At 37.6% G+C, this 72089-nt stretch overlaps 3 protein-coding genes and 1 long non-coding RNA gene across 8 annotated transcripts; 2 read left to right on the top strand and 2 right to left on the bottom strand.

Moving 5' to 3' along the window:
• Positions 1–16641: 16641 nt before the first annotated feature.
• On the top strand, positions 16642–17286 carry LOC112199728. The gene has a single exon (XM_024340706.1). It carries the CDS (start codon positions 16642–16644, stop codon positions 17284–17286), a length of 645 nt encoding a protein of 214 aa, XP_024196474.1.
• A 5147-nt stretch (positions 17287–22433) lies between these two features.
• LOC112200291 (uncharacterized protein DKFZp434B061-like) lies at positions 22434–27652 on the bottom strand. Of its 4 annotated transcripts, none has more exons than XR_005809836.1 (7): positions 25825–27646; positions 25307–25355; positions 24699–25234; positions 24398–24584; positions 24103–24140; positions 23623–23660; positions 22434–22883 (listed from the first exon to the last, which is right to left on the bottom strand). XR_005809836.1 is itself a non-coding variant. In XM_024341319.2 (6 exons), exons 1-2 carry the CDS (start codon positions 26491–26493, stop codon positions 24869–24871), a joined length of 1035 nt encoding a protein of 344 aa, XP_024197087.1. In that variant the 5' UTR covers positions 26494–27652; the 3' UTR covers positions 22434–22883; positions 23623–23660; positions 24103–24140; positions 24398–24584; positions 24699–24868. The 4 variants fall into 4 exon arrangements, 2 of the variants coding, with proteins under 2 accessions (XP_024197087.1, XP_024197088.1); XR_005809835.1 differs by having other exon boundaries at positions 25320–25355; XM_024341319.2 differs by lacking the exon at positions 25307–25355 and having other exon boundaries at positions 25825–27652.
• Positions 27653–41617: 13965 nt separating this feature from the next.
• On the top strand, positions 41618–45546 carry LOC112200295. Of its 2 annotated transcripts, XR_005809838.1 has the most exons (6): positions 41618–42656; positions 43126–43182; positions 44125–44444; positions 44564–44706; positions 44845–44942; positions 45121–45546. It is a non-coding gene; the product is annotated as an uncharacterized LOC112200295 (long non-coding RNA). The 2 variants fall into 2 exon arrangements; XR_002936245.2 differs by lacking the exon at positions 43126–43182 and having other exon boundaries at positions 41619–42656.
• A 10177-nt stretch (positions 45547–55723) lies between these two features.
• On the bottom strand, positions 55724–61726 carry LOC121052884. Its single transcript, XM_040518826.1, has 5 exons — positions 61706–61726; positions 61505–61564; positions 59639–59785; positions 56061–56145; positions 55724–55986 (listed from the first exon to the last, which is right to left on the bottom strand). Exons 1-5 carry the CDS (start codon positions 61724–61726, stop codon positions 55724–55726), a joined length of 576 nt encoding a protein of 191 aa, XP_040374760.1.
• Between the last annotated feature and the right edge of the window lie 10363 nt (positions 61727–72089).

Below are 72089 nucleotides of genomic sequence, written 5' to 3'. Positions count from 1 at the left end.
TAAGAGACTTCGCCGGAGCCCGTCACCGGTCGCCGGAATCCGGTCAACTTTGGCCGGAATCCGGTCACCGGCCGCCGCCCACCGGATTTTTCTGAAAACCTCTATTGCCCTCCAATAGAGGGGCAATAGAGGTCTATCAACCATGTATTTGTGATGCCCCGGGAATTCGTAATTATTTTCCGAGGAATTTCCGGAATCTAATTTATGGTTGTTGGACGGTTTCGTGGCTCGTGGATGGAGCGGAAGTGTTTCGAACGAATTTCTATTTGAAAGGTATGACTTTAGGGGGGGGCTCAAGGTTGACTTTTTATTCGTTGGGATTCTCCGAAAACTTCCTTCACGAAAGTTGTAGAGCGCGTCGATACGAGTTCGTGGACATGTGGAACGTGAGAATCGGAGTTCGTATGAGGAATTTATGGCCATTGGAAGAAATTTCCATTTTAGTATAAATAGAAGTTTCCCGAAGGAGAAACTTACTATTTTCATAATTTCCATTTCCGGAAACTATTCCTTTCTCTCTCTTCTCTCTCGTTCGCACCTTCATAATCGAAATAATCCGGCTGACCCGACCCGGACCCGGTCGATCCGACCCGACTTTTCCGGCGAACTGCGGCGGTCTCCGGCGACGAAACTTTCCAGATAGGATCGTCTCCTCCGTCTGGTCGTCCCTGTGGTGTCCTCTAGCACCGATTCTCGGTGGTGGCGGCGGTAGAAGGCGGTGCAGGTTGACGTTTTCGGACCCGGTCGGAAATCCTTGTTCCGACATCGGCAAGGCTTCAAGTCTTCTTGGTTGAACTCAGAACGGCCTCGTCGATCGATCCTTGGTGGTTGTTTGGATCGATTCACGTGAAACTTCGATCAACTCAGTTGGGATTACTGTTCACGGCTTGTGAGGTAGTTTTCGATCCCTTAAGCTTGTTTTCTGACTTCGATCCAGTTATGAAAGTTCACAAGCATGCTTAGATGAAACTTTTTGATGTTGGGAGTTTTGTGAAATAATGTGTTTTTGGCCGGCGGCGGTGCACCACCGTCTGTGGTGGCGTTCCGACGGTGTTCCGGCCACTTAAGGAACTGTTTCTGTTATTATATATGTTCTACTCGTTGATACGAGCGTTTCGATATATAATATGCAAGTTTTGGAGTTCTTTTGGAATTGTTATGATTTTTGCAGTTTCATACCGACCAATTTATGCTATCCGTGAGGATTTGAGCGTCCGATCGACATGTGGTTTGGTCACATCGATCGTGGACGTATTCCAGAGACTTTGGGAGGTCTCGGATGTGGTTTCGCCTCGATTGGCGCCACTTTGGGGATTTTAGTTCAAAACAAAGGTTTCGGACTTAAATCGTTTGTGAATTGTTACTGATTTGAGATCATTGGTGAATAGGTGCTTCTAAAAGGTGAATTGGACGAGTTGTTGGTGATAGTGTTAGTTCGGTTCTGTATTGAAGACGCAGCGGGATTCTGAGGTGAGTAATCTCACGAAGTTCATTCACGAACGGGAATACCTTATTGTTTTGAGAGTTAATTGGTTAACTGCAAACTGTAGATGGTATTAGTGACATTTCAGAGTAGATGACTATGTGTGTATATATATATATTATGGGATGTATATATATACATACGTATTCATGTATTAGTTGTGGATTTGTGAAACAATATGCATGAAACGATGCTTTTTATTGTTTTGGGTTATGGCTTTTGGAAAACAATTGGTGGGAAATGGTATTTCTATTGTTTTGAAAAGTGTTTGAGGATTTGAGAGTCACAGGTTGTGATTTCTCCTTTTGAATTGATTTAACGTTTTGATCTGACGACCGGTGGTCTGAGGATTTGAGAGTCACAGGTTGTGATTTCTCCTTTTGATTTGATTTGACGTTTTGATCTGAGGGTCAGGTTGGCCTAAGGATCCGGGGTTGCAGGTTGCATCCTCATGGCAATATTATCGTAAGATTGAACCTTGGCCGGGTGACAGGTTACGATTCAGTTAGAGCTCTAGTCTGTCTGCCATCGTACTTTAGGGATCTAAGTAGGTTACTTAAGACTCCTGGGTACATATTTTGTCCAGGTTGGACCGATTTGATATTTTGTCCAGGTTGGACCGATTTGATATTTTGTCCAGGTTGGACCGATTGATATTTTGTCCAGGTTGGACCGATTTGATATTTTGTCCAGGTTGGACCGATTTGCTGTTTTGTCCAGGTTGGACCTAATTATTGTTTTATCCAGGTTGGATCGATTTATCATATTTGAATTGTTAGGTTAACGATTTATATGATTTTGTCACGGTGTGACTTTTGTTGTTTCTTTTGGGAAAAGAGTATTGATTTTGGAAGCATGGTATGTTTTCTTTATTCGCGAGTTGAAAAGTTTTCCTCGTTTTTGGCGTGAGTTGTGCATGTGTGTTTTGAGTTACTCATACGGGCTTTGCAAAAGCTTACCGGGTTTGTTGTGTGACAACCCGGTACACTATTCAAACGGTGTAGGGGTTAATCCTGCAGGTTAGGAAAATCGAGGTTGAGGCAGCGAGCTAGCAGCTTTACGGTAGGAAGCCATCTTTGTGACTTTACCTTTGATAAGGACTTCCGTTGTATAGTTACTCTGAGCAGCCTTTACGTGTTATTTTGTTGTTGACAATTTAATTCGTAAGCTTGTGTAATATATAACTCTTTGGAGCGAGTGTATATTAACTTTGAGGGTTCAGGACATCAATATGTGTGTAAGTTTAAGGGAAAAAGATTTCAGCTATTTCGTATTGATGACTGGACATTCATGCATATATAATTATGGGGTTATATATATCGATTTTCATGTGTGTAAAATCAGGGGCGTGACAGTATTGCCCCCAATAGACGTCTAGATTACCGAAATGGTAATTAATCTTCCTAAAACTACACAAATAAAACTTTGATTAAAGAAAAAAAACGAGGAGATTACATCAATTCAAAACATCTATTGCCCCCCCAATAGACGTCTATTAGAGGTGTATTGCCCCCCAATAGACGTCTATTAGTCATGTATTGCCCCCCAATAGACGTCTATTGCCCTGCAATAGATGTCTATTACCCCCTAATACCCATTTATTTATTAAAATTAGATAAATAAAATTTTGATTAACGAAAAAAAGAAGAGGAGATTACATCAATTCAAAACGTCTACTGCCCTCCAATAGACGTCTATTGCCTCCCAATAGATCTTTAAGAGGCCTTTATTGCCCCAATAGAACCTTTTTTTTTCTTTCTTTCTTTTCATTTTGGGCTTCTGAACCAATTTACACTGGCAAAAAAAAAAAATTTGATTTGGGCACCCAGAGAAAAGCTCTGGGCACCAAATCGTGGTTATCCTCCACCACCGGCATACCAGATCCATGTTCTCCTCTGCCACCGGCCTGTGTCGATCGACACAGCTCCGGTGAGCCACTGGCTCACACAGCCAAGTCGAGCACGCAAATCGTGAAATCAAAACGCAGCGAATCGGAGGTCTGCATCTCGATCTCAGATCGACTCCGGCGAAGGTGAGTAAATTGGAGCTGGGCCGGAAAAGCTCGTGCAGCGAATATGGTTGCAACAGCGGAAGGCAAAGATGAGATCCGGGCCGAATGAGAATTGGCCAGTGCAGAAGCTCGATCTTGACCGCGAGGGCGAGGTGTTCGATTTGCAACATGGTGTTCGACAGATTCAGCGAGAAGATAGAGCTTGGGTGTCCTGAGCAATTGCTTGGGTGTGAAGAGCAGTCTGCTCTTCGTCGCGAATTGCCGGAGTTCGTCATGTCGTCTGCGATCGACGTTGTGCCGGAGGTGGACACCAGAGGGAGAGGGAGGGAGAGAGAGAGAGACCGGAAGTGGAGATCCACGAGAGAGAGAGAGAGAGAGAGAGAGAGAGAGAGAGAGAGAGAGAGAGAGAGAGAGAGAGAGAGAGAGAGAGAGATGAAAGAGTGGCAGAAGCTTGTAATTCTTTAATTAAGTTATGGGCAAAACAGTCATTTTTCTTAAAATTGAGTTAGTGGGAATGAAAAACTGTTGCTGGAGTAAGTGGGAAAAGTTTGGCTTCATTTTGGTACTTTTGGGCAAGGACCCTTTATAGAATATAGCAATAAGCAATTTGCCTGCACGTAAGCACAACACACCAGAAAAAATAAGAAGTACACATTTGAGCAAGCAAATACCCAAAACACCTCGTGGGTCCCAAGTCCAAATTTGTGGAGAACTAGTGTCTAATATTCTTTGATATAAAATAAAAATAAAATAAAAGATTCTGAATTTAAGTAAAAATGTAATTAGAAATTTTTTTATCAAATCTAAGTTATTAATAAACTAAACATAAAGTCTTAAACACTAAACAATAAGATGGAAATTTCTTCAATGTGATTTGGTACTTTGAATTTATTAATTGGAATATGTACTAAATGAATTTTGATAATAGGACTCTAATTAGTATTGAAAAGGTCAAAAATTTCATTATTGTATTTCATATTTGGACTAACTAATTTAATTTTTATAAATTAAACTTGGGCTCCATCAGGGACATCCGATAAAATAAATTAAACTTGAAAAAAAATATATAATATTAAAATATCGATGCCATTACCATTTGACATTCCGTAAGTGGGAGGTTTTGAATTCGACTCACGAAAAAAAGATTAGTTATAGCATTTCAGTAGTTTATCTGATAAAAAAATTATCAGTTCATATAGCCGTTTGAAAATGGTGACTATGGCTACTCGAAAAGACAAGTCAAGCTGTCAGACACCTTGGTGAATTAAAACATTACTACAAGATATTAGGGAACTTATTCTACAATTCCAATTAGTAATCTTTAGACATGTCTATCACGAGGTAACTTTTGTTGCGGACCAGTTAACAGCGGCAGCACATACTTCTCATAATCTTTCTGTCTGATTTTTTTGTTTGCCTGAGAAGGGTGTGGCTCGAGGTTTTGTTTTCTAGTTCCCATTTGCTTTGTCAAACAAAAAAAAAAACAAGTCAAGCTCATGAAGGCTAAGCTAGTGGGTGATGGGTTCTAGGTTCAGGCTCCGAGCAGTGAATAAGCCAATAAGGACAGGTAGGGTTGATACAATCTAGGTACGCATTTTTTGAAAAATTAAAACGTGAAAGCATTTAAACAGTTGTTTATCAGGCACAAAATAATACCTCTTGTCAACACTGATCAAAACTAGAAATATTTACTAAATTAATTTTTTAATTTACTAAAAGAATTTTGAAATTAGAATAGAATTTGGAAATTAGAATAGAATTTCATTACTAATTTAATTTTTATAAATTAAACTTTTCTTCCCAAAGGGTCCAAAATATAATATTTTTTTCATTGGTTACAGCGCCATCACAACTATTGTTTTTATTTTATCTAAGATACTGCGTCATTTGCGTGCTTCAATTTCACAATAACTTTTTAAAGCTTGGTGGGTGGTTGGGTCACATCATGGGGTTGGGGTTGGGGTTGGGGTTGATTTGAATTACGGAGTTTTCATTTCGCAATTTTTAAGATATAGTCCGTTCTAATCATCTACTGACCCACCATCCATATGATCCTAAATTTTTCATTGTTTACTTTGACAAATATTGTTTTTATTTTGACAATTGCGCGAAGAAATGGGATCCCTTCAAATCTTCAATACACTAGTCCAATTCTTGTGCACAATCAATCTCACACCAAATTTGTACAGAAAATATTTACGTTCTTATCATTTGATTTGAAATGCACATTTAATAAAGTGACAATAAAAGCGTAACGGCTAAAACATAAAGGAAATATAAAATGTTAAAGGAAAAATAATAATAACAAAAGGTGATGGGTCTGTAGTCATGATTGTTGTCCCTTCAATAATAGGGCATGCCTGCCTCGGCAAATTGGGCATGGTAGCTCTCTGATATACTGACCATTTGGACCGAACCAAGAGCTTGGTTTTCGCCAGGGCCGGCCCTGTGTGTTTGGAGGCTCAAGGCTAAAAAAATTTTGAGGCCCCAAAACAAATGCTCAAACCATTACGAATGCACTTTCTTACTTCTTCTCAAAATCTAAATCAGAGGTCTTTGTTGCCACTGACTAGGACCCAAATCGAATTTGTGGTAATTGGAATGCATGCAAGAACTCAAATTTCTGCCTTTCTGGTGAGTAATTATACTCAGCCTTTGAACAAAAACCATTTCTTAAACCCAAAAGAAAAAAAAAATAGAAGAGAAAAAGCAAAAACCATGAAATTGATCACCAAGTCAAGCTATTCAGACACCAAATTGATCAAAATCTTAGTAGATCAAGCTACCCAGACACCAAAGACATAGAGAGAGAAATAGCACAACCAAAAATCAAAAACCCAAACGATAAGAAGAAATTGCTGAGAAATAAGGAATTGATGACAAATTGTGTATTAATTTAGAGAAAAATCCAAACCAAATGAGCAGAGCAAAAGGGTTTAATTACAAGGAACGGTGAGGCAATGCGGTTGCTGCATAAAGGCAAAACAGGGGGACTACGATTGCCGGAAGGCGGCCAAGATTCTGAAGTGAATTCAAAATGATCTGGTATGCAATATTATACTGTGCTTCTTTATTTCTCTCTTTCTGAACTGAGTTCAAAATGTTCACAGACTAACACAACATATCAAAGAGAGACCCACCCTCCCATTGCCAGATCAAACCAAAACCCAGATAACTCTATGACCCTATTGACCCACATCAGTTCGAAACTTCAAATTTTCTTCCGATACAACCCGAGGTCCCGAGTCAAGTCATACTACATCTTTGAAATTTGATTAAAAACATATCAAATTTCTTCTATGCAATTTTGGGTTGTGAGAATGAAGAATGAGAGGAAAAACAAAAGAGAAAGAGATAAAAAGGGGGAAGAAAGAACTGAGGATGGGGGATTGGAGGTGATAATGATGTGAAATTAAACTGATGATTTGTTTGATAAGAACACAAGAGAAGGAGAGAGAGCTCTGGAAGGAGAAGAACAGGAGATTGTAACAAAATAGAAAAAGACAAACCAAGTTTTGCTATCTTTTATTTATTTATTATTATTGCAGGTCTACATACATTTTTGTTTTAGGCCCCTTGAAATATGAGGCCCTAGGCCTGGGCCTGCTTCGCCTAGGCTCAAGGCCGGCCCTAGTTTTCCCGCACCCAAAGTAGCATTCCTAAAAGTAAGATTGATCGTTATACCATACTTCACATATCTTCCCCCAATGAATTCACTTTAATATACCATTGAACAACATATATGAGTACAAAAGGTATTAAAACAGCAAAAAGGAAAAGCAGGCAAGCTCAACCATTCACACAGACTAGTCTTTAGTAGAAAGTAATGGCTAGTTCAGATTTGGGCCAGTTTACTTAGGGCTGCCAGTCTGCCACTTGGTTTGGTAATTACCAAACTGACCGAATACCAACCGATATTTTAGGTTTAGTAAACCGATTTTTTGGTAACCGAGACCGATAAAACCGAAATCGAAAATTATCGAAAAAGTTGGTTTGGTTTTGGTAAATACCGAATCTATCGATTATCTAAATATTAGATTTATATACTACAGTTTTCAATACACATATATGTATATTAAGAAATAAACATAAAAACTTTTATAATAGTATGAATATTACTACATACACTACATTAATAGTATATGTATTTTAAGTAACTTAGTCAACGATGGTTAAATAATCTAGTTTTATTGAAAATTGCTAAAACTTGATGTCATATATACAAATGAAAGCTATAATTAGTAGATGAATACAAAGTTTATGACTATAAAATTCAAAAACCTAGTTTTGTTCATTCTAATTTATATTATAAAGAATTAGTTGTTCTAAAGTTAGTAATACCGAAAACCGAAATACCGAATTTGGTAGATATAATTAACAACCGAAAATTTTGGTTGGTAATTGTTAACTCAGTTTTGAAACCGAAAGCCTTGGTTTTGAAGTTGGTAATACCTATAACTGATTCGAACCGACCGAGTGACAGCCCTAAGTTTACTTATACTCTGGTCACCAATTAAGATATACGAGCAATGGTACCCGCGCTTTGCTGCGGGATTTGTTGTTGGTAATATTTTATAATAATGAAAGATATAATTGAAAATGATTTTATTATTATTTTTTTGTAAAACGGGAAAAATGACTTTATTATTTATCAAACTGATAAAATACCATATATTACATCAATTGCAATAGTATTTTTTGAAGATACACAAACTGTTCCTAATTGAATTGCTCTAGAAAGTACTTCCATATCATTTGATTCCTCCAAGCCTTTGATTTCCATTACCACATTGTTCTGTGATAGAATATGTATCCTGCTAGACAATCAGCTTTCTGTTTTAGCTGTGCAACAGTTGCATCCAGCGGCATTAGCAGTACCTCACCTGGACGGAACTCCCTCTTGAATTCAATTTTCTTATCAGTCAGACTTGATTTGGCAAACCAAAGTCATTATCTGCTCTTTCTCATCCCCAAATGGATATTCTTTTACAAAGTACTTAGTGGCCAAGAAGAAGCCTCCACTTAATGTCTCGATGCATCAACTTTGGTTCAATGGTGTTGTGTAAATAAGCCAGACTGCAAAAAGTATATCTTGTGACTTGTTGAATAAGAACACGTTGGCATCAAAGGCAAAGTGAGATATCTATGGTGACGAATACCTCCATGAAGTTACTACTCCCAAGTTTCCATTGTTGACATACATGCAGTATATCTGAGATAAACATAACTCGCGATACCACGCTTTGCCGCAGGTAGTATAAATGCATTCTACTCGTATAACAATTGTAAATTGCTTTTTTCATAACTGAACTAACAACTAACAAAAATCAAACGAAGAGGATTCAAATAAGAAACCAACCCAAAATCAGAAAAGAACATTCACAGGTTAAATATTCTGCCCCACTTCTAAATGCATTATGTGTCACATTCTCACTTCACATTCAGTGAAGATGGCAGCTCTTTTCAACTGATCCAATTGTTCATATGTGAACATTTTCAAGTTAGGCACCTTCTTTTCCAAGCTCTTTAAAACCTCTGATAGTGTTTTGCAATCTAGTAGCTCCTCTTGATTGTGTGTAGTCTATGATGGGGAAGCACACGGTTTCATTGAAACTGGTTCATTACACTCACTGTCCAATTCACCACCAAGGCAAGGAAAAAATATCCTTTCCTGATCAATGAAAGCAGAGGATATTAGTATTCATCATGGCACTGCATTTGACTTCAATATAGAGGAAATTAATATTAGTACAATTAAGTGTGGTACCTCAACGTGTGTTGAGTTTGGGTATTCAATCATTGATTCAAGTAGTTGAGAAGCTACATGATCAACCTGAGCAATCATGACTCCATAGGAAGCTTCAATGATTTTTTCCTGCTTGTGAATGGCTTCGAAGCTCTCAATTTTCACCAAAACTCTAATAGATCTGCAAACAATCCCAAAGGATAAAATCAATTTTATATAAATAGAAAGCATAGATCTTTCAAGATTAAAGAAAGCTATACATTAGCTGCTACATAATAGAAACCAAAGGCGTATTCCCAAAAAAAAAAATTATAGAATTTTTTCTCCCTCTTCTCCTCTATGCAAAAATATGATACCAAGTATAAGCTAATTTGTTATACCACACCTTCATTCTTAACAACTCATGGTCTTGGACAGGAAGGGAAGATCTCCACCAAGGGATAACCCCCTTCAACTGTGATGATAGCAGCTTGGACTGCAAGGAAATTATTTAAACCTTTTAAAATGTATGCACTGAAGTCTCATGGGCTTTAAACATACTACTCAAAACTAATTGAAATAAATCCACCAAAAGAGACAATCAATATTCAGTACATTAGATAATAGTGTTCGAACAAAACCTCATTGTTAATTTCATATATTGGCAATTAGATCACTCCAGCTCTTCCAATTCGTCATACTGCATAAAAATTAGAGAACAAAATAACAATACTTTTTTAGTATAGTAATCGACCAAACTGATGCAGCAACTTTCTTTACATGCATAAATGATATACTTTCTTTACCTCAGTAGTAGGAAAAGAGTCAGATGTGTAATTACTAAAAGATAAATTTTGCTGCTTAGACTTAAAATTGCAATGATAATCATAGACTTTTACCTCATCAGGATCAGTTCATCTTCTCTCCAAAGTAGAAGTATTCCTGTTTAGCCCCAAACTTTGAAATTCAGCTTCAAGTTCAGCCTCTATTTTACTCATCAAATTTGAACTTACACGAACTCTACCATCATACTTGGTTCATTCTTTGTTCAGGACATTTGTTCTAATTCGAATATCAGTAACAATCATCCTGTGATCCTCTGGTGTGCTGTTCCAAACAATAACCTCCTAACATAAAAAAAATATATATATATATATATATATATATTAAAAAAAATATAGGAGAAGCTGATAATGAATCTGAAAAGCATTTAGCTAACATTTCCTTTAAAATATATATGAAGCCACAGCTGTGATTCTTTATACTGGAAGATACGTAACTATGTGATTACGTACCACTCTCCATTTCCTGCCCTACAATTTTCCCGGAACTGTTGGCATTCAGATGATGTACTGAATACAAAATATACTGACAGATTCTTTTCGAATAATGATGAATGCAGAATGCCTATTATAGAAACCTTAGATACTAGTATATTGTCTACCGCTATCACTTGTAAATTTAGGGGTAGGTTTGTTTACTCAAAATCTAATGAAATGAAATCGAAATAACTCAGGAAATTATTTCTGGGAAGCAAAACTCACAATAGATGAATTTATAATAAATTATACAACAGAAAGTTCAAGTATAAATATTAATAAAGTTAGCCTGCAACTTCAGAAACTAAACCTTAACAGGTGTGTGAACCTATAGTTCTTAAGGAAGCATGAGTTGCGGCAAGAACAGTTTGAAGGATCTTCCAAGTGATTACTCCTCAATATAAGAAACTCAAATTGTGGATCAGTTCTTTTACTATGGGTGACTGTCAATGAAAGGTTTTTTATAGTAGGATGTACCATTATGAGAAACGCAGATTGTAAAACCATAAAAAATGACAAAAGAAAATCAAAGAAAGATTGGAGATTAGAAGAATAAAGACTTGGTCTTCCCATATTTGAAGCATCATTCGTTCAAAGATGCAAGGGTCAGTCTTAGAATCAAAATCTTTATTTTTATTCTATTTGGACCTGGGACGACAGCCTCATTGAATGATAACCATATTTTCATATGATTTCCATTTCTAACATGTACAGACAACATGTTGGATCTTGTATCTATTTTTCTGTTTCGTAAGTAAATAGATCAAATCTATACAAACTAATCCAAAAGTGCCAAACCCAAAAGATTTTGAAACAGCTAAACATAAAATCTATCAAATCCATATTTTTTTTAAATATTTGAAACAACTATACTCTCTGTGTTTCAATGCAATAAAAAACAGAAACATAAATTAATCACAAATTCAGAAATAGAAATTTAAGTAAGAAAGAACTCACAACTCAAATTAAAAAAGCAAATTGGCTCAGAGACAGCTAACCTCGTACTCAGATGATGAGGTGACAATCTCCTTTTGTGAATATCAGCTATCTCTCTCTATGTCTTTGTGCAAAGCAAAGCAAACAATCACATTTAAACAAGACGTCCTGCAATTATGCAATTCATCTAGACAAGGAAAACAAAATGCTGGCCCTATTTGTTTTAATCCGATGGCCAATCTAGCCACAATATCAAATACTTGCAAAAAGCCAGGAAGAGTGTTTCCTATCCAATATGAGGACAAGTCGTGGCTGCATTTTGGTCCAAAGAGAACATAATTTTTCTATGGGAGCAAAATATTTTGGGTCTCGTTTGATTAATTTAAGAAATTTATCTTCTTGCTTTTTTTTTTATGGAGATGAGATATAATTATTTTACGGGGGCTTTGGTAGGAGACTGGGGGTGTATTCAATTGAGAGTTTACAAGATTTTTTTGTACTTTAAAAGTCCATGGGTATTCAATTAGGATTTTAAAAAGTCTTTTAAAATCTTGATGTATTCAATTTGGATTTTAAAATGTCCGCCAAAATCCGGTGATATTCAAAACTCTGAAGATTCTCAAAGATTTCATTAAATGTTGGATTGTGGAGGATTTTAGGGGGCTAGGTATAAATACAAAATCCATTCAGAAATCTGCTCACCTCCCTAAAGATTTTGACATTCTCTCTCGCTCAGAAGATGAAGAGAGCTCACTAGCTAGAAGACGTGTGTAGAGACCTCTTTCAATTCTCTTCTCTGACCAACCAAGGTATTTTTCTCATCTTTTCTATTTTGACGTATTTGATGTTTGTTACTACATGATTTTGACGTTATTGGGTTTTGTTGTACTACATGGTTTCTATAAATTAGGGTTTATGGGTTATCTTTTTGATCATCTATTGTCCTTGGTTTGGGTTTCATAAATTGATAACTTCGTGTTCAATACTTTTGCATAATCTTGATTCGTGGTTGGAGTTGTTTGAGCCCTAGAGGTGTTGATGTTTGCTGTTGATTCGTAACTTTTAATGATGGTTGAGGGCTTGTGAAGATTTCAGGCTAGAACAAAAGCTCTCTTCTTTCTTTGGTATTAATCTTCATAGTCGTTGTACATTTTATTATTCCCAAAGACTTGTTTTCTAATTTTCAAGCTCTCTTCTTGGGTAGATTGGTTCATGGTTTTCCATATATATATATCATCATTTGGGTATTTTAGTTTTCATTTTTGGATTCTGATGGATTCCTTGTTTAGGAGCTTGATGTTTGTTTAGGGTCTAATCTGATTTTGTATGCCAATTTGATTATCTTTTTTTGCATGATCATGCTGTATCAGATAATATTGGACAATTGTCTACCTCTTCAATCCATAAATTGTGTTGCTTCCCAGTTTTCTGTGGCCTTTAATTGGTTTTTCACATCGAAACATGATGATTACATGATCTCATTACATGGATATGACCAATAGGCATGTATCCAACTAGTAAGGCTACTTTGTGGTGACCTCTGTTATATATGACTTAAATTCTTGACACTATACTTGATGCTTAATGTGAAGAATTTACTATTGATCGATTGCAAAGTGCATGGGATGATGGTATAACAACCTTCTGGGATAGATATGTTTTTTTTTTTTCCTTTTCTTTTTTTAGCTTCAAGCAATTTTAGAAAAGCAACTAGTGCCTAAAATGCTCATATTTCTGATTAATGGCCGATCTGATGTTGTCTTATCTACCTTGAAGAATATGTGTCTTACTGTTATAGTTTCTTGGAATACAATCTCTAGGGATGAATTATACTCCGTCCTTTCTTTTCTTGCAGATCATGAAGACTTGCTCATTGGATTACAAATGCATGCATTCTCTTGTATTTGAGTCTGTCTTGCATTCTGAAGTTTTTGTCGGGAATGCACTTCTATGCGTGTATTCTTGGTGGAGACATTTGATAGAAGCTACAAGTGTGTTTGATGATTTTAGGACTAAGGATCTGATTTGATGGAATGCAATACACTATCAGGTTATTCTCAAGATGGAAATCATGGTTATTTCTTGTAAAAGGTAGTCCTCTTTTCAGATATTATGCAAAAAAACAGACTACCTTTACAAAAAAAATTGACCTTAGTAATCAAAGATGATAAACAAGGGCAGTATGCCATATTGGATTCTAGCAAAAGTGTTTTAGTTAGGCACTACTGTGAAACAACAGCTTAATTAAGTTACAATTTAGTTATCGTTTCATGGGAATTAAGTTATATTTCATTAAAGTTTTTGTAGTTTGTTGATCAAAAGCTCTTTTTATGTAGTTAGGCTTGCATGCTAACCAAATTAATTTATTTCAGGCAACGCCCGAGCAGACTTAGGTGACTAAGCAAGGACTTTATTGAGCAAAAGGTCAACTAGATTCACCAATTCAACAATTGTTTACCAATGATAGCTGGCAAGAAGAGTGAACCAGAAGATATGGTACTCCAAGGCTGCACTACCTTCGGGAATTGGTGACTCAATTTCAGAGTACTACCTTGTGAATAATCAAAAGAGAAGACTGTCGCTAATCTGGTGGACTTTGCTTATGATCCTTACAATTATACCTATTTGCGCCAGCTCAACTGGTGGGACCTTTTCTGGATTGCATAATATTAACAAATGAGAGGCTTGTGAAATTTGGTGTTGGCGCACGGAATCTGCAATTGTTGCCCTGATCCGGCCAATGCAACAATTGCCACTCAGTGTGGTGAGATACCCCTAGTTATTCAATGTCTATCAAGCGCTGTTAGAAACATCGTGATCTATGCAATTGGATCATTGTGACAAAGACGTTTCCAAAAATGAACTTTGAGACAAAATAGGTCTGTTAGATGAACTATCGAGGTGCATCATTTTTTTGTTATTGCCTTTATGTTTGCTTGTTCAGAAAATTTAGTTGATTTCTTGATTTGGCATAATAGCTGGCATCATCTCTCTATTCATGGTTTTGGTATATTTCACTGTACATTGATGTCTTGATAGAGTTTGAGGGAGATGCGATGAATATATTGGCCTAGTAGCTGCCATCACCATCGATCTCCCTCAAACCTTTATCTTATCTCAACATCTATATATCTGTGAAAGTTATTATATTAAAACTTTCCATTACTGTAATTAAACTTATTAGATCCATGAGCTTGAATTGAAAAATTATAGTAAAGACCAAATTTGTATACAAAACTCTTGCTTTTTTCATTGTTTATTTACTCTTAGGGGACTAAGGGAGTGTATTCAATTCAGATTTGAAAAGATTTTAGCTGATTTTTAATAATTTTTATGGATTCTGCTAATCCATGGATTGTTTTAATTCCATATGGAGTTGAACAGATTTTATTAGATTGACTTATCAATATTTCTTTGGATTTTATAAGTCCATAAATTGTCATAATAACAATAATTAAAAGAAAAAATTGACCAAAACAAAAACAATAGATGATTTTTTTTTATTTGGTGGGAAAAAAGTATTTTTATTTTACTACAGAATTTATGTTTTTATTTATATTTTGTTGACAATAATCTATGGACATGGATCCTCTCCTAACCTTATTTCTCTCCTAACCTACCTAAGCTTCTAACAAGATGAAGACACATGGACAATTTTGTATCCAATGGTTGAAATCTTCTTGAAGTTCTAATTTTACAATATTACCCCTTCCATATTAAACTCTCTCCTCTCCTTCCTCCTCCCTCCTCCACCGCTTCCCCAATCCTTGCCTTCTACAGAACCACCGAGTTCCATCCCCATCAAACCAGACCCTCAAAGCAGACGTTAGAGAAGGGCGAGCTTTGAACATGTTGGGGAAGAAGAGGTGGTTCTTGTTTAGGAGGTCGATGAGGAAGGAATCGTGGAGTGTTAGGTGGAAGTACTTGGGGTCTGCCTTCAAGTTTAGGCCGGTGAATCTCCAGCTCTCTTTCTACGACGACGTTGTGTTCAAGATTGTTTCAGTCTTTGAGGCCATAGTGTTGGAGCTGAGCATCGCTTTCTTCTACCTTTGTGGCGGTTGCAGCTGAGCTTGTTTTGTACCTTTGAGTTTGAAGATATGGTCATAGTGTCTCTCTCTAATATTCTCTTTTTTTGAATTTCTTTATGTTCTTCGAGGGTACAGTTTTCCGCTAATGGGTGATTCGGCATAGTTTCGATGGAAAAATGTGATTGATTCTCAGAAGCTTCGTGCCCAGAAATTCAAACTCGTATAGATTACACCAATTTCTCTATTTCTTTCTCTTCTTATGACTTCGTTGCAGTTCTTACAATTCGCTCTCACATACATCATGGTGTCCTCTGAGCCCTTATGAATTTTCTTCTCTCTGTCTCGAACCCTTTTTCATGTTAACTGTACAAAAATGGTCTTTAATGGAAATCTGGGATTGCAAGATGAGATTTGTGTTTTTACACTCTTATTGGGGGAGGTTGGGTTGGAGGCTGTGAAAATTAGTTAGCTTCAGTGTTTGTATTAGTGCTGGGTGAAGAAGAAGAAGAAGAACTAGAAGGGGGAGAGAGAGTCTCAGAGAGACGAGACGTGGAGGAAGAGAAGAATAAGGGACAGAAAAAAGAAAAGAAAAAGAAAAGCTAAAAATTGTAAGCCATTTGATTCATTATAGCCACCTGTCAAAATCTAATGAAAAGCTTAGGTAAGTTAGGAGGGTAAGGTGCTTAGGAGAGGATCCTGATCCATAATCTATGGGCGAAAATGGGCATGGCTTACAGGAACCAGACTGGGCGGATATGTTTCGGACTTCAGTGGATCGGGTTTTTGGCATGACCTGGCTTTTGAGCCCTCTCTCAAACCTTATCTTATGTCCAACACAGAGGGTCTTTTTTTTTTTTTTTTTTTTTCCCTCGGGTAAGTGCATCCCCTAAATCAGTAAATCCTACTAGATTAGGGTCTCTGTCGGCCATTTCCAAATTGTTCCTCAACTTTCATAATCGCAATCGAGTTTGGTCTCTCTGTCAGAGTGAAATCCTCATCTCATATGGATTAGAATTGAGGGACTTTCCCAAGCCTAATCGAATTTCGTATCCTTGTCCTAGAGGGAGCAGAATTTAGGGTTCATCCTCAAATTATATTTATACACAGAAGCCTCGATCTTTAGGGATCCAAAAGCGAGTATGGAGGTATTTTTCTATAATCACGCTGCGGTGCAAAAAAGGGCAACCCAGCTCATAGGCTCTTGGGAGGAGGACAAGCTGTTCATCAGATTGAAGTTCTACAAGTCAAGCCATTGGCACCGTGTGCCAAGCGATCCAATTGTTGAATACTACAATACTAAAATAGCCCAAAGAGATTTTTGGGTAAAGTTTTCTCATTTCAAGCACCAATTATCCGACAACTACGACAGTAACAGGGAGTATGAAACGCTCATCTGCGAGTATCTGAAGAGTATGGGTGTGCCGGAAGATGAACATCCTGCTGTTGTTGACAAGCTATTCCGGGTGGTTGAGGCTGCCATCTCCCCTGTGGACGCTGTTGTAGTGTTTGTGTGGGACGCCATTTACCGCGTCGGAGATGGACATGAACCATATAGGCCCAATGGGATTCCTGCGAGCAGATCATCAATCCAGGGTTTGGAGCAAGTGACACCCGATACTGATACCTCGCTCTCCTGTGCGATTTGTTTGGAGGATTTTGAGCAGGAACCCATTACCCGGTTGCCCTGCAGACACCATTTTCATGTCCATTGCATTGTTCAGTGCCTGGAGATCAACCACACCTGTCCCCTCTGCCGATACCCAATGCCAACAGAAGAAGATTAAGCCCTGCTCAACCTGCCAAGATCAAGAGGTGCTTGCCGCTGTGTCTTATCAATTACTAGTCTTGTAAGTTAAACAAACAAACAAAAAAAGTCGGTTGCTACTGAAATAAAATGTATCATCCTTTATTTACTCTGTTTGGAGCTTTGTATGTGGGATTCTCCACTCTGTTTTCTTTATTTATTACAAATATTGTACCATGCGATTTGATGTTGGTTCTTCGTTCTTCGTTCTTCGGGAACACCTATTATTGGGTTTAATTATGATTCTTTGCTGTCTGTTTGCAATCTATGATCTTTTATTTCTCCCCTTCCCTGTAGCTTTGTTTGCTCTAATTCTAATAAACTTGTACTTCAGTATGTGGTATTCGATACAACTGGATGTTTACTCTTCAAACATAATCTTGGTTTTTGATTTCCTTGCACCAACCGCTGGCATTTGAATTTAGTTATTATGATCTGTTTGCTTTCTTAATTTCAACCAGATTGCATGGCTTCTTTGCAAGGTCCAAGCAAAGAAGGAAACAGAAACAATCTGCAGTGTCAGTATTCTAACTCTACAACAGCCACATACATACCATTCTGAACATATTTTGTTTCAGCCCTTAATCTTTGGAATCATGATAGGTAACGATAATATGCTCAGTGAAAACCTTGGTTACCACTGTATATTCCATCTTGTTATCTTAAAAAGAGAACGTCTGTCGTTGTATGCATGGTTACATCTTGTCATCTTACACGCAATTTGTATCCTTATTTTGCTTCTTAATTTATGTTGCTGTTGCAATCATCAAATTGGATTCGATATGGAAATTTGATTTTGAACTCGTGCATACCTATTTTAAATCTCTATTTCTATGATTCTATCTATAAAAAGTCGGTTATGTTCTTATGTTCACTTTTCTGTTCATCTTTGGTGAAGATATTACTTTACTCATGACCTGAATTCAGAATCAGATTTCTTTCGGTCTTAAGTGGCCAGTTGGCTGCTGCACTTTAATGGTTTCTGCTTTTCATATTTTTCTTGTAATAGTAAAATGCATGTATGACTATCAATATCAGTTTGAGTTTTAGTAGTCTTTAATAAGTAAATGACCTCTCAGATAGGGAAACATGTTCTACTTTGTTTCTCTTTTAATTAATGCCAACTCTGAGACAATCATTAGTTGGCCAGCAGGATAAAATGCCAGATTGCAAAAGACGAATCCATAAGCACTAGTGCAAGAGACTCGACTAGGCATATTTTCTCACCAGACCTCCATCTGGATCCTACCAAGCATCTTCACATATTGCAGCATAACCATCTTCTTTTGTCGCTTGACCTCCATCTCAATTCTCAACTTACCAAGTAGGCCTGGCAACATGCAGGTATAGTGCGGGTTCTTAACAGGTTTCGGGGGCCAAACCCAGTGGGTTTGCGGGTTTTCCGTTGGAACCCGTAAACTTTTTCTTTTTTTTTTTTATAACTTTTTATCAAAGCAACTAAAACCAATTAAAGACTGTATATAACCCCTCATTTGCCATTTTCTCTATATGAACTTTTTTGGTTTTCTATTTTGAAATTTTTTTATTTTCTATCTTTTTAGATTTTTTTTCCTTTTCTTTTTTGACAAAAAATAATTCACAAATCACAATTATACGACGATCCAACGGTCGGACCCTCACAGATCACCTAGAGGATCATCTTTACCGATTTATACGATGATCCAACGGTCGGATCCTCACGGATCGCCCTTAGGTTCATCCTCTCAAAATTATACGAAGATCCAACGGTCGGATCACGTAGAGGATCATCTTTACCGATTTATACGATGATCCAACGATCAGATCCTCACAGATTGCCCTTAGTTTCATCCTCTCAAAATTATACGAAGATCCAACGGTCAGATCCTTACGGATCACCTAGATGATCATCTTTACTGATTTATACGATGATCCAACTGTCAGATCCTCACGGATCATCCTTAGGTTCATACTCTCAAAATTATACCACGATCCAAAAGTCAGATCCTCACGGATCACCTAGATGATCCTCTTTACCGATTTATACGATGATCCAAAGGTCATATCCTCACGGATCGCCCTTAGGTTTATCCTCTCAAAATTATACGAAGATCCAACGGTTGGATCGTCCCAGATCGCCCTTAGAATCATCCTCACAAAATTATATTACGATCCAACGGTCGGATCCTCACGGATCGCCTTTTGAATCATCTTTGCATAATTATACGAAGATCCAACAGTTAGATCGTCCCAGATCGCCTTTAGAATCATCCTCACAAAATTATACGACGATCCAACGGTCGGATCCTCACGGATCGCCTTTTGAATCATCTTTGCACAATTATACGAAGATCCAACAATTAGATCGTCCCAGATCGCCTTTAGAATCATCCTCACAAAATTATACGACGATCCAACGGTCGAATCCTCACGGATCTTCTTTTGAATCGTCTTTTCACAATTATACGAAGATCTAACTGTTGGATCCTCATGGGGAATAAGAAAAATTATAAAAATGCCCTGGTTGAAAAAATAAATAAATAATGGGGAACCCGTATGAGTAATGGGAAATGGGTTTTGGAGAAGGATTTTGAGTTAACGGGTTTAGCCCGCAAAGCCCGTTAATTTGTGGGTTTTTAGCGTGCAGACTTTTTTTAGCCCGGATTAATAAACGAGCGAGTTTGTGCGGGTTTTGCGGGTTTAAATGCCAGGCCTACTACCAAGCATCTTTACATATTGCAACATTTTCATCACTTGATTTTCATAATGCAGGTGATGGATACCATTTTGATGGTTTGTTTCTTTTATATTTGGCTTTGACAGAAGCTGTTTATCACTTGTACATTCTTCCTAGAAAGCGTATGAATGTCCTCTTGCTATATCTGAACAGAAAAAAACCGTCGTTGAAACCATGGTCATATTGACGATGGTCTAATTTAGTGTGTGGTGTTGTGCTGGTTTAGCAACCTCGGAGTCCATCGGAGTTTTTGAAAGCATCTCTTCACACTTCGTTGTAAGTTTAAATAAGCCAAGCTCGATTGTAATGGGTCATTGGTTGACGGGGTTCTCGATGTGATGTAGCTACTCCTGATAATGGTCATGAAAGACTGGAGAGTTGGCCATAACAGACGCGCCCCTGGCAGTAAAAATTCTCCTCTCCAGTGGGCTCGTTTCCTTCAACTAATTCAAGCGATTCAGTCGATAGGAAAGTTAACTCACTGAACATTGGATTATAAGCAAAACCCGTGGAAGAATATTAAAAAAAAATGCAAAATCGATAGTCTAGTCCTTTGCTACCAGAAGAGTGCAGCAAGGAAGACATACTAAGTAATCAAAAGGATGCAAGCAAGGAATCCAGCCCAATAGTGCTGGTGCAACGGTATTGTATTGGATTTCTTGCATGTTTATATGTACCATACTTTTTTTATTATTATTAAAAGTTTATGTACTTCTTTACCTCTGTTTAATAAATTTGAGTTTTATTCAGACTCCGTGTTGGTTTAATTTATAGGCTGTTGCTAAACTGCTGCCAGCACTAAATGGTAAATTAACAGGACTAGCCTTCAGGGTTCCCACTGTTGATTTTACCGTGGTTGACCTGACACTGAGACTTGAGAAGAAGGCTAATAAAGATGAGACTGAAAATGCTTTTCACTATGATTTCTTTTGAGCTTTTTAACAATAACTACAAAATAGCACTATTATTTACCAATAGCAGAGTCTAAAACTAATATCCCATGCGGCCAACAATTGCAACAGCCTGTTAGCCCATCCTACAGAAAAACACTCAAATATTACAAAATTTACCAAACATGCCACTCTCCCAAAATCAGAACATATCCAAAATCCAAACAGTCCCAAAATCAAAACCGTCCCCAAATCTAGGTGATGAAGTAGCCCGCCAAGCTCCGACGAAGCAGCCGGCCAAGTGAGCGGCGAAGCAGTCAGCCAAGCGAGGCTACGAAGCTCCGGCAAAGCTAGGCGAAGAAGCAACCGGCCAAGTGAGCGGCAAAACGAGGCTGTGAATCAGGCGAACCAAGGCTGCAAAGCAACCGGCGAAGTGAGGCGGCGAACTAAGGCTGCGAATCCGACGAAGGGAGGCTGCGAATCCAGATTTGGTTGAGAAATTCTGAGGGTCAGTACCTTTAGCCTCATGTTGTCACAAGTTTTGGTAGGACTGGCAATTTGGGCCGAAGCAACCGAACCAACCAACATTCGAGTCGGCCCGAACCGATTTGGGCCGAAGATTCGGCTTACCGACTTTTCTGCTCTGCTGAGCCGTACCGGAAGTCAGCTTCAAGTAGGCTACGGTATGCAAATCCTCATACCGTCGGTATACCGTACCGACCGTATATACATATACAATCAAATAGCATACAAAATGTGTAAAACTTCGCAAGAGAGAGGAGTCGAACCCCTAACCTCCTGCACAAGATCTACACCTCTTAGCAACTCGAGCACACGCTGCTCTTACTATAATATGCACAAACTTTATATTTATTCCCTCATACACCACATAATTAAAACAAAACAACTTCAGCTGGATCTGCCCTCATTCATCGTTTTTTTTTTCTTTCACTTTATTTTCTCATCTTCTTTCCTCCTCCTCTTCTTATTTCCAGTTCCATCACCGTCTTCTTCTTTATCAGTTCCATCATCATCTTCATCTTTTTGTTTGATTGCCACACAACTCGCAACCTGCAAAGTTCCACATCCCCCATTATCTTCTTCTTTTTAGTATATAAATCACAGCCACAAGCTCTCAATTCAATTCAACCCCAAAACCCCCCAATTTCACGATTCAATTTCTTCTACAAATCGATCAATAACCCTAATTTTCAATCCAACCCCCAAAACCCAACTCGATTCCCTTCTGACCGGATTTGTAATATCCCTCCCAATCAGACCCAGAACGATGACGATGGAGATTGAGGTAATCTAGAGGAAGAGATTAGGGTAAATTGGAGGAAGAGCTCCGTGTTTCTAATTTCAATTAGTTCTTGCAGATGGAGGAAAGTGTGATCAAGACTGTGATCGGTGTTAACTTGGTGGCGGAGGCCTACATGATATTACGAAAAAAAAAAATAAAGTAAAAGATATGTCGTCCCGTGTGCGTCTACAATACCGTGCACAGCTGACACAATGAAATGAAATAAGCACCTTCTTCTCAAAACGTAATAGGGAGAAATTGTGGGAACCTAGGCTCCCATCGAACATTTGCAGAGCTGTTTGATTAGAGATGGCCTTGGGCATGGGGGAAGGAGAGGTGATTGTATCTAATTCTCTTCTTATAAAAGACAAAAAAGAGAATTGGAAGTGTAATAACGTCGTCTCGGAAAAGTGTAACAATGTCTCAAGCCACTTAGCAAAGTACAGAGACATGGAAAAGTGTAACAATGTCTCAAGCCACTTAGCAAAGTACAGAGACATGGAAAAGTGTAACAATGTCTCAAGCCACTTAGAAAAGTAAAAAGACTGCAGAAAAATGTAGGCTGTGGCAAGTATATCCATTGCTTGTCAGAAAAGGAGGGCACTGATAGGATTCTCTGGAGCAGCACCAAAAACTGGAAACATCAGAAATTCTGCTTCTACGCAAGTCTGCAAAACAAACAAACATATAAGGCCTAGTTTGATGTAGCTGTGCTTTTTAAATAATCAACTTTAGCTGTGCAGAAAGAATAATCAGCCTAAAAATCAAATAGTTGAGCATTTGGCAAAATATACTCTTAAAACAGTTGTGAGTACAATAAGTAGTGTTAATGTTTAGTAAACTTTAATACAAGTGCAGAGAGAATAAAATGCCGAAAGTCCATCAGCTTTTAATAGCCACGCTTATAGAAGCATGGTATTTGCAGCTTCCATAAGTTGCAAGCGTTTCGTTTTACCAAACAGTAATAGTGGCTTCAATTATTTTACAAGTCTAAAGTGCGTAAGTGAGGCACATATCTAAGGTAAATGCAACATGAAAACTATAATGTACATTACAAATGCAAAATCAGTAACACTACTTATTTTGGTTTTCCTTCTAATTTTAGTCATTAATGGTGCGTTCAAACCAAGCTAATAACAGTCAGATACAAAGTGATCATCACCTAATATTAGCAAAATTTGACAGATCTATCAATAGTATTCTTCGTGAGATATCAGATAGACATTGAATCTTTATTTGATAAAAGGTCACTCTTATAACAGTTAGATCCAACGGGATCATCCCCTAATATAGGCAAGATTTGACCGATCAATCAAATAGTACTTTGTGCTCAATCTTTACTTGACAAAAGGTTACTCTTATAAGCATGTTTTGGAAAATTATACTAGTAAGAAAAGGAGCCCTCACCAAATGAAAGCTTCAGATATGCTTCTACGCATAAAAACCTGCAAATCAAACAAATAAGTGTCATTGTTCAAGCGAGAGTACAGAACCGTAATCTACAAAACCTAGATAGATTACAAATGCACATTACAAATGCAAAATCAGTAACACTACTTATTTTGGTTTTCCTTCTAATTTTAGTCATTAATGGTGCGTTCAAACCAAGCTAATAACAGTCAGATACAAAGTGATCATCACCTAATATTAGCAAAATTTGACAGATCTATCAATAGTATTCTTCGTGAGATATCAGATAAGACATTGAATCTTTATTTGATAAAAGGTCACTCTTATAACAGTTAGATCCAACGGGATCATCCCCTAATATAGGCAAGATTTGACCGATCAATCAAATAGTACTTTGTGCTCAATCTTTACTTGACAAAAGGTTACTCTTATAAGCATGTTTTGGAAAATTATACTAGTAAGAAAAGGAGCCCTCACCAAATGAAAGCTTCAGATATGCTTCTACGCATAAAAACCTGCAAATCAAACAAATAAGTGTCATTGTTCAAGAGAGAGTACAGAACCCTAATCTACAAAACCTAGATAGATTGTTTGATAACTAAGAAAGTCAGAAATTTTAAGAGAACCTCACTGAATCAAGAGTCAGTTTCAGTGAATCTCAAATTCCTCAAGGTCATAATTTGATGGTTAAGTTTCCAGCTTCTTTTCAGAAACAGGAAACTTACAGAACAAGATACGCAAATCATATAAAAGCATGCTACAATAAACTTACCTAAAGAATACAGACGAAAAATTTCCGCACTTACGCCCGAACCTCGTCCCCGGCCCCTGCCACGTCCCCTGCCCCTCCCACGTCCACGGCCCCTGCCCCCTGCTTCAGCTGGCAGCTCTGGCTCTGTTGAAACAGGAACACCTTGCCGGCCAGGAACACCTCGCCGGCCTCTGCCCCTTTCAGCAGACTGGAACAATCATGGAAATACCCATCAAATGTCATGCAAATACCAATCAAATTCAACATGAGCAAACAAATTAAGCAAGCAACTCATTCACTTTAATCTCTGATTTCCCTGTACCTCTCCAACGGTCAGGGAGCCAGAGGAGGAACTGCTGCTCAGGGAGCCAGAGGAGGAACCGCCGGTCAGGGGGCCAGAGGAGGAACCGCCGCTCAGGGAGCCAGACGGTGGCACGCCGGTCAGGGAGCCAGAGGAGGAACCGCCGGTCAGGGAGCCAGAGGAACCGCCGGTCAGGGGCCAGACGGTGGCACACCGGTCAGTACGCCAGAGGAAGAACCGCCGGTCAAAAGTTCAGCCCTTGCAGCCCATCCCCTTCCCCGGCCACGTCCCCGGCCTGGTACCCCATTTTCCCCTGCTTCACCTGCAACCTCTGGCTCAGCCTTCGCTGCCCGACCCCTTCCCCTGCCACGGCCACGGCCCCGGCCCCGGCCTCTTACCCCACTTGCCCCTGCAACCTCTGGCTCAACCTCTGCCACGGCCCCGGCCTCTACTGGGCCTCTTCCACGACCTCTGCCCTGTCCTGGATGTGGCACCCTGTTATGCAAATCCAAGCTACGTGCAACCCGGACATCAGAATATCCCAGTGCTGCAGCAAACTGGAACATAAGCCAAAGGCACCATTAGGAAAATATTCAACTTAAACAAACAACAGTTACAAGTAAGCATACATCTGCAACTTACGACAACCGTGAATCAGAAGAAAAAAATTTTAGGGCCCTGCAAAGAATTGTGGTTGAAACTTTAATTGATACCATAAAAAAATTTTCTGCCAACAAATATCTATCACGTCTCAATAGAGTTCAACAGGAGTAAATTTACATCTATCTTGAGTACAATTCCATCTATTATGAATCAGAAGAAAAATATACCATCTAAGGGTTATTGTGGCTGGAAACCTACACCAATCAACAAATTTCATGCAAATATCAATCACATGTCATGCAATTGAGTTCAACCTGAGCAAACAAAATTTACCTGTACCTCCGATGACCACTTATGCACAATTTCTATCCAGTTACTCAAAATCAGACACAATTATAGAGATACAACAGAACAAAATGTCCAGGAAACAACAAAACCAACAGAGCCAAAATTCCAAACAAAGGTACCCAAATATATATATATATATATAACAGATAACAAAAATAGTACAAAATACTCAGAAAAAAAAAACCAGAAGCTATACCACTCCGGAAGGATTCGGATGCTCGCAGGCAGGAATCCTAGCCAGCCGGCCACCAGTGCGAGTCCAAGACCTAAGACAGCCGTACTGGGCGCCAGAGGAGGAACCGACGGTCGGAGCGCGTGAGGGGGAACCGACGGTCGGAGCGCGTGATGGCGAACCGACGGTCGGAGCGCGTGAGGGGGAACCGACGGTCGGAGCGCGTGATGGCGAACCGACGGTCGGAGCGCGTGATGGCGAACCGACGGTCGGAGCGCGTGATGGCGAACCGACGGTCGGAGCGCGTGATGGCGAACCGACGGTCGGAGCATGAGCCCCGATCTGAGTCCCGATCACGTTAACCGGCAACTCATTGCCGTCAGATTCTGTGACGGTCAGAGCGCGTGATGGCGAACCGACGGTCTGAGCGCGTGATGGCGAACCGACGGTCGGAGCATGAGCCCCGGTCTGAGTCCCGATCTGAGTCCCGATCTGAGTCCCGATGACGTTAACCGGCAACTCATCGCCGTCAGATTCTGTGACGGTCAGAGCGCGTGAGGAGGAACCGACGGTCATAGCATGAGCACCGATCTGAGTCTTTGAAACGTTAGCCGGCGCCTCATCGTCGTCAGATTCTGAAGTCTTGAGTTGCCGCTGCATGACAGCTCGTAAGGACGAAGTGTTTTCACACATTTTGGACGATTTTGGACGATTCAAAGTTCTTTCAAAGTTCTGGTGGTTAGGGTTAGGGTATAAATGTAGAAGGAAGGCAATATATATACTTAGGCTTTTGGGCTTAGACCATAAAAAGCCCAAAGCCCAAAGAAAAAATTGAGAACACAACAAATACAATTTTATACAGCAAGTTACGTTTCTAGATCTGAAGTGTACGGTTCACCGTGTGTGTAGATCTTAGAAATCACTAATTGAATCTAGATCTGAACTGTACGGTTTACCATGTGTGTGTAGATCTTAGAAATCGCTAATTGAATTGGTACCAGATGAGCAAAGCCTTCACCCCCTATACATCAATTGAAAAAGGAGGCTTTGAACAAATTAAACCAAAAAAAAAAGGATTTGGATTAACAAAGGGCTTGTTGATTAACAATAACAAATCCTTCCTTCATCCAATTCCCTGTGGTTCAATCAGATGAGAAAAGTCTTCACCTTTCAGGCAGCTATTGAACCAATTGAACCAAAAAAGGGGGCTTTGAACAAATCGAACCAAAAAATAAAAAAGGATTTGGATTAACAGAGGGCTTGTTGATTAACAATAACAAATCCTTTCTTCATCCAATTCCCTCTGGTTCAATCAGATGAGAAAAGTCTTCACCTTTCAGGCAGCTATCGAACAAATTGAACCAAAAAAGGGGGCTTTGAACAAATTGAACCAAAAACAGGGTTTTGGATTAACAAAGGGCTTGTTGATTAACAACAACAAATCCTTTCTTCATCCAATTCCCTCTTGTTCAATCAGATGAGAAAAGTCTTCACCTTTCAGGCAGCTAACGAACCAATTGAACCAAAAAAAGGGATTTGGATTAACAAAGGGCTTGTCGATTAACAACAACAAATCCTTTCTTCATCCAATTCCCTCTTGTTCAATCAGTTGAGAAAAGTCTTCACCTTTCAGGCAGGCTATTGAAGAAGGGGGTTTGGACAAATGATAGCAATTGAACAAAAACAAGGGAATTGGACCAGCATAGGATTTGTTTGATTAACAAACAAACCCCTTTCTTCATCCAACTCCCTCTTGTTCAACCACCATCAAATTTTCTGGTTTCTGGAGGGAGAGACAAAAGAAGAAATAACCGAGAGAGAAGAGGAACAGGTTATGCCTTCGAGGCTTCGGGTCAGTGTAATCTATTTATATTGGTAGAGCAAGTTCCCTTTAGGTTGTTAGAGTCCAATTACAAAACTACCCCTAGTATATAGATTGCTACTTGGTCCTCTGCGTCTCCCCCTATATTTGACCCACCAGCCTAGACCAATAAAAAAGGCGAGCGGCGGAACGATTTAACAACTTGGACCAATCAAAAGAGCGAGTAGCGTCAGAAGAGAACACGTGGACCAATTAAAAAGGCGACCGCAAATGAGCGCAAACGCAGACGATCTCAGTCCTAGGAGAAGCCTCGTTCAACTTTGTAACTTTAACAACGGTACTTCAGAAATTTTTCCGTCAGAGCGAAAATCTCAAGAGTCAAACTTGAATCTGAAGGGGGACTTCAAATCCAGATCAAAAAAGGGTTCGACTCAAATCACTTATTTCAATCCGTTGCGAGGTATATGAGGAATTATACCGGTTAATTAGTGAGGCTTATTTACCAGCATTTGGATTTAGTGAATGATGAATTTAGTTAGACCAACTGAAATTCAATATGATAAAGTCCGAGTTTTTTAAGTCATTAGGTGTATCATCTATATAGAATTTATAAATTTCAGCTTCATTTTTCAAGAGACAAATGATAGAATACTAATAAAGGTTTCAAATCTTAATGAAAAAGAAAACTGGTTGGAAGCTTATCCCTACTAACTTAATCGTAATTGTCTTTTCTCATCTAAAAGGTTTGGATCATCATCCAATCTCTTTACATGTTCCAAATCGATGGTTGGTCAGTAAAACATGTAGCTAGTTATTTATGGTTGGAAGATAAGTAACTTATCTTATTAAGCTAGTCATTCTCTGTGGTATATTTTCTATGATCGAAAGCTCATCAAGTAATTAGTTCATATGAAAAACCAAAACAGTTACATTTGAAACCAGAAACTACTAGAACTCGGCTACGTACTGCTGTAGTTTCCTAGAACTGAGTTTCTTTCTTCTCCCAAGGTTTTATGGATTCCTTGTAATCTAACCTTACTTCTTGGAGTGTGGTTTTTTCTGTTACTTGTTGCCTAGCTTGTTGGTATCCAAAGAAATGGAGAAATTTGAATTGCTTGGTCCATTGTTACTTTTCCTAGTATCCACATATACGCATTGGGAATTCTCCTGTGGAACGGGTCAAGCTGCGTTATTAATGTGGCCATATGGGACGTGACTGAGATCTTATTGGCTATCATCATCGATACAGTTAACAAGGAACTTATTGAGCTTATTCCTGCAACCAGATCAGTAGTTGAGAATTTGGGGACAGTGAGACTTGAGAGATCGGGATTTTTGAGCGGTTATTAGACATCCCATCATGTATGATGGAGGGTGTTGATCACTTATCCAGTGATGACGAAGAAGAAGAAGGAGCTGATCTTGATCGTTTATGGATCATGATTACTTGCCTTGCCAACAGCATGATCATGGAAGATTGCATTGTTCAGTGGGGACATATCAATCACATGTTCCTTTGTGCCAAACTTGGTATACCCAATGCTATTGGTGGAAGTGAGCAAGCCACCAAACTCTAACCTTAGTGGCATTGGCCTATTATGCTGCTCATCGATCAAGGTCCGCCTTGTGCCTTCTTTGATTCTTCCCTTCGACCAAAAAAAAAAGAAAAAAATGGAAGGAGCTCAAAGTGAAAAGAGACCATGCATTGGATGGCATGCTATCTTTTCAGACACGGGGAGGAGCTCGAGCTCATTAAAGTGGAGACTAGTGACCTGACTGGTTCTCGAGAATAGGTCTACTTATTATTAATTAATCCATCATTTACGAAGCATTATACTCGAGATGCGCATTCAACTTTTCTTTTTCTTTTTCTTTTTTGTTTTTCCTTCGAAAAAAACGTTTCTTTTTCATTTATCATAATAGAAAGTTTCATTATTCAACTTTTGACAGAGAAAAAAAAAAGTATTCAATTTTAATGTTGGGAAGAGAGACGTGTATTTACTATAGATTTCTGCCGTTTCATTTTGAGAAAAACACAAATTATTTTGGAAAATGATGCGAATTGAGCAGTTAGAAACCAAATAGGCAGAAGGTGTACAAGGAGGTGAGATAATGCATGAGAATTGGACCAATTAATCCTTTTTTAAAGCTAAATGTTGATGCCGCCTGCAACGCAAAAGTTGGAAAGGTTGCTGTTGGTGCAATAGTTCGTGATAGCGAATGCAAGTTGCAACGAGCTTTAATGCATCCAATCAGTGGGAATCTAATTAACACCGCATGCTACTGAAGCGCTAGCTGTGTTATATGGTGTGAAAGTGATGCAGCCAATATGATATCAGCAATTTTCAATCAAGAGGTTGATCTCAGTATGGAAGGATCCGTTTTTGAAGAAATCAAGTTCCTGAAGCAAGCTTTTGAAGAAGTTAATTGGAGGAAAATTCCCAGAAGTTGCAATCGTGCAGGCCCATTTTATTGCTCGGAAAGCATTGACTGCGACAAGTATTACCTTTTGGAAAGAAGTTGGCCCTCCATGGATCAATGAGATTGTAATGGATTCATGCAGGGGCGTGCCACACTCCTTTTTACTATTAAAAGAGGTCATTTTTGTCCACAAGTTTATAAGTAAAATGTTATTCCCAATCAAAAACAAAAAAAAAACAAAACCAAATAGGCAAAGAGCTTTACCAACGTTTCGTTGTATTTGGTCATTACAGTATCTCAAGTAGTGACAAGGGTTGATACAATGATTACAATCTAAGGATGCTTTTTTTGAAACCTAAAACGGGAAGGCATTATAATATTATATCATCCTATTAATGAATTTTTTTTTCCTTTCAGAGACACCGTATGAATGACCGAAATGCAAACATGATTTGATCTTGAAATATCAGGGTTACACTCTTTTTTTTTTTTTTTTTTGAAAAATAATTCATTGAAACTTTTAATGATTACAATTATTTAGAATGACATCCCGAAAAATCTTGGAAGCAGAGACAAGCCACAAACGACTTGAAGTTAGAGCTAAGCTAGAACAAACCAGAAGGTGTACTACATCAACAGGTAGTTCGTGTACAATAAAATACTGCTCTGAATCACTTATAGAGAAACTAACAGAAAACTAAAGATAAATTCCCAGCCTCCTCAAGATAATTACCAGACAATTGCCATGACTTTGAGATTTGGAGACCAAACCATCAGAATCTGCAATTCAGGCATGCAACAGATCGGTAGATGACTCAAAACTATATTCGTCCTAACACAATTAACACTGCTCGCCAGACACGTAATTGTAGTACTCACAGCATGATTATACAGATATCTTTTATAGAATATAGCAATAAGCAATTTGCCTGCACGTAAGCACAACACACCAGAAAAAATAAGAAGTACACATTTGAGCAAGCAAATACCCAAAACACCTCGTGGGTCCCAAGTCCAAATTTGTGGAGAACTAGTGTCTAATATTCTTTGATATAAAATAAAAATAAAATAAAAGATTATGAATTTAAGTAAAAATGTAATTATAAATTTTTTTATCAAATCTAAGTTATTAATAAACTGAACGTAAAGTCGTAAACACTAAACAATAAGATGGAAATTTCTTCAATGTGATTTGGTACTTTGAATTTATTAATTGGAATATGTACTAAATGAATTTTGATAATAGGACTCTAATTAGTATTGAAAAGGTCAAAAATTTCATTATTGTATTTCATATTTGGACTAACTAATTTAATTTTTATAAATTAAACTTGGGCTCCATCGGGGACATCCGATAAAATAAATTAAACTTGAAAAAAAAAAATAATATTAAAATATCGATGCCATTACCATTTGACATTCCGTAAGTGGGAGGTTTTGAATTCGACTCACGAAAAAAAGATTAGTTATAGCATTTCAGTAGTTTATCTGATAAAAAAATTATCAGTTCATATAGCCGTTTGAAAATGGTGATTATGGCTACTCGAAAAGACAAGTCAAGCTGTCAGACACCTTGGCGAATTAAAACATTACTACAAGATATTAGGGAACTTATTCTACAATTCCAATTAGTAATCTTCAAACATGTCTATCACGGGGTAACTTTTGTTGCGGACCAGTTAACAGCGGCAGCACATACTTCTCATAATCTTTCTGTCTGATTTTTTTGTTTGCCTGAGAAGGGTGTGGCTCGAGGTTTTGTTTTCTAGTTCCCATTTGCTTTGTCAAACAAAAAAAAAAAAACAAGTCAAGCTCATGAAGGCTAAGCTAGTGGGTGATGGGTTCTAGGTTCAGGCTCCAGGCAGTGAATAAGCCAATAAGGACAGGTAGGGTTCATACAATCTAGGTACGCATTTTTTGAAAAATTAAAACGTGAAAGCATTTAAACAGTTGTTTATCAGGCACAAAATAATACCTCTTGTCAACACAGATCAAAACTAGAAATATTTACTAAATGAATTTTTTAATTTACTAAAAGAATTTTGAAATTAGAATAGAATTTGGAAATTAGAATAGAATTTCATTACTAATTTAATTTTTATAAATTAAACTTTTCTTCCCAAAGGGTCCAAAATATAATATTTTTTTCATTGGTTACAGCGCCATCACAACTATTGTTTTTATTTTATCTAAGATATTGCGTCATTTGCGTGCTTCAATTTCACAATAACTTTTTAAAGCTTGGTGGGTGGTTGGGTCACATCATGGGGTTGGGGTTGGGGTTGATTTGAATTACGGAGTTTTCATTTCGCAATTTTTAAGATATAGTCCGATCTAATCATCTACTGACCCACCATCCATATGATCCTAAATTTTTCATTGTTTACTTTGACAAATATTGTTTTTATTTTGACAATTGCGCGAAGAAATGGGATCCCTTCAAATCTTCAATACACTAGTCCAATTCTTGTGCACAATCAATCTCACACCAAATTTGTATAGAAAATATTTACGTTCTTATATCATTTGATATTTCGAAATGCACATTTAATAAAGTGACAATAAAAGCGTAACGGCTAAAACGTAAAGGAAATATAAAATGTTAAAGGAAAAATAATAATAACAAAAGGTGATGGGTCTGTAGTCATGATTGTTGTCCCTTCAATAATAGGGCATGCCTGCCTCGGCAACTTGGGCATGGTAGCTCTCTGATATACTGACCATTTGGACCGAACCAAGAGCTTGGTTTTCGCCAGGGCCGGCCCTGTGTGTTTGGAGGCTCAAGGCTAAAAAAATTTTGAGGCCCCAAAACAAATGCTCAAACCATTACGAATGCACTTCCTTATTTCTTCTCAAAATCTAAATCAGAGGTCTTTGTTGCCACTGACTAGGACCCAAATCGAATTTGTGGTAATTGGAATGCATGCAAGAACTCAAATTTCTGCCTTTCTGGTGAGTAATTATACTCAGCCTTTGAACAAAAACCATTTCTTAAACCCAAAAGAAAACAAAAATAGAAGAGAAAAAGCAAAAACCATGAAATTGATCACCAAGTCAAGCTATTCAGACACCAAATTGATCAAAATCTTAGTAGATCAAGCTACCCAGACACCAAAGACATAGAGAGAGAAATAGCACAACCAAAAATCAAAAACCCAAACGATAAGAAGAAATTGCTGAGAAATAAGGAATTGATGACAAATTGTGTATTAATTTAGAGAAAAATCCAACCCGAGGTCCCGAGTCAAGTCATACTACATCTTTGAAATTTGATTAAAAACAGATCAAATTTCTTCTATGCAATTTTGGGTTGTGAGAATGAAGAATGAGAGGAAAAACAGAAGAGAAAGAGATAAAAAAGGGGGAAGAAAGAACTGAGGATGGGGGATTGGAGGTGATAATGATGTGAAATTAAACTGATGATTTGTTTGATAAGAACACAAGAGAAGGAGAGAGAGCTCTGGAAGGAGAAGAACAGGAGATTGTAACAAAATAGAAAAAGACAAACCAAGTTTTGCTATCTTTTATTTATTTATTATTATTGCAGGTCTACATACATTTTTGTTTTAGGCCCCTTGAAATATGAGGCCCTAGGCCTGGGCCTGCTTCGCCTAGGCTCAAGGCCGGCCCTAGTTTTCCCGCACCCAAAGTAGCATTCCTAAAAGTAAGATTGATCGTTATACCATACTTCACATATCTTCCCCCAATAAATTCACTTTAATATACCATTGAACAACATATATGAGTACAAAAGGTATTAAAACAGCAAAAAGGAAAAGCAGGCAAGCTCAACCATTTACACAGACTAGTCTTTAGTAGAAAGTAATGGCTAGTTCATATTTGGGCCAGTTTACTTAGGGCGGCCAGTCTGCCACTTGGTTTGGTAATTACCAAACTAACCGAATACCAACCGATATTTTAGGTTTAGTAAACCGAGTTTTTGGTAACCGAGACCGATAAAACCGAAATCGAAAATTATCGAAAAAGTTGGTTTGGTTTTGATAAATACCGAATCTATTGATTATCTAAATATTAGATTTATATACTACAGTTTTCAATACACATATATGTATATTAAGAAATAAACATAAAAACTTTTATAATAGTATGAATATTACTACATACACTACATTAATAGTATATGTATTTTAAGTAACTTAGTCAACGATGGTTAAATAATCTAGTTTTATTGAAAATTGCTAAAACTTGATGTCATATATACAAATGAAAGCTATAATTAGTAGATGAATACAAAGTTTATGACTATAAAATTCAAAAACCTAGTTTTGTTCATTCTAATTTATATTATAAAGAATTAGTTGTTCTAAAGTTAGTAATACCGAAAACCGAAATACCGAATTTGGTAGATATAATTAACAACCGAAAATTTTGGTTGGTAATTGTTAACTCAGTTTTGAAACCGCAAGCCTTGGTTTTGAAGTTGGTAATACCTATAACCGATTCGAACCGACCCAGTGACAGCCCTAAGTTTACTTATACTCTGGTCACCAATTAAGATATACGAGCAATGGTACCCGCGCTTTGCTGCGGGATTTGTTGTTGGTAATATTTTATAATAATGAAAGATATAATTGAAAATGATTTTATTATTTTTTTTTTGTAAAACGGGAAAAATGACTTTATTATTTATCAAATTGATAAAATACCATATATTACATCAATTGCAATAGTATTTTTTGAAGATACACAAACTGTTCCTAATTGAATTGCTCTAGAAAGTACTTCCACATCATTTGATTCCTCCAAGCCTTTGATTTCCATTACCACATTGTTCTGTGATAGAATATGTATCCTGCTAGACAATCAGCTTTCTGTTTTAGCTGTGCAACAGTTGCATCCAGCGGCATTAGCAGTACCTCACCTGGACGGAACTCCCTCTTGAATTCAATTTTCTTATCAGTCAGACTTGATTTGGCAAACCAAAGTCATTATCTGCTCTTTCTCATCCCCAAATGGATATTCTTTTACAAAGTACTTAGTGGCCAAGAAGAAGCCTCCACTTAATGTCGCGATGCATCAACTTTGGTTCAATGGCGTTGTGTAAATAAGCCAGACTGCAAAAAGTATATCTTGTGACTTGTTGAATAAGAACACGTTGGCATCAAAGGCAAAGTGAGATATCTATGGTGACGAATACCTCCATGAAGTTACTACTCCCAAGTTTCCATTGTTGACATACATGCAATATATCTGAGATAAACATAACTCGCGATACCACGCTTTGCCGCAGGTAGTATAAATGCATTCTACTCATATAACAATTGTAAATTGCTTTTTTCATAACTGAACTAACAACTAACAAAAATCAAACGAAGAGGATTCAAATAAGAAACCAACCCAAAATCAGAAAAGAACATTCACAGGTTAAATATTCTGCCCCACTTCTAAATGCATTATGTGTCACATTCTCACTTCACATTCAGTGAAGATGGCAGCTCTTTTCAACTGATCCAATTGTTCATATGTGAACATTTTCAAGTTAGGCACCTTCTTTTCCAAGCTCTTTAAAACCTCTGATAGTGTTTTGCAATCTAGTAGCTCCTCTTGATTGTGTGTAGTCTATGATGGGGAAGCACACGGTTTCATTGAAACTGGTTCATTACACTCACTGTCCAATTCACCACCAAGGCAAGGAAAAAATATCCTTTCCTGATCAATGAAAGCAGAGGATATTAGTATTCATCATGGCACTGCATTTGACTTCAATATAGAGGAAATTAATATTAGTACAATTAAGTGTGGTACCTCAACGTGTGTTGAGTTTGGGTATTCAATCATTGATTCAAGTAGTTGAGAAGCTACATGATCAACCTGAGCAATCATGACTCCATAGGAAGCTTCAATGATTTTTTCCTGCTTGTGAATGGCTTCAAAGCTCTCAATTTTCACCAAAACTCTAATAGATCTGCAAACAATCCCAAAGGATAAAATCAATTTTATATAAATAGAAAGCATAGATCTTTCAAGATTAAAGAAAGCTATACATTAGCTGCTACATAATAGAAACCAAAGGCGTATTCCCAAAAAAAAAATTATAGAATTTTTTCTCCCTCTTCTCCTCTATGCAAAAATATGATACCAAGTATAAGCTAATTTGTTATACCACACCTTCATTCTTAACAACTCATGGTCTTGGACAGGAAGGGAAGATCTCCACCAGGGGATAACCCCCTTCAACTGTGATGATAGCAGCTTGGACTGCAGGGAAATTATTTAAACCTTTTAAAATGTATGCACTGAAGTCTCATGGGCTTTAAACATACTACTCAAAACTAATTGAAATAAATCCACCAAAAGAGACAATCAATATTCAGTACATTAGATAATAGTGTTCGAACAAAACCTCATTGTTAATTTCATATATTGGCAATCAGATCACTCCAGCTCTTCCAATTCGTCATACTGCATAAAAATTAGAGAACAAAATAACAATACTTTTTTAGTATAGTAATCGACCAAACTGATGCAGCAACTTTCTTTACATGCATAAATGATATACTTTCTTTACCTCAGTAGTAGGAAAAGAGTCAGATGTGTAATTACTAAAAGATAAATTTTGCTGCTAAGACTTAAAATTGCAATGATAATCATAGACTTTTACCTCATCAGGATCAGTTCATCTTCTCTCCAAAGTAGAAGTATTCCTGTTTAGCCCCAAACTTTGAAATTCAGCTTCAAGTTCAGCCTCTATTTTACTCATCAAATCTGAACTTACATGAACTCTACCATCATACTTGGTTCATTTTCTGTTCAGGACATTTGTTCTAATTCGAATATCAGTAACAATCATCCTGTGATCCTCTGGTGTGCTGTTCCAAACAATAACCTCCTAACATAAAAAAATATATATATATATATATATATATTAAAAAAAATATAGGAGAAGCTGATAATGAATCTGAAAAGCATTTAGCTAATATTTCCTTTAAAATATATATGAAGCCACAGCTGTGATTCTTTATACTGGAAGATACGTAACTATGTGATTACGTACCACTCTCCATTTCCTGCCCTACAATTTTCCCAGAACTGTTGGCATTCAGATGATGTACTGAATACAAAATATACTGACAGATTCTTTTCGAATAATGATGAATGCAGAATGCCTATTATAGAAACCTTAGATACTAGTATATTGTCTACCGCTATCACTTGTAAATTTAGGGGTAGGTTTGTTTACTCAAAATCTAATGAAATGAAATCGAAATAACTCAGGAAATTATTTCTGGGAAGCAAAACTCACAATAGATGAATTTATAATAAATTATACAACAGAAAGTTCAAGTATAAATATTAATAAAGTTAGCCTGCAACTTCAGAAACTAAACCTTAACAGGTGTGTGAACCTATAGTTCTTAAGGAAGCATGAGTTGCGGCAAGAACAGTTTGAAGGATCTTCCAAGTGATTACTCCTCAATATAAGAAACTCAAATTGTGGATCAGTTCTTTTACTATGGGTGACTGTCAATGAAAGGTTTTTTATAGTAGGATGTACCATTATGAGAAACGCAGATTGTAAAACCATAAAAAATGACAAAAGAAAATCAAAGAAAGATTGGAGATTAGAAGAATAAAGACTTGGTCTTCCCATATTTGAAGCATCATTCGTTCAAAGATGCAAGAGTCAGTCTTAGAATCAAAATCTTTATTTTTATTCTATTTGGACCTGGGACGACAACCTCATTGAATGATAACCATATTTTCATATGATTTCCATTTCTAACATGTACAGACAACATGTTGGATCTTGTATCTATTTTTCTGTTTCGTAAGTAAATAGATCAAATCTATACAAACTAATCCAAAAGTGCCAAACCCAAAAGATTTTGAAACAGCTAAACATAAAATCTATCAAATCCATATTTTTTTAAAATATTTGAAACAACTATACTCTCTGTGTTTCAATGCAATAAAAAACAGAAACATAAATTAATCACAAATTCAGAAATAGAAATTTAAGTAAGAAAGAACTCACAACTCAAATTAAAAAAGCAAATTGGCTCAGAGACAGCTAACCTCGTACTCAGATGATGAGGTGACAATCTCCTTTTGTGAATATCAGCTATCTCTCTCTATGTCTTTGTGCAAAGCAAAGCAAACAATCACATTTAAACAAGACGTCCTGCAATTATGCAATTCGTCTAGACAAGGAAAACAAAATGCTGGCCCTATTTGTTTTAATCCGACGGCCAATCTAGCCACAATATCAAATACTTGCAAAAAGCCAGGAAGAGTGTTTCCTATCCAATATGAGGACAAGTCGTGGCTGCATTTTGGTCCAAAGAGAACATAATTTTTCTATGGGAGCAAAATATTTTGGGTCTCGTTTGATTAATTTAAGAAATTTATCTTCTTGCTTTTTTTTTTATGGAGATGAGATATAATTATTTTACGGGGGCTTTGGTAGGAGACTGGGGGTGTATTCAATTGAGAGTTTACAAGATTTTTTTGTACTTTAAAAGTCCATGGGTATTCAATCAGGATTTTAAAAAGTCTTTTAAAATCTTGATGTATTCAATTTGGATTTTAAAATGTCCGCCAAAATCCGGTGATATTCAAAACTCTGAAGATTCTCAAAGATTTCATTAAATGTTGGATTGTGGAGGATTTTAGGAGGCTAGGTATAAATACAAAATCCATTAAGAAATCTGCTCACCTCCCTAAAGATTTTGACATTCTCTCTCGCTCAGAAGATGAAGAGAGCTCACTAGCTAGAAGACGTGTGTAGAGACCTCTTTCAATTCTCTTCTCTGACCAACCAAGGTATTTTTCTCATCTTTTCTATTTTGACGTATTTGATGTTTGTTACTACATGATTTTGACGTTATCGGGTTTTGTTGTACTACATGGTTTCTATAAATTAGGGTTTATGGGTCATCTTTTTGATCATCCATTGTCCTTGGTTTGGGTTTCATAAATTGATAACTTCGTGTTCAATACTTTTGCATAATCTTGATTCGTGGTTGGAGTTGTTTGAGCCCTAGAGGTGTTGATGTTTGCTGTTGATTCGTAACTTTTAATGATGGTTGAGGGCTTGTGAAGATTTCAGGCTAGAACAAAAGCTCTCTTCTTTCTTTGGTATTAATCTTCATAGTCGTTGTACATTTTATTATTCCCAAAGACTTGTTTTCTAATTTTCAAGCTCTCTTCTTGGGTAGATTGGTTCATGGTTTTCCATATATATATATATATCATCATTTGGGTAGTTTAGTTTTCATTTTTGGATTATGATGGATTCCTTGTTTAGGAACTTGATGTTTGTTTAGGGTCTAATCTGATTTTGTATGCCAATTTGATTATCTTTTTTTGCATGATCATGCTGTATCAGATAATATTGGACAATTGTCTACCTCTTCAATCCATAAATTGTGTTGCTTCCCATTTTTCTGTGGCCTTTAATTGGTTTTTCACATCGAAACATGATGATTACATGATCTCATTACATGGATATGACCAATAGGCATGTATCCAACTAGTAAGGCTACTTTGTGGTGACCTCTGTTATATATGACTTAAATTCTTGACACTATACTTGATGCTTAATGTGAAGAATTTACTATTGATCGATTGCAAAGTGCATGGGATGATGGTACAACAACCTTCTGGGATAGATATGTTTTTTTTTTTTTCTTTTCTTTTTTTAGCTTCAAGCAATTTTAGAAAAGCAACTAGTGCCTAAAATGCTCATATTTCTGATTAATGGCCGGTCTGATGTTGTCTTATCTACCTTGAAGAATATGTGTCTTACTGTTATAGTTTCTTGGAATACAATCTCTAGGGATGAATTATACTCCGTCCTTTCTTTTCTTGCAGATCATGAAGACTTGCTCATTGGATTACAAATGCATGCATTCTCTTGTATTTGAGTCTGTCTTGCATTCTGAAGTTTTTGTGGGGAATGCACTTCTATGCGTGTATTCTTGGTGGAGACATTTGATAGAAGCTACAAGTGTGTTTGATGATTTTAGGCCTAAGGATCTGATTTGATGGAATGCAATACACTATCAGGTTATTCTCAAGATGGAAATCATGGTTATTTCTTGTAAAAGGTAGTCCTCTTTTCAGATATTATGCAAAAAAACAGACTACCTTTACAAAAAAAATTGACCTTAGTAACCAAAGATGATAAACAAGGGCAGTATGCCATATTGGATTCTAGCAAAAGTGTTTTAGTTAGGTACTACTGTGAAACAACAGCTTAATTAAGTTACAATTTAGTTATCGTTTCATGGGAATTAAGTTAGATTTCATTAAAGTTTTTGTAGTTTGTTGATCAAAAGCTCTTTTTATGTAGTTAGGCTTGCATGCTAACCAAATTAATTTATTTCAGGCAACGCCCGAGTAGACTTAGGTGACTAAGCAAGGACTTTATTGAGCAAAAGGTCAACTAGATTCACCAATTCAACAATTGTTTACCAATGATAGCTGGCAAGAAGAGTGAACCAGAAGATATGGTACTCCAAGGCTGCAATACCTTCGGGAATTGGTGACTCAATTTTAGAGTACTACCTTGTGAATAATCAAAAGAGAAGACTGTCGCTAATCTGGTGGACTTTGCTTATGATCCTTACAATTATACCTATTTGCGCCAGCTCAACTGGTGGGACCTTTTCTGGATTGCATAACATTAACAAATGAGAGGCTTGTGAAATTTGGTGTAGGCGCACGGAATCTGCAATTGTTGCCCTGATCCGGCCAATGCAACAATTGCCACTCAGTGTGGTGAGATACCCCTAGTTATTCAATGTCTATCAAGCGCTGTTAGAAACATCGTGATCTATGCAATTGGATCATTGTGACAAAGACGTTTCCAAAAATGAACTTTGAGACAAAATAGGTCTGTTAGATGAACTATCGGGGTGCATCATTTCTTTGTTATTGCCTTTATGTTTGCTTGTTCAGAAAATTTAGTTGATTTCTTGATTTGGCATAATAGCTGGCATCATCTCTCTATTCATGGTTTTGGTATATTTCACTGTACATTGATGTCTTGATAGAGTTTGAGGGAGATGCGATGAATATATTGGCCTAGTAGCTGCCATCACCATCTCCCTCAAACCTTTATCTTATCTCAACATCTATATATCTGTGAAAGTTATTATATTAAAACTTTCCATTACTGTAATTAAACTTATTAGATCCATGAGCTTGAATTGAAAAATTATAGTAAAGACCAAATTTGTATACAAAACTCTTGCTTTTTTCATTGTTTATTTACTCTTAGGGGAGTGTATTCAGTTCAGATTTGAAAAGATTTTAGCTGATTTTTAATAATTTTCATGGATTCTGCTAATTCATGGATTGTTTCAATTCCATATGGAGTTGAACAGATTTTATTAGATTGACTTATCAATATTTCTTTGGATTTTATAAGTCCATAAATTGTCGTAATAACAATAATTAAAAGAAAAAATTGACCAAAACAAAAGCAATAGATGATTTTTTTTTATTTGGTGGGAAAAAAGTATTTTTATTTTACTACAGAATTTATGTTTTTATTTATATTTTGTTGACAATAAACTATGGGCGAAAATGGGCATGGCTTACAGAACCAGACTGGGCGGATATGTTTCGGACTTCAGTGGATCGGGTTTTTGGCATGACCTGGCTTTTGAGCCCTCTCTCAAACCTTATCTTATGTCCAACACAGAGGGTCTTTTTTTTATTTTTTTCCTCGGGTAAGTGCATCCCCTAAATCAGTAAATCCTACTAGATTGTTCCTCAACTTTCATAATCGCAATCGAGTTTGGTCTTTCTGTCAGAGTGAAATCCTTATCTCATATGGATTAGAATTGAGGGACTTTCCCAAGCCTAATCGAATTTCGTATCCTTGTCCTAGAGGGGGCAGAATTTAGGGTTCATCCTCAAATTATATTTATACACAGAAGCCTCGATCTTTAGGGATCCAAAAGCGAGTATGGAGGTATTTTACTATAATCACGCTGCGGTGCAAAAAAGGGCAGCCCAGCTCATAGGCTCTTGGGAGGAGGACAAGCTGTTCATCAGATTGAAGTTCTACAAGTCAAGCCATTGGCACCGTGTGACAAGCGATCCAATTGTTGAATACTACAATACTAAAATAAGCCCAAAGGAGATTTTTGGGTAAAGTAATCTCATTTCAAGCACCAATTATCCGACAACTACGACAGTAACAGGGAGTATGAAACGCTCATCTGCGAGTATCTGAAGAGTATGGGTGTGCCGGAAGATGAACATCCTGCTGTTGTTGACAAGCTATTCCGGGTGGTTGAGGCTGCCGTCTCCCCTGTGGACACTGTTGTAGTGTTTGTGTGGGACACCATTTACCGCGTCGGAGATGGACATGAACCATATAGGCCCAATTTGATTCCAGCTAGCAGATCATCAATCCAGGGTTTGGAGCAAGTGACACTCGATACTGATACCTCGCCCTCCTGTGCTATTTGTTTGGAGGATTTTGAACAAGAACCCATTACTCGGCTGCCCTGCAGACACCATTTTCATGTCCATTGCATTGTTCAGTGCCTGGAGATCAGCCACATGTGTCCCCTCTGCCGATACCCAATGCCAACAGAAGAAGATTAAGCCCTGCTCAACCTGCCAAGATCAAGAGGTGCCTGCTGCTGTCTTATCAATTACTAGTCTTGTGAGTTAAACAAACAAAAAAAAAAAAAAGTCGGTTGCTACTGAAATAAAATGTATCATCTTTTATTTACTCTGTTTCGAGCTTTGTATGTGGGATTTTCCACTCTGTTTTCTTTATTTGTAATAAATTTGTACTATGCAATTTGATGTTGGTTCTTCGGGAACACCTATTACTGGGTTTAATTATGATTATTTGCTGTCCGCTTGCAATCTATCATCTTTTATTTCTTTTGTTGAAAGCATTGTATTTCTCCCCTTCCCTGTAGCTTTGTTTGCTCTAATTCTAATAATCTTGTACTTCATTATGTGGTATCCGATACAACTGCATGTTTACTCTTCAAACTCAAGCTTCTTTTTTTTTCTTATTTCCTAGCACCAACTGCTGGCATTTGAATTTAGTTATTATGATCCGTTTGCTTTCTCTTAATTTCAACCAGATTGCATGGCTTCTTTGCAAGGTCCAAGCAAAGAAGGAAACAGAAACAATCTGCAGTGTCAGTATTCTAACTCTACAACAGCAACATACATACCATTCCGAACATATCTAGTTTCAACCCTTAATCTTTGGAATCATGATAGATAAGGATAATATGCTCAGTGAAAACCTTGGTTACCACTGTATATTCCATCTTGTTATCTTAAAATGCATGGTTACATGTTTCTCATTTGGCAAATTGGTTAGGATTAGAATAGGACCGGAAATCATCCTCATTTGCCACAGGTGCAGGAATGTTGGTCCAGAATCCTTATTTTGCTTCTTAATTTAGGTTGCTGTCGCAATCATCAAATTGGATTCGATATGGAAATTTGATTTTGAACTCATGCATACCTATCCTAAATCTTTAATTCTATCTATAAATAAGTTGGTTCTGTTCTTATGTTCACTTTACTGTTCATCTTTGGTGAAGATATTACTTTACTCATGGCTTGAATTCAGAATCTGATTTCTTTCGGTCCTAAGTGGCCGGTTAGCTGCTGCACTTTTTTGGTTTCTGCTATTTATATGTTTCTTGTAATACTAAAATGCATGTATGACTATCAATATCAGTTTGAGTTTTAGTAGTCTTTAATAAGTAAACGACTTCTCAGATTGGGAAACATGTTCTACTTTGTTTCTCTATTAATTAGTGCCAACTCTGACAACTCTGAAACAATCATTAGTTGGCTAGCAGGATAAAATGCCAAAGTGAAAAAGACAAATCCATAAGCACTAGTAGAAGACACTTGACTAGGCATATTTTCTCACCGGACCTCCAACTAGATCCTACCAAGCACCTTCACATATTGCAGCATATCCATCTTCTTTTGTCACTTGACCTCCATCTAGACCTATCAAGCATCTTTACATATTGCAGCATTCTCATCACTTGATTTTCATAATGCAGGTAATGGATACCATTTTGATGGTTTGTTTCTTTTATATTTGGCTTTGACAGGAATTGTTTATCACTTGTACAATCTTCCTCGAAAGCATATAAATGTCCTCTTGGTAGATCTGAACAGAAAAAACTGCCATTGAAATTATGGTCATATTGATGATGGTCAAATTTGGTGTGTGGTGTTCTGCTGGTTTAGCAACCTCGGAGTCTATCAGAGTTTTTGAAAGCATCTCTTCACACTTGGTTGTAAGTTTGAATAAGATTATAATGGGTCATTGGTTGATGGGGTTCTCGATGTGATATAGCTACTCCTGTTGATGGTCATGAAAGACTGGAGAGTTGACCATAACAGAATTCCCAATAATGCTGGTGCAACGGTATTGTATTGGATTTCTTGCATGTTTATATGTACTATGCCTTCACAGTTTATATACTTCTCTACCTCTGTTTATTAAATTTGGGTTTTATTCAGACTCCGTGTTGGTTTAATTTATAGGCTGTTGCTAAACCGCTGCCGGCACTAAATGGTAAGTTAACGGGACTGGCCTTCAGGGTTCCCACTGTTGATTTTACTGTGGTTGACCTCACACTGAGACTTGAGAAGAAGGCTACTTAAGATGTGACTGAAAATGCTATCAAGTAAGAATCAGGCCTTTCACTATGATTTCTTTTAGGTAAAGAGTTGCTTAGCTTTGTATATTTGGTGGATCTATATGCCTATTTTCAATTTGATGATTTCAAAATTTGCTGACATCTCCTTGTCTGAATTTCCCTTAGGTTGTAAATTGCAGGAAAAATCTGAGGGTAACTTAAAGGGAATCCTTGGATACATGGACAACGATGTGGTGTCCCACTGACTTTGTGGATGGCCACAGGTGAGAATGTTCATGATTATTGCTGATAGCCTCTGTAAAACCTGCAGTACTTGATTATATGCCTCCCCTATTTCTTCAGTTAATTGATTTAGGCTCTGAGGAGTACATACATGTTATGCTGCATGTGAAGCATTTTCGATGTTAAGGCTGCAATTGGGAATGACAACTTTATTTGTAGATTTCAGGTAAAAACAACAATTTCATTAGCATATGTATTTCATCCCAACATGGTGGAAATACAAGATTCTGTTATTCAACAGTCGCCCTCGTGTGCTATTTGTATGGAAGATTTTACAGCATCAGGGGCAGGTGTTGGTGTCGAACCGATTATGGTTTGCCTTGCATTGCGTTGTGCCATGACTGGAGATCAGTCACTTGATTCCTCTCTTGCCCATACCCAATGCCAACTGCAGACAATCAGGCAAATTAAGCCCTGCTCAATCAAGAGGTGCAATTAGTTGCTACTGAAACAAAGTGTATCATCTTTTATTTGTTCTTTGTAAGAGCCATGTCTCGAATAAAATGCATCATCTTTTTCTGTGTAAGAGCCATGTGTGTGGGAATTTGTATTTGGTATCTTATACAATTTGGTGTTGGTAGGCTTCAGATTGGTCTTCTTAAATCTCGACCACGCTTTCTCAACCACGCTTCCGGTTTGCAACATACCATCTTTCATTTCGTTTGTTGTGACGTATGTATTTCTTACCTTTTCTTGTTCCCTTCGCTAACTGGATGCTGGTTCTTCAGACTTTATTGTTTCTTGTTTGATATCCTAGCACTAACCGGTGGAAATTAAGTTTCGCTCCTTTGCCTGTTAAATTTTAACCAGATTGCATGGCTTTTCTCTGCAAGGTCAAAGCAATGAACGATCAGTGTCAGTATTCCAAATCGAGAACAGCTACGTAACATAGCAACAGGGCATCAGTGTCACTATTCCAAATCTAGAACAACTACATAACGCAGCATCAGCCCATCGGGGAGAGGATCCTCTCCTAAGCTCATTCCCCTCCTAATCTAGCTAAGCTTCAGGGCATCGGTGTCAATATTCCAAATCCAGAACAACTACATAACCTAGCATCAGCCCATCGGGAGAGGATCCTCTTCTAAGCTCATTCCCCTCCTAATCTACCTAAGCCTTTATAGAGACTAAGACAGTTGTCAAGTCTCATATCCAATTGTCTAAATTTCTCCTCAACGTAAAAAGTTACTGATTTTACAAAATAAACATTTATAGTTTCTGTCAGTATTCTCCCATGCCAACTCTCTCTCTCTCTCTCCACCTTCCTCTGTTCTCAGATATGAACAATGATTAAAATTGTATGAACCAGAAAAATGAAGGTAGGAATTAGATTTTGCTAACTCCAAGTCAAAATCTAGCTTAGATAGATTTTGTTTATCTATCACTCCCATCGCCACAACTATCTCCACCCAATTTTATTAAGCCCTCAAAAGAGATTGATAAGCAGTCATTAGAGGAATAGCAGCAAACTAAAGTTGTGGAGAGCACTACAAAGGGGAGCGATTTCAAATGCTACAGTAATGGAAAACTAAAGTAAAACCAAACTCATTCCAAGTCGAGTTTGGTAAATTAGGTGTCGCTGGAAAATTGAAAGATCAAGACTTTATGGCACTTTTTTGGAGGAATGGGATTGCAGCGTTTTGATTTTGAGAGAAAAGAAACCTATGTGGAAAGGAGAGAGATTGATTAAGTGCAATGCATCTGATAAGGAGGGGAGAACAGAAAGAAAAAAGAACATAAGAGAGAGAAAGGGGAGGAAATGAAGAACAGGAGAAAGGAAAGAAACAAAGGCACAAAGCGGATGGGAACTTGGGAAGCAAAACAGGTAGACCATTAGATATGAGAAAAACACTTGTCGTCATCTGGTAAAAAGCTTAAGAAGGTTAGGAGGGGAATGAGGTTAGTAAAGGATCTTCTCCCCAGGCCATCAGTGTCAGTATTCCAAATCTAGAACAACTACATAACATAGCATTAGGCCATCAGCGTCGGTATTCCAAATCTAGAACAACAATCTAACATAGAATCAGGGCTTCAGCAACATTTTTTTTTTTGATGAACAAATAAAAACAGGGAAACAAACTACAAACTAAAGCCCCTAGCTACTCCTCCACACAACTGATCCAACTGGAATGCTTGGGACACAGAAATGGGGAGGCAGTTATGCCAAACAGCAACATCTCTATCTCTTAGATTGAAACTAGCTAATTTGTCAGCAACAAAATTAGCTTCTCTGAACACATGTCTGAATCTGATGAAAGAAAATGAAGCAGCAATGGTCTTGATGTCAGTCACCAATGCTTTAAGTCTCCAAGGAATAGAGGCCTTTCCCATAATACAATCAATAAGTAGCTTGGAGTCCCCTTCCACCAAAACTTTTGAGAAGTTATAGCATTGAGCTGAACTAAGAGCATCTTTGAGAGCAGTACCTTCAGCAACAATCACACTTGCATCACCAATTCTTTTAGAAGCAGCAAAGACAGGTAGGCCATCTACATTTCCCAAAATGAAACCAATAGTAGCACTACCATTTTTAACAGAATCATCAAAATTAATTTTAATTCTATCTTGATCAGGAGGCTGCCATTTGATATGAAAATATTTAGAAACCTTCTCAGCAACAGACTGAGGATTTGCCTTCCAATAGTTAGCTCCCAAAGTAGCAGCCCCATAAAAGTTTGAGTAGGGGAGGGAGATAACTGCTGGAAGATTAACTATTTCCTGGAATACCAAATTGACCAAGTAATGATGAAAATCTGAGCAATAGAGTCTAAATGGATATTAGAATTCTTAAATAAGGCATCCAACCATAATAAAAAGGAACTATTCCAATTCAAAGGAGTAGGAATATTACCAGCTCTCACCAAACGATAAAGAAAAAGGGAAATGCATAAAAAGATGATCCAAAGATTCATTTACAGAGTTACAAAAAGGACATAAGGCAAAAATATTATGATTATAAATAGAAAGTTTATCTCTAGTCTTAAGTTTATTTCTTAAAAGAGTCCAAGCAAAAATTTTCATTTTAGGAGGTATATTGAGCGTCCACATTTTGTCTAAACATTTTACTTTAGAATGAAAAGAAGCATTTTGAGCTAACAACCAAGAAGCACCTTTAATAGAAAACTTACCTAAACTAACAGAACCCCAGATAAATTTACCTGGAATATTATGAAGAGGTATAGGGACAGCTAAAATCTTTGAACAATGTCCAAAGGAAGAAAGTGCAAACATAATCGTACAATGAATGGATATCTAGGAAGATATCTCTGAGAATATCTCTAAGATTTATTCTATTACAACTTGCATAAGTAACCTAAAGTTTTGGTCAGACACAGATTCTGGATATACTTGAACAAATTTAAGTTAGTAAAGACAAAATTTTAGTTACAAAAAAATGAAACATGGAGTATGGATTGTAAAATGGGGAGTGTGTATTTCACTCCCCATAATCTACTACCTAGCTTTGTATATATGAATTGTATTGATGCTATTATACATAATTACGTATGTATGAAGATGAAAGTATCGATACACTGTTAAGATGGTTAGAGATTGATAAGGCTTTCAATTCCCTTTTCTTTAATTATCGATATTAGTTTATAGAGAATACATTTTTATTTTCTTTTTTCAATTGCTGACTATGAACTGTAAGAGCACGAAAACATTATATTCTTCTACATATTTGTTTCATAATAGATAAGAGAAATAGTATCTAATTCTAAAGTGGATCCGATTGATGCAAGTGGCCAAGTGTGAGAGAAATCCAATGTTTTTGCATACATAATTACGTTCGCGTTCATACATTTCACTTTCACTTTCACCCTAATCCATGGATAAGTGTGTGTTTGTCTATGGATAGGATTACTCATTGTACATTGCTTTGTAATCTCGATATATAAATATATACAGCTATAAAGTCCAGTTTCTTTCAAGAAAAAAGAAGAAACGAATATTGTACAAAACTACAGATCAGGTAATTGCACTTTCATAGAGATGATGAAGATGCATAAATATTATGGTAATTATTCATCTTTAAGATTAATTTTTTACGCATGGGAATTTCTGAAGATTTATTTTTTATTTTTTTGAGAATGAATGATTCATTTATTCAAATGAAACTAGATTACAAAAAATGGGAGTAACAGGTGGTGGACATGAAATCCCCACTCACCTCCCTACTACCTAAACCAGTTATGGGTCCGTCACCAACGATGACTTCCATGAGCCAAGAGCACCCAAGCCCTAACCAAACATATCGCCCACTATTACGAGCTACAAATCCTACCACTACATGAGCTGCCATATTAAGCCTTCTAGGAACAAAATGAATACCTTGAATACCCATAGAACCCATTAAGAAACGAATTCTATCTACCACCAATCCTTCAACAGCAAGACATTCATCAGTTCCATTAATCAAATAGGCAGCTTCCAGATAATCTGTCTCGACGCTCACGCTTCTCCATCCTTGATCCATGCTCCACTCCAATCCCATCAATATTGCCATCAACTCTACTGCCACCGGGCAAAGCCGACTCATCAATCGCTCACCCATGGCAGCCACTAACATACCCCCACTGTCCCTACATACAATGCTCACTCCAACATTGTTGCCATTATGAATAACGGAGGCATCACAATTAAGGTTTAATTGGCCATCAACAGGTGGCACCCATCCACTTGATGCATTACCATGCACGTTACTACCTCCAGGTTGATTCAAAACCTGGTTTTGTAATATACCATTCCAAACTACCTCACTCATTGTATAAATAACCTTTGGAGGCCTTGGATGCTCACCAAATTGCATCGCATTTCTTTCCTTCCAATTACTCCATAGCAACACCACCAGAAACCTCAGTTCATCCACCGTCAACACCTTTCTAGCATCCTTCAAAAAATCAATAAAAGAATTCCACGTGCCTTGGCCCAACTTGGAATAGAAGTTCGCCTTTTCCAACACCGCAATACTATATGAGCATTGAGATATTGCGTGTAAAGGTGATTCCTGAGCTTGTTGACACCGAGAGCACGTAGAATCCGTAACCAATCTCCTCAAATACAGAGAAGCCTTACATGGTAAAAAAACTTGTAGCATACCTCCAAAGGAAATGGGACATCTTTGGAGGGACTTTAATCTTCCAAAGTTGTTTCCAAAATTCAGAAACAGTCGGAACTCCATTAGAAGCACCTCTTGAAGCTCTACCCTCCTTTAAAGCTACCATATATCCACTCTTGACAGAATACTTCCCATTACGATTTGGACTCCAAATAAGTTGATCCCTGCCTCTACTACGAACTAAAGGAATTCCCATAATTGCCTCCAGCTCTTGGGAAGTCCCAACTTGATTCAACAACGCTAGGTTCCAATTCCCATCTTACTTTCTGAAGAATTAAGACAAAATAAATTTACAAACATTCGCCAAGAAATCAGGTAACGTGTTCGTGATTCCATTTAGTTTCATAACAGAAAACTCTTCCACATGCAAATTGACCAATACTAAGAGTATGGAAAAGAGTCTCTGACTTGTAAAAGCTGATTCGTTATGAGCAACTACGGAGCAAGTGCATCAACACTACAACAATAAAAATTTTGGAGAAATAATATCGATTATATTACCTAAAAAGAGGGATCGATATTGGTAATTGGTGTCAACGTTCATCCATGGATGGAGAATGGGCATGTATGTATCCATAATTCCCTGAAGTTGATGTTGGAAAATACATATTATGATTTGTTGTAGGAAATTGTTGGTACTTATTTACAAGTTGATATTCTAACCATTTACTTAATGGCTGCATTCTTATGCACGGTCCTTTATAGGTTTTTTTTTTTTTTTAGAATAAATGCTAGGGAAATTTTATTCGCACGTCTCTAAATACTTAATACACACCTCTTACTTAATACACCACCCTTTTGATTTCTTATTCTATCATTTTATTAAATACACCACTCAAACTACCTGAATTATCCTCAAATCTCAAAATTCTATATGAAATCATATGAAAATCATCATGCCAATCTTTATCATAATCATAACATTCTATATATATCATAATGAATTTAAATGCGTTTAATTATCAAAATCATTATAATGTTCAAGTAAAACCCTAATTTGTGTTTAGCCCAAACTCTAGGTTACTTGACCTAGTGGTAATAGGGTTTAATTAGAAGAATCTAGAGATTATCTTTCCTTGTATGATTCAGACTCTATGCCTTGTAATCCTCTATATAAAGAGACTCCCATTATCAATGAGAATACATAACAATTTCTCTCAATTTCAGTTTCTCTACAATTTCGAGTTCTTTTCATTATGACTCAATTTTGATTCTGAGCATATTACTTTTGTGACTATGATGGCTGGGTCATCAATATTAATTCAAGGACATGGAATAGCCCAAGTTCCCCCTACCAAATGGCACCTTGATTACTGTCATAGAAACTCTCTACGATCTTAGGGCAAATCGTACCCTATGAATAGCCAACAGATTCCATGCTAAAATGCATGTAGAGAACGGAAATGAGTTCCTTTGCAATATCTCTAATAATTGCGAACAAAGAAAAGGATTTGACTTTGTTTATGTGTCTCTTAGAAAAGCTTTGGAAGCAAATAGAGCAGCCTTAGAGGCAAATAAGGCGAAACCTACCATCCTAATGACTCGTCATATGGATGATTCGCTCTAGTACAAGTGTATGAATGAAGAATACCCCAGAAGGATGTGGGTCTCACTCGAAGAAAGATTTGGCAACATCCGTGACTCCCTGCTTCTTGACCTAGAAGTGAGATGGCATAGCCTCAGCTTCTGTGATTTCAAGTCAATTCTTGACTACAACTCAGAAGCATTTCGCATTAAATCTTTAATAGAATTCTGTGGTAAAGAGATCACAAATGCGATGTTGATTGAGAAGACTCTCTCTACCTTCCCCGTCTCTACATTGATGGTTGCTAAGAACTATCGAATCAATGTTATTGCAAGATGGATCACAAGGTTTCATGAGCTCATTGGAGCTATGAATGTCGCTGAAAAGCATGACAATATCCTTATGAAGAACTATAATTTGAGATCCGTGGGAACAGAGCATATTCCGAAATCCAATTATAGTCGCGCCCCAAAGAGAGGGCGCCAAGAGCGAAACCCTAATCTTAGGGATACATTTGGATGTTCTGGTCCATATAATTGCTCTATTAGGGAAGGTAATCGCCAAAATAGGCGAACACGGAACCGAAGAGGTCAACGTGGAAAGAGAGAAGGAGGCAACGCCTCTGGCCATGTTGGTGGCGCCACAATACTAAGAGCCATCTAAATGACGCTTTTAAAGCGCCTAAATCAATGGAGTTTGAGCAAAGGGATGTATGTTCTCGATGTGGAGTGTCTGATCATTGGGCACACATTTGTCGAGCTCGTGAAGAACTTGTCACCGCCTACAGAGCATATTGTGAAGCAAGAGAAGCTCACTATGTGGAACAAGAAGATCAAGAACATGATCTAGAGTGAAGGGTTAAAGACTACAAATCTGGCTGGATCAATAGATCGCCAGTTCTGTTTAAGTATTTATTTTTCCAAGAGATGTAATAGGCAATTGCCATATATTTTTGTAGTACTAGAAAAAAGAGAAGGAGCAATGCTTATTTTGATGGGAAAAAGAGAGAAGCACTAGAAAAGCTAAGCGCACGGGAATTGTTTCCGAATACCGGCTAACATCGAATGACTATCATCCACAAATGTCATTCAATGAAGACGAATTTTAGTTAATATAAATCAGTTTCTTTCAAGTGCATGTTTTTTGAAAAAAAAATTATTTATTTTGTATCATGTTAATGGAGTTTAAGTAATATTTTATTTATGAAATAAATGGTGAAACTAAAGTAGAATTAAAGTAAACTTTTATTCATTACAATTGAAACCAAACAAGCCACACAATAAAAATTAAAGCAAATAAAAACAAGTCATCCGTTAATAAAAAATAAAAAATTAAAAAACTAAGACCCGAGCATTATGACATGACAATGAATTGTCAATTATTATTAGTAGGGTTAGGCATATGTCTGATTGGTTCGGTCCGAGGCCCAAACCATTTTCGAACTGGAACAATCGGTTGGGCCCAAATCCAAACCGAGCACCGAATTACAAAAGAGTGGGCTAAAAGTCCGATTGGGCCGAATTTTCGGGTCGACTAGGTTTGGTTTTGGGCTGGGCAGAACTTTCAGTTTTGGGTCTTTTTTTATATATTCATTTATGGCCAATATTTGCAGGCCCAAGTTTTCTTTTTTCACAATTTACCTGCTTTTTTAAAGACCATTCAGCCATTCTCAAGCCCATCAATAAGCCATATAATTCAAATATAACACCTAATTTTACATCCCAAAGGACCTAAACACCTAGAGTCCTAAACAATAAACATTTAAGCAAAGAGCTGCAACCATATTCCATACTCCATAAGTCTATAGTCCAAACTTAGTCAATAGTTATAGACCTAAATAAAAATAGAGAACAATTCAACCAAACTCCAAGTTATTACAAGTTCAAAATCAAATAGAAGTAGATTGAACAAAAGCCATCCTAGATGCTGCCGCTTGCAGGTTTGCTTCAATGCTTCATCATTCTCCCAATTCAACAGGTACATCACCATGAGTAACACCAGAATCTGCAATCAATCAGATTCAACATCAAATTCAAAAAAGTGAAAACATAAACAGACCAGTGAGTAGTTCACTTAAGCTACTTGCTTCCATCTTCTCCAGTTCAGCATATTGTTCCATTTTAGTCGTAGTTGGCTCCCTAAACAATGGCTTACAAGCAACCCTCAACCAATCACTTGAGCAAACAAGAGCCTCAACCATTTTAGGGGTCAAACTTGCCCTAAATGGATCCACAATCCTCTTTCCAAGACTGAAGGCACTTTCGGAAGCTACGGTTGATGCAGGCATAGCCAAAACATCCCTTGCAATATGCAATAAAATTGGAAACCTCACAGCATTTTCTTTTAACCAATCCAACAGTTGAAAGCTTTGATTTGAAGGGTCCTCAGATGGCTCCTGCAGGTATTTGTCGACTTCATTCTTGATCTCGACAACATCCTTCTCCTGCCTAAGCTTCATGAACTCATTCATGCTTGCAGCATGACTATCCTCATCCTCCAAACTTGCATTTGCAGCTCCAAACAGTGGTTGAGTTGCAGAAAAAGAAGCTTGTGCTGCCTCGGGATCATTTTCAGCATACTCAGCAAAGAGTTGCAGAAACAAGCTCTTGACCTCAGAAACCATCGCAGCCACCATGGTCTTGTCTTGTTGCGGTTTTGGAAAGAAATACTCCAAATACAGCAGTTTGTACCTTTACAAAAATTAAGAAAGGTCATTTTATTAACAATAGTTCATTTCATTAACATTATAACATCATTATTAACTGAAGAAAACTAAGTGCTGCACTATCATTTCATCACATAAAAACAAGTCAGACCATCATGGCAACAAACATTAATGCAGTTCATTATCGGAAATCAAACTATGACATTAACAGAAAATTACCTTGGATCCAACACCACTGCTATCAGCAGTATCTTGTTCAAATCTTCAAGCCTCCCCCAGTATTTGTCAATTTCTTCTTCATTGAATTCTCAATGTTCACCATCAATCCATCATCACCTTGTAAAGACAGAAATCAATCCCCAATTAGAAATCACAGAAAATTGACAAGTAAAAAAAAAAACAAAAACAAAATTGAAAACAGCAATGTTCTTTACCTTTGATACACTTGTCTAGCTCTCCAATGATGGTACACATCCAAAGTAATGGCTGATTTGTTGTCACAACACTTGTCCCACTAAACTTGAGCGTTGCATCATAAAATATCTTCAAGAACTTGACTAGCCTTACAGCCTTCTCTCAATCAAGTCCAATCAAAGGTCCATCTCTCTTCTTCCCACCAACTCTCTCATTGAAATAGGATTCAAACTGTGAATCCTCATCCTCCAACCTAAGTAAGGCTTTCCGGTACTTTATTGCTATGTCTAGCATAAAGTATGTCTAGTTCCATCTAGTGCAGACATCTAAAGACACTATCCCACCCTTGTGATCGACTTTCTCTTGAGCTGCACACTTACAGAATTTTTCCAGCCTTGACGGACTTGACCTAATATACTTGACACAATTTCTAATCTCCTCAATTGAGGAATCCAGCTCCTCCATTCCATCCTTAACAATTAAGTTAAGAATGTGGCAGCAGCACCTCATATGCAGAAATTCCCCACGTAAAACCAACTCTCTCCAATTCCTTATCTTTTCTCTCATGTAATCTAACGCCATTTGATTAGGAGACGCATTATCCATGACAATTGTAAATACTTTCTAAATTCTCCACCCAATTAAACAGGTCTCAACTAGCTGCCCTATTGTCTTGCCCCTATGGTTCGGTATCACAGAGAAATTAAGGATTCGTTTGTGCAGAACCCAATCATCATCAATGAAGTGGGCTATGAGAACCATGTAGTTGATATTTTGGACCGAAGTCCAAGTATTAGTGGTTAGGGACACTCTCTGACCATAGGTGGCTAAGATATTTTTAATCCTAGTCCTCTCAGATTGATAGAGATCCGAGATCTCTCTAGCAATGGTCCTACGGGATAGTTGCTTAAACTGTGGCTGAAGGGTTTTCACTAAATCAATGAATCCCTCCGCTCAACAAAGCTAAAGGGCAGTTCATCCTTAATGAACATCCTAGCACAAGCTAACCTAGACACATCTTGATCAAAAGACCTTGCAATTAGCTTTCCCCAGACTCAAACATTAAGTTTTTCTGCTTTTTGGCTGGAAGGTAAAGTGGGTTTTTCTTACACTGATAAAGCATGCGGTTTCTCATTGAGCTTATGCTGTTGGACTTGGAGTGCACCATGTAAGTCTGCGGGCAGTAGTTGCATTTCGCCTTTGGCCTCAACATCTTTGTACCATCAGGGTTCAGCAGCTTCGTGAAGTGATCCCATACCATACTCTTGTTCTTTCTCTTCGAACCAGACAGAATTGCAACCTCTGACATAGTAGCACCAGGTGTTGTAGCAGCAGCAGTAGCAGTTCAAAACAAAGTTGAGCTGGAATGGTTGAACTGGATGCAGGGGTTGCAGCAGTAGTAGTTCCCATGCTAGAATCTATCTCGGTCCCACCAGTTGGACATCCAGAACGTTCTTCCATCTGCATTGTCAAAACAAAGTTTCATTTAATAAACACATAACATTAGAATGAAACCCAATCAACAAAATTTTATAGCCATAACCCCAAAAAATGAAACCCAAAAACCTTAAACTCCATCGAATCCCAATTTGAAACCCTAAACTCATCGGTGGTCTAAAGACTCGAAACCCATAACAATCGGAACTCATAAACTCATAATCAAAGCCTAAACTCATAACATTCCATTAAACATTATAACAGTAATACCTACGGCAAACCCATAGCAATCGGAACTCATAAACTCAGAATCAAAGTCTAAACAATAAACATTTTAATGATTCCATAAAACTGTTAATAGTAATGAGTAATGACAGGGTTTGATTCGAGAGAACTCACTGAGAGAGAGAGAGAGAGAGAGAGAGAGAGAGAGAGAGAGAGATCGAAATGACAGGAGGGAGGATTTGATTTGAGAGAGAGGAAATCGAAATCGGACAGAGAGATGATAGGGTTCACTATTTTGAGAGAGGGCGGAGAAAGGCGCTCATGAAAGTGTGAAACTGAAAAGAGAGAGGGTTGGTTAGCGTTTTGTTTACCCTAGTGATAGGCTATGGAAAGGTCTATGGTAAGAGTTATGACCACCAATAGGATATAAACAGCATACAAAAATATTTAAAAAATATATTAATAAAAATCAGTCGGGTCAGTTCCTATCCGGTCAGTTTGAAACCCGACACTGAACCCGGACCGCATGTAATTGGGTCGGTGCGGTTCCTGCTGTTTTTTTTCTCTGTTTATTCTGTTCGGTTACCCGACCAACTTTTCCGGTGCAGGTAGGTCGGTTTTGCCACTGTATTCGATTTTCTACCCAGCCCTAATTATTAGGATGACAATGTAATTGTCATACCCCTAGCCTTGTCCTCCTTGTCTTCCTTGTCCTCTACTTGACAAACATGTTTGACAAGATCTTTTCGCATATTACTATTTCTAATATGAGAGCGTACCTTTCGATAACGAGAGATGTATTCGGCCCTTGTAATTTGCCCCGCTCTTGGATTAAGAGGTAAGTTTGGGCCATTATATATTCTTGCTCGAGCTCAATGGCAGTTGATTCTGGCATACGGAAGGATTCATCTAAGGAATCAGCCGAGCATGCAGTGGCTAGCATCCGGAGTGCAGACATCAATTTTTGGTGAGGTGAGAATCACAGACGCCCGACACAATATTGTGATGAGTTGAGAATCCCGGATGCCCAGCACAATAGTGTGACTGCCTAAAGTATGGGTCTGCAGTCTGGGCATGCTTTAACATGCGGAGGAACACTTCACGCCTCATCATGTAACGTCATCTGAAAGTTTCGGCAGGGTACGCAGGATCAGCTACGGAGTAATCATTTAACAATTTTTTCATTAGCTACCTCATGTGATCGATGAGGGGTAGCGCGGCCTGGAACAGAACCATCTCATTGAGGTTGTTGTTGAAGTGGGTTAGTAGCCAACTAGCTAGCTGCTTATGCCATAACTTGTGTTGTATTTCTTCGCCTCTGCACATTATATTCTTCATCTTCTTCGTCATCTTCCTCGTCTTCACGTTGCCTCTAATTCTACTGAGAAAACTAGTTCGAATTCATTGCAAAATGTAATGAAAAGTTATGAAATGAACAAACAATTAGAGAGGAGATAGATGAGGTAGTGAGATATGCATATGAAACCCTTTTTGTTAAGCTTTGAAGCTGAAGATAGAACAGCCACGTATGCATAAAATCTAATTGAAAATCTAAAGAGTTGATCACAACAAGACACATGACATTCAAAAATCCTATCGGTAAATTTTATAAAACTATAATAATTAATCTTGCCACGTTTACGCTATATCTAATCGGGAATCTACATATTTGCTTCCGAAGTGGCACGTGGCACTTAAAAAACTATCCGAAAATGTTATCAACAATACCACATAAATACCTCATCCAAATTAAAATATTATTAAAATAGAATAAAATCATAAAAATTACAAAAACATAATGTAAAATCATAAAATACTTAAAAGGTCTAAAATTTAACTCTGCCTTACTGGAGATGGTTCACTTGTTGCTGAATAAAAAATAATATTTCTGGAGGCTAAATTATACCCTTGGCCTCAGTATAGTTTCCTCTCACTAAAGATGACTTTAGAGCATCTCCAACAATAATACTTATATTCATAGGTAAAAGTGAATTATAACTAGTCAGTTATTGAGCTATGCTCCAATAGAATACCTAAATCTCAAAATTAAATTTAAGGTTTAGTTAAATTTTCTCTCATCCTAACGAAATATAGTTGTAACAAAAATTAAATTTAACTTTTGTTTAGATATTCTGTTTGAGTCTATTTTTAGCTTAAAATAAATTGTCTATTGGAGATGCCTTTACATCCTCAGTTCTAAAAACAAGATTTTTCTTTTTTCTAATACAAGTGTGAATATTTTTATCCTCAAGTTGTACCCGTTTACCCTTGCACGTTGAGCCCAAAAGATCTTTTCAACAACAAACAACTTGTGTAAATTTGTTACTAATTCCGCTTTGCTTCCCTTAAAGAAAGGGAAGGATCAGGATTAGAAGCATAGGATTTTGAAACATTTATAATTGGGTATGCAAATCTTTTGGAGATATTACCATAGTAAAGTTGCACAAACAGGAATAAAAAACATAGACTTTTGAAACATTTGTAATTGAGTATGCAAAACTTTCGGAGATATTACCAAACATACTAAAGTTCCAGTCTTCGAATTCGATATGAGAAATTTTTTTAAAACCCTTAGTTAGCCAACGCCTGGAATGCATAGTTCAACGGACTACCAATAATCCCCAAACTGGGGGCAGAAGCCCATTAACGTGAACAAACATGATTATTTAAGATGGTGCTTCCCTTAAATAAAGGGAAGGATCAGGATTAGAATCATAGAATTTTGAAACATTTATCATTGGCTAGGCAAATCTTTTGGAGATATTACCATAGTAAAGTTGCGCGAACAGGAATAAAAAGCATAGACTTTTGAAACATTTGTAATCGAGTATGCAAAACTTTCGGAGATATTACCAAACATACTAAAGTTCCAGTCTTCGAATTCGATATGAGAAATTTTTTTTAAACCCCTACTTAGCCAACGCCTGGAATGCATAGTTCAACGGACTACCAATAATCCCCAAGCTGGGGGCAGAAACCCATTAACGTGAACATACATGATTATTTAAGATGGTGCCCAACACATTACTTGATATACTTTCAAGAAAAGATCCATCCGATTAGATATTTTTCTCTACGCATAATAATCTGCACAAAACAACAACGTTCAGGAATTTTAAGATAAAATCACCGAATCTAGGGCAAATGGTTAAAGAACGAGAATCAGTCTCAGTGAATCTCAAAGCATCAAGGTCATAATTTGAAGGTTAAGTTCCTTACCTAAATCAAAACATCTAAAAAGTTCACGGCTTGCGGCCCGGCCATGTCCACGTCCCCGGCCACGGCCACGAACCCCTGCTTCTGCTTCTGGCTCTAGCTCTGTTACAGAGCCAACAGGGACTCCTCGCCGGCCTCTGCCCCTTGTAGCAAGAGGCACCCTGCTGTCCAAATCCAAGCTCCGTGCAGCTGGGATATTTGCATTTCCAAGTCGTGCAGCAGACTGGAACAATCATGGAAATGTTCAGATATAAAAAAACAAACTATAAGTAAGCAGACATAATAAGCGATTCATTCACTAAGGCAGTCAAGGGAATAATATTAACAATGCAGTCTCACATTCCAACAAAGGTCCAACCACAAGTCATTCCAGGATGTGTTCACACTAATAGTAGAACTCAATAGAATGGAGGGTTCAATTCTTGCATTGCTCAGCAAGGTAGAGCTTTTCTAAACAACTTTCAACAAAAAAAAAATGGTGCATTCATGTAGCAAAATTGTCACTACTAGAATTATGGCCCTAGACATCGGCCAAAAACCGATGAGAAATAAAAACTCGACCGATGTCTTTGTGGGTGATGAGAAAGATCCGGAAAATCCAGACATCGGTTTTTAGCCGATGTCTAGTATTCGTGTAGACATCGGTTCCTTATTATAAACCGATGTAAATAGGTTTAAATGATAACAAACTTGCATGCTTTACTATTGTTAAACCAACATTTTATTGTATTTAAAGCTTAAAGAAATATAGATTATACAACACAAGTTTGCGTTTTAACATCGTTATTGATTTAAGAACCGATGACTAATACTGTTACAGACATCGGTTCCCATAAACATTTCTTGTTCTTCATGATTTTGAAGCGTAATTTGCCACATATACCACGATTTTAGATTCAATATACAATGTCTAGTATTGTAGGAACCGATATATTTACTTATATTAATATCAGTGTGTAACGAAAAAACGATGTTAATAATCTATTGCACATCGTTTCTATTCAAAAATCGATGTCTGTATAGTTTAGTAACATCGATTTTCATTTTGGAACTGATGTCTGGCACTCGGTAATATATCGTTTTTAACAAAAAATCGATGTCTGGATATTTTAGTAACATCGATTTTCATTTTGTAACTGATGTCTAGCACTCGGTAATATATCGTTTTTGACAAAAAATCGATGTCTGGATATTTTAGTAACATCGATTTTCATTTTAGAACTGATGTCTGGCACTCGGTAATATATCTTTTTTGACAAAAAATCGATGTCTGGATATTTTAGTAACATTTTTTGACAAAAAATCGATGTCTGGATATTTTAGTAACATCGATTTTCATTTTGGAACTGATGTCTAGCACTGGGTAATATATCAGTTTTGACAAAAAATCGATGTCTGGATATTTTAGTAACATCGATTTTCATTTTGGAACTGATGTCTAGCATTGGGTAATATATCATTTTTGACAAAAAATCGATGTCTGGATATTTTAGTAACATCGATTTTCATTTTGGAACTGATGTTTGCCACTCAGTAATATATCGTTTTTGACAAAAAATCGATGTCTATATATTTTAGTAACATCGATTTTCATTTTGGAACTGATGTATTTGTATTACTGGACATCAGTTTTTATGACTAAAATTGATTTCAACTTTATATCTAGACATCACATTCTATAAAGAGGATGATGTCCACAAAATAGAACTGTGATTATAAATTACAATTTAGGGTATTATATCTGACATTCATCATCCTTAACAGTTTACAAAATAGGCAAAATAAAACTCCAATTCATGCACCTATATACTACAAGGCTAGCCTAGTAATTAGTATTCATGTTTGTTCATAATTGCTACAAAAAAGTTAATTAAAAGCTAGCCTAACTCAAAATCAAGAAACTGGTCAGAACCTACAGTAGAGTCTGTAAGTAGTCGGCTACTTCAATGCGGACCTCATCAAGTTGTTGTTGGGTATACCCTTTCCGATCCTTTACCGCCCACTACAAATACATATAACAATGTATGTCATAATGATACACCAATATTTAAAACAAAGTTTTTTGTCAAATTAATTACAATGCTTATACCTTGGTTGAAAACGAAAGCGTGTCATTATTAATAATATCCTAGCCTTCATGTACCGCATAACATAATAGCCGCATTCAACTCCACCCGACTGCTTAGGTGCGCCCTATTTATTCATGTTATTGAATTAGAAAGAGCATTATCACAGTAAAACATATATTGTAACTCGATCAACCTCAAATACTATGCTTACCGGAAGTAATTTTAACTTAGGCACTTTGTTAACCCTCCCCTTTTCAGCATTGTAAGTTTTAACTGCACTGCATACACCACCACCAAGGAAATATTCAGCAAAAATATTAGTTGGTGCACAAAGACAGTGAATTAAAAAACCATAATCAAGCTTACTTTATCACTGCATTTTCCCATGGTTTGTAATGCACTGGTTTTGGCAAAGGGTCTACGATATAAATCTCATCTTCCCAAATGATTGTCAATATCCAATGTTCCCTACATTAATACATAAGCCACATGATAATCGGTTAACTAAGCACCATGTTATCCATGATTAAAAGTATAAAACGAATACTTACCCCGGATTATAGGCCATAAAGAATATACGGTCAGCCTTGCCCTCTTTCAACCGATTCACTAAGTAAGGGACAAATTCTGATCTCTCACACATATATGTGGCTGCCGGATCAATGAAGCCAAAAGCATCCAACTCATCTCTCTCAAGGAGAGTCTCATGTAGGTTCCTGTGTCAAAATATATAAGCATGAAATTGCTGAAACTTGGGAAAGGAGAAAAAAAAAATCAAGCTTTTGGTGTCGAGTAAGGTGTTTACGCCATAGATGCTGCTATCACTCCTTGACCAATCTTATTCATTTCTAAGAGATCAATGACATTCTCAGTCAATATGAATAGCTGTTTCTGTACCCCAAAGACACTATCATCCAACACTGTGCTTATCGACTCATTGGTTTGGCTCATAATAGTCTTGGCATACTTGAACAACAACTTGCAACGCTTGGGCACAAACGGATTTAGCTCAGCTTTGTCGAACAGTTGTTTGACAAAATCCATCTTTCTTTTCTTTGGCTTCTGTCAGCATAGAAATTAAATCACATCATTCTTTAATCAAAACTGACTTCAATTTGCACATCCTACAGTGGCAAAATCAAACTGATCCTACTAAATCAAACTCAACACTCACTTCAAACAACAATATATATGCAAATCAGATTTATTCTTTAGTTTATTCACTGTTCGAATAACAAGCTCCTACTAAATAAACACATTCAATAACTCAACACTCACTTTGTAGCCACAATATGCAAATCACATCATTCTTTAATCAAAACTGACTTTAATTTGCACATCCTACAGCGGCAAAATCAAACTGATCCTATTAAATCAAACTCAACACTCATGCACATCTTACAGTGGCAAAATCAAACTGATCCGATTTAGGTCTTTACCTTATTCACTCTTCGAATAACAAGCTCCTCAGGCCAAGCCACATGACTTCCAACAGCTTGGCCAACCAATTCCATCTCATCACCCACTGGAAAGGAAGTCGTGCTTCCTCTTGAATGACACCATCCACAGACACCCTAACACACCCCTCCTTCATTGGAACTCCGTGTATCACCCTACTGACATCCTCTTCCTCGAATACAGTACCAAAAGCAACTATGTTGCTAATGGTGTCCACTGCTAACTCACATGTGCCACCCTACATGAAGAACCATATGCCAAAAATACCCAATAAAAATATATTACAGAAATTCAATAAAATGTAAAATACTGGAATTGCATCAGAAAATATATTTTTACCATTTTAGTAGGGGAAGGAACAACCTCGCAGTCGTCAACATCTTCTTTCACCTTCGGTTCATCAAGAATATTGGAGGTATTTCTTGTTTTATCTTGGAAACTCCCTTTATCCGATATAGGAGAAATTATATTCTCTCCTACAACATGCGCATTCAAAGGTGGAGTGTAAGGTGTCTTCCCTGTTATTAGCGCTTCTAATTGAGCAATCTTTTGATGTAAACGCTCCTGTCCTTGCTTGCTGTGCAGCGAGCATTTTCTTTGTCTCTTCCAATTCACGATCACGCTCTCTATCACGTGCTAGTAATTCTGCCTTGGTAATTCTAATTCTTTTCTGCTTTGGCATCTTAAAGTAGGTTGAGGGATTGACGAAGCCTCCAACGCCTCTCACCCTACCCGAGTGTTCAGGAGTTTCTAATGCTTGAGAAAGAATATCACTACTCCCTGAGATCTCAAGCTCACCCTTACTTTTCTTTTCCAACAAATCATCCTAATAAGATACCACAAAAAATATAAGTTACACGAGGTAATAAACTAAAATTTGAACAACTTACTAGAATTCTTTCTAATAATCAGCAGCATGGGTAAAAAAAACCATGGAGGAAAATACTTACTATCTTTGTGGCCACAGCTCTAGCCTCCTCATCTATGTCCCCATCTTTTTGTTGACGGGCTTTCTTCCACATAATTGCACGATCAATGACCTCTCCTTCGGGCAAAGTCTTTCTTTGTGAAAAGATTAAAACTATTAGCTAATAAATACACTATACAATTCAGTTTAACATATTTCATTAAGCTCATCAAAAATAGGAAAAAAGCTTAAAAAAATGGCACAAGATTACAACCAGCTCCTCCTCTAGTCCAATATATCCTTTTCTTGATAATCGGTGATGATATTTTCTCTTCTTAACTCGTTCACTTTGTTCATTATGAAGTTGCTGCAGTAAAAAAAATAATAAAAAAACAATTACCCCACTAATTGTCTCTGTCACATAGAAAGCATAAATGCATAAGATGCTTATACATATATTCTATCATACCAGCCATTTTTCGGTAGTCCTCTCTTTTACAAAATCCTTCCATGGCTCCCTCCCAACAAAATTGTATTGACTCGGTGGCTTTCTCAACTTCTTCTTCTTTCCCAAGTATGGGAGCACATATTTTCGTGTTAACATGGTCTTGAATGCTCTCCATTTAGTGCTAACAGATGTCAATACCAGTTTCTTGCTTTCAGGGGCTACATTGAATGTTTCCTATGCAAATATCATAAAAGCATGAAATGACTTCAGCTTAGTGTATCAAATGAAGTACAATAAATAGACTAAACTATCCATCAGCAGCATTTCAAATACAATAGGACATCAATATAAATGAACAAACAACTCATACATAGCATCTCAATGAAAGAAGCTCATCAGCATCAAGACAGCACATCAAGATAACTGAACTAAACTCACTCTACAGTTTCTGAACAGCAGCATTTCAATGACAATGAATACCAAGTCAATTTACCTGAACATCGAGCCAAAGTTTATCCTTCAAGTCATCATCCACTTCGGGCCAGCTTACAATATTGATGGGCACCTTGGTCCGCGCCAACATTCCTATGTAAAACTGTAGAGTGTGTCTTATTCTTCCATTTGGATTGCCCGTCTCGGTGTATGATACTTTAAACTTTTTTCCCAAAGCTTTCTTGACCAAGACCTTGTACAGTGCTACCACATTACGCTTCCCTCTGGTTTTGACTGATTCGGTGCTCGTGATAGTGTCAGCTGATACAGATTCTTCTTTTTCTTCAAGCACTTCATCAGTCTCAGGTTGAGAAGTCTCCAGATCAGCTTTTCTCTTTAATTTTTTGCCTCTTGGTGACTTTCGAATTCCCTTCTTGGAACCCATTGCTACCTGAAATATACCGAAAATTGATAAATAAAATGTTATATAAGGGAAACAAAGGAGGAAAGTATAGTATGATAGAACAAAGTGTTCAGCAACAAATACCATCAAATACCATATATACCATATATATATATATATCACATATTTGTCCAAATTCATATAAAAAAGAAATAACAAAGTGTTCAGCAGCAAATACCATACAAATTTTCACATCTTACTCTCTTGGAGCGGTGAACTAGTCAACCCAAAACCCCTCAACATTCTCTCTTATGTAAGCAGAATCATCCTCATTTTCATCTTCATCACAATATGGAATTTTGGCACAGAATGGTTGATGTTCCATGGTGGTGTCCCCTAGATCATCGTCATAGAACGAATCATGATAATCTCTATTTGGGGTAGTTAACACTACTGACCAGTCGGCATCAAGGGGATCTTCAACATAGAAAACTTGCTTCACTTGACCAGCAGAAGCAAATTTATCTTTTTTGTGGCCTTGTCGATTAAGGTTGACCAATGTGAAACCAAACTCATCTTGTTTAATTCCTTTTTCATTTTCTGCCCATCGACACAAAAACAAAGGTGCTTTGAAATCATGATAATCGAGCTCCCAAATCTCTTCAATAAACCCATAAAAAGTCATATCACTCTCCACTGGATTTTTATCCTTGGCACTCGATAGTTGCATTGTCTTAGCCACCAAGGACACCCCACTATTTTGGACAGCTCTAGCGTTGTCCCAGTGCTTTGTGAAGTATTTAACTCCATTATATCGATAGGCTTCATAAGTAAAAACTGTAAAACTCGGTTTTCCAGCCAGCCACCTCACTGTTTGAGTAACATTGTTAGGTTTTTCCTTAAGTTCAGCGGACACCTTGGATTGAAACCAATCGGCAAAGGTACGATTGTGCTCACTTTGTAGCCACTTTTTGCTCTTCTTCTTCCCTCCCCAAAGCTGCTCCACAATCTCCTTATGTGCGCTACAACAAGAGTTATAAAATCAGAAATGTGCTTATAAAAATATTCGAAGAAGATGCGGGTGAAATCATACTTGGCTGAAAGTACTTACTTTCTATATGGATCCACCTCAGCATTATTGAACAACACATGAAGATGTGCCTGGTCTCTGACTTCTTCATCTACTGACTTCAGCTTCGCACCCGAAAGTGGGCAAGAGAGCTTAGATGGACCCTTAGGAACACCAACTGAACTACATTGTTGTAAAAACTCCGAGCAAAACTCAACAGATTCTTCTCCAAGATAGCTCTCAGCTATGCAACCCTCAGGATGAAAACGATTGCGAACATAGCCCTTTAGTACTTTCATAAATCGTTCAAATGGGTACACCCATCTATAATAAACAGGGCCACATAATCGAACTTCTCTAACTAGGTGCACAGTGGGATGTACCATTATATCGAAAAAGGACGGAGGAAATATCTTCTCCAGCTCACACAAAGTCAACACCAAATCAGATTGAAGCTTATCCAACTTGGACACATCGACCACCTTGGTGCACAAAGCATTAAAGAAGAAGCACAGCCTCATTATAGAAATTATGACATGTTTGGGAAGCACCGAACGGATGGCCACGAGAAGCAATTGTTGCATCAACATGTGGAAATCATGAGACTTCAATCCATACAATTTCAAATCATCCATGGAAACTAGATTTTTGATATTTGATGAATGACCATCAGGGACCTTCATAAACAATAGAGAAGTGCATATTTTTATCTTCTCCGCCCTCGACATAGTATATGGGGCAGCAGGTAAATATGTTCTTTTCTCCCCAATTTTCGGACCCAAATCAACTCTTACACCCATTTGAACCATATCTAAGCGGGCAACAACACTATCTTTTGTTTTAAAAGGCATGTTTAACAAAGTACCAATCAAACTTTCGCAAACATTCTTCTCAATATGCATCACATCAAGAGCATGGTGAACATGAAGCGACTTCCAATACTCCAAGTTAAAGAAAATTGACTTTTTCTTCCAACAAGAAGGACCAGCTCCATTTCCAGCCGAGTTCTTCTTCTTTTTTCCCTTCCCGAACTCATAGTTTAGATGCTCAAGTCTCTTCAACACTTGCTCTCCGGATAGTGGTGCTGGTGCAACTTCGAATTCTTGCTCATTCTTAAATGCCTTCTTTTGTCTCCTATATGGATGATGGCGTGGCAAATGCTTACGGTGGCTGCCATAAGACATTTTTCTACTATGGGCCAAATGCACGGCAGAAGTTTTGTCGCTGCATATTGGACATGCTTTGTACCCTTTTATGGTGCACCCCGATAAGTTTCCATATGGGGGAAAATCATTTATGGTCAACAATAAAACAGCTCTAAGAGTGAAGTATTCTTTCCTATGTGCATCATAGACATCACTAACCCCATCCCACAAAGATCGCAAATCATCAATCAATGGATCTAAGTAGATATCTACGTCATTGCCTGGCTGTTTTGGACCAGAAATTAATAAAGATAACATCATAAACTTCCTCTTCATGCATAACCATGGAGGAAGATTATACGTCACCAATATTACGGGCCAGCAACTATATCTACTACTCATAGAGCTATGTGGATTAATACCATCAGCTGATAATGCTAACCTCAGATTTCTTGATTCAGAAGCGAATTCAGGCCACTTATAATCAACCAACTTCCAAGCAGGAGAATCGGCTGGATGGCGCATGTATCCATCTTGAGTTCGCTTGTCTTCATGCCAGGTAAGCATTTCAGCCACTGAAGCAGATTTATACAAGCACTTAAATCTGGGAATTATAGGAAAGTACCACAAGACTTTGGCTGGTTGCCCCACTTTTACAGATTTATCATTCTTCAGCTTCCAACGAGAGAGACCATACTTGGGACAAATAGTTGCATTAGAAAACTCTTTCCTAAACAATATGTAGTCATTAGGACATGCATGTATTTTCTCATATTGCAGGCCCAAATTGGAGAGAGTTTTCTTTGCCTCATACAGAGTTTGAGGCAATACATTATCTTTCGGAAGCAAAGACCTAACAGTGGCGAGTAACTCAGAAAAACAAGTATCACTCATACCAAACCTAGCTTTCAAATTGTGAAGTTGCGCTAATGCTTCTAACTTAGTGTGTTCACTATTGTCAAATAATGGGCTTTCTGCTTCCTCAACAAACCTACTGAACTCATACGACTCCTTATCATAATCACCTTAATTGAAGGCAGCTTCACACATATTAACAGTTTCGGAATAAAATTGAGGGTCTGGAGGGGGGCCAATAGGTACACTGGCACAGGAGGACAAAGTAGGTTCTCCATGCCAAATCCAATTTGTGTAGCTCAAACTAAAGCCATAATCAAACAGGTGTCCCCTAATGACTTTAATCGACTTCATTTGAAAGTTTACACATCTTGAGCAAGGGCATGGAATTCTTTTAGGGTCAATGACATTTTCTTCAGCAAAAATCAAGAAAGTTTCAACACCCATTTCATACTTTAAAGTGTTCCTATCTTCATTAATCCAAGATTTATCCATGACTGAAACATTTAAAAAAAAAAATTAAAAAGAAAACACTCGATCAATCAAGTCATGACATCAAACAACAAACTGGAAATCAATAATTCATATAAACAATACCGAAGAGCAGTGCGAAAATAATGAAAATCTAACCTGACTATGGAAGCGTCAACAAGGATTAGCCCTTCCCAAAACTGCTACTGCCAACTACCTCTCCTTGCTATTCAGCTGACCTGAAAAGTCATAATAAAACTTTAGTTTATGATATAGGGTAGCCCGCCAGCCCTCATAAATTCTGGAAATTCCAAAATGTGATTGGCCTTTTCGGCTGCTTTATGTGTGAAATAATTTGACCATGCAAAACCACATACGAGTTATGCGACCCCAGAAATATTTGAAAAATGTAAGTTCATGAGGTCATTAAGTTTCAATGGAAGAGAAAAAGGCACCAAGAATTAAAATACAAAGCTGCAAGGAACTCATAAAGCACAACAGCTGAATTCCAAGTTCCAAGTTTATTTTGGTTCCCTTAATCTGTTACTTGTAATATAGAACTGTGAATCTAGCATAGATGACATGTCAGATTGTTTCCTGAAACCTTTTGGATGTACGAAAAGAGAAGGTTTTGCACAGCAAGTAAAGAAACTTATGAAACTTTGGTATTTGACTATATTTTGTTCATGCCCAACCAATAAAAAGCAGATAATAAATTGTGGCTGAAAAGGAAAAATAGAAATGCAGAACACCAGAATGAAAGCAATAGAGACTACAGGACTTAGCAGAACAGACTACTTCAAGGTCAGAAATCACAATCATAGATGACAACAACAAATCCCATGTTGAAACCATTTCTATCATGCTTATCAAGTCATGGAATGGCAGTGTTTGAAAACTGAAATGTATCTATTTCCCAGACATAGCTTTTCTTCTTCTTTCTTTCTGTTCATATCCAACATCAAGGTTCATAACAAAACCAAATGTTCCTAACTGATTGTTATTGACCACTAAAAGAACAATGAATAGAGCAGAAGCCAACATTCAAATTAGTAATTACCCTTTATGTTTACTTCCATCAAGGTGTGTGCATGTGATGAGATAACGTAAACATCAAAATAAACAACACCAAAATCCTCAACTTACCCCAAAAACTAAATATCCTCTCTGCTTGTCTCTATTCAAAATCCTATTATCCAAAACTCAAAGACGACAGCAGTACTCTTCCCAGGTAGATGCAGAACAGCATCAAACCACTACAATGAAAACCAAAGAATAGCATCAAACCACTATAATAAAAGCAACAAACCAATGCATGAGAATTCAGAAGGAAAAAAAGAACAGAATGGACAATCAAATACCCAGATTGATGCTCTTCTTTCCATTTGACTAGAAGAAGAGGAAAATTACAATAAACCATAGCTAATAAACTCATAACACACAATGACGATCATTATAAGCAAGAATAACTACCGATTTGTATAGTGATGACCCTAGAATAGCAGCCAATGTCAAGACAGTCCTTGCCTTCAAACCACTCCTTCTTGAAAACCTTCAATCTACGATCTTCCTCTGCAGATTGACAACCAACATGTGTAAGAAATAAAATCAAACACAATCAACATGCACCAGCTCAAAATACCACACATTTAAGCCATTCAAAGACAAACCCAACTCAAATACACAAGAATTAAACAAAAAAGACTGAACTTTAGATCAAAACAGAACAGAAAATCAGTATTAGTGGTCACCAAGAAAAGAGAGAGAGAGAGGACCTACGAGACTAGACGTTGGAGAATGACAAGCTCAGGTAGGCTAATAAGCTCGAGGTTAGATCGGATCTCAAGCTCGAGGTCTGGAGAACGAGATCGGGGACTCGGGGTCAGAGAGCGAGGCAGGGGAACTCGGGGTCAGAGAGCGAGGTCGAGGACTCGAGGTAAGATTGGAGGCGGCTCCAGTCAGCTTAGGTTGGAGAAGGAGGTCGGGACTCGACGCAGGTCAGCTTGGAGAAGGAGGTTTGCCGACAAGGTTCGAGCTGCTGAAGTATAACTGTGAGAGTCGATCGTTATTAGCTAGGGTTCGAAATTTTAGAGAAAGCGGAAAAAAATACTAAGTGTTGGGGGGGAATGAAATAATTGGTCCCCGCATTCTCAAATTTTTTAAACTTAGTCCCTCCGCGTTTTTTAAAAATTTTCCAACGAAACTTTTCTCATCGTTTTAGTTGGTGACTGATGTCCATAATAACAATAGAAATCGGTTTTTTCACAAACTGATGTTAGCACGGTTTTTAACATCAGGTGCAATCCTGACCGATTTAATAACGGTGATGTCTAATGACATTATTCTAGTAGTATGTTTCACACAGGAAATAGGTGGTCTTTAATCACAAGTAAATACAGTTTCCAAACAACAACAATTCAAGGACTAGAGGCAACAATAATAGAAACACAAACTCAGGGAGCTACTCCAAACCAAGGTTCAACTCAAATTCATAACACAAAATTAACATATATAGTATTAATTATGTATCATAATCCAGATAATCCAATGGCCATACCATTTTCCTAGGCATTTCCACCACGGGCGCGTTGGCGGCCGTCTGATCAGGATTCTTCTGAATCCTTCCAGTGAGCCTAAGCCTGAGCCTGAGCCTGCACGCGCTCGCTCCGAGGGTGCACCCCGCGCTCACTCTGAGGGCGTCCCTGCGGCCCGAGCGAGTGGTGCCCCTGTGGCCCGAGAGGGTGGTGGAGATCCGGCAGGGGCGGGGGGAGGAGATCCAGCAGGTGCGGCGGGAGGAGATCCCCCAACAGGCTTGAGGTGAAAAGAACCGCCGGCATGTGCGCAAGAACCGCCGGTCGGAGGGCGAGAAACTCTGATCCGAGCGCAAGAAACAGCCACGCCGGGGCGAGCGACCTGTCTAGGGCGACAGGGTGCTCCGATCTGAGTCTCCTCGTCGGAGTCTGGAGAATCCGACATCCGTTCAAGGATTTCCCGATGAGGGCGTGCTTCGGAAGACGAAGGTTTCTTCGACATTCTGGAAGTCTCTGAAATTAGGGTTAGGGGACGTGGATAAAACTTGCAGAGAAAATTGTATATATACTGGAGCTTTTGGGGTTCTATGAATCGCCCGGGCCTGGCTTGTAAAAAAAGCCCAAAGCCCAAAGAGAAAGGGAGAAACGACAACTTACGTTTCTAGATGATCTCCGAAATCGCTTATTGCGTTGGTACTAAACCAAGAATAAACGACGCTAATCAAAATTGGTATCAGAT

The sequence above is a fragment of the Rosa chinensis genome, chromosome 4, assembly GCF_002994745.2.
Source record: "Rosa chinensis cultivar Old Blush chromosome 4, RchiOBHm-V2, whole genome shotgun sequence".
NCBI lineage: Eukaryota > Viridiplantae > Streptophyta > Magnoliopsida > Rosales > Rosaceae > Rosa > Rosa chinensis.
This window is presented reverse-complemented; position numbering and strand designations above follow the sequence as displayed.

Bases quoted from the DNA above. Each gene is read 5' to 3' on its own strand.
- LOC112199728 (XM_024340706.1), top strand. From the start codon at position 16,642: ATGGAGGTATTTTTCTATAATCACGCTGCGGTGCAAAAAAGGGCAACC.
- LOC112200291 (XM_024341319.2), bottom strand. From the start codon at position 26,493: ATGTGTGAAAACACTTCGTCCTTACGAGCTGTCATGCAGCGGCAACTC. The intron at 25,235-25,824 runs GTATAGCTTCTG...CTTATGTTCCAG, and splicing joins ATCCGAATCCTTCCGGAGTG to TTTGCTGCAGCACTGGGATA.
- LOC121052884 (XM_040518826.1), bottom strand. From the start codon at position 61,726: ATGCGGCTATTATGTTATGCG. The intron at 59,786-61,504 runs GTAGCCGACTAC...TGATTGTTCCAG, and splicing joins TTGATGAGGTCCGCATTGAA to TCTGCTGCACGACTTGGAAA. The intron at 55,987-56,060 runs GTTCAACCATTC...CTACTATGTCAG, and splicing joins TGCTGCAACCCCTGCATCCA to AGGTTGCAATTCTGTCTGGT.